This window comes from Ochotona princeps, chromosome 11 (assembly GCF_030435755.1).
Source record: "Ochotona princeps isolate mOchPri1 chromosome 11, mOchPri1.hap1, whole genome shotgun sequence".
Classification (NCBI taxonomy): domain Eukaryota; kingdom Metazoa; phylum Chordata; class Mammalia; order Lagomorpha; family Ochotonidae; genus Ochotona; species Ochotona princeps.
This window is the reverse complement of record NC_080842.1, coordinates 4,567,716-4,636,879: the sequence shown is the minus strand read 5'-3', so window position 1 is coordinate 4,636,879 and position 69,164 is coordinate 4,567,716. Positions and strand designations below refer to the sequence as shown.

The window sequence follows — 69,164 nt, the reverse complement described above, 5'->3', positions numbered from 1 at the left end:
TTAGTTTATGCCAGCCAGCCTTGAAGGCTGTGTACTTAAAAAAAGCCCAAAACTAGGCTTGTTGTTTATTTATTTGAAAGGTAGTGTTATAAGAAGAGGGGGGAAAAAAGTGAAAAAAAAAGAAGTCACAGAGACAAGAGAGATCTTCCATCTACTGGTTCACTTCCTAGATGGCCACAACCGCCAGGGCTGGGCCAGGCTGAGGCCACGAGTCAGGGGTGCAGAGACCCAAGCACTTGGACCACCGCCTGCTGCTTTCGCAGGTAAGTTAGCTGAGAGGTGGATGGGGAGCGGAGCAGCCGGGATGCTGGGATCCTACACAACACCAGCCCCCAGAGCAGGGTTTCCTTAGCTCATGGCTTTGCAGGCTGTGTGTCCAGGGTGGGGTGACCGTGTGCAAGCTGGGCTGTGTCCTGCCACAGCGGGAGAACATGTGAGAGGGAGGGGTCACCTAGCGGGGTGGGAGGGTGGAGAGGGATAGGGACAGCTGTGTCATCCCAACTTGTTCCCGTGGGAACTCACTCTAGAGACCGGCCTAATCCTGGCACCTAAGGGCCACATTCCCAGGGACGTAATTACCCCCACCAGTGTCACCTCTTAGGGGTCCCACCCACTCCACACCATTACAGTAGAGACCAGGATCCCTTCAGGGTAGACCATGTCTGATCCAAGCAAAGATTGGGGGAAGCTGTGGGAGAAGATGCCCCCCTGCAGTGCAAAGCAGTGAAATTAAAGTTAGGAGTGTGGGTGAACCCCAAGTCTCCTGTCTGTTTCTTTTCCTTTCCTGAAAACAGGTTTAAAAATGTTTTTAAAGTTAATCTTGTATTTTGTGAATGAGACATTGCCTATTCATTTGGTTTATTTCCCAAACACCTGCCACAGCCAGGACTGGGTCGAGCCAAAGCCAGGAGCCTGGCACTCCATCTGGGTCTCCCAGTGTGACTGGCAGAGAACCAAGCACTTGCTTGAGCCACCACCCGTTGCCTCCCAGGGTGTGCACTGGCAGGAAGCTGGAAGTGCTGAGATTCACACCCCCTCGGATGTGAGGAGGGCACTCCAGGCAGTGGCTTAGCTGCTACGTGCTTGCTGCCTTGGAGCCCTGTGCACTCCTGCTTGGACGTGGCACCTCATTGTCTTGGTTACCGGGGGCGTGCCCTGCCTTGTTTTTCTTTGGCTGGTACCTCCTTATCTCAGACTGGTTCCTTCGATGGTATGTGCCTGTTGCTTGGGCCCCTGCTATCCAGGCAAGAAACGGGTAAGAAACTCCTGGCTCCTGGCTACAGCCTGGCCCAACCCAGGCTGCTTTGGCTGTTTGGGGCGTGAAGCAGCAGATGGAAGATATCCCTCCTTTTCCCCGCTGTTGCTCTGCCACTCAACTTCTAGCTGTTTCCCACTGAGACCCTACTCTTGGCCCAGGTCCCATCCCCTGGGTAAGATGTGGATGACCCCATGATGTAGCATTTACAGGAGATAAATGTTTTTTTTTTAAAAAAGATTTATTTATTTATTACAAAGTCAGATATATAGAGCAGGAGAGACAGAGAGGAAGATCTTCCGTCTGATGATTCACTCCCCAAGTGAGCCGCAACGGCCGGTGCTGAGCCGATCCGAAGCCGGGAACCTGGAACCTCTTCCAGGTCTCCCACATGGGTGCAGGGTCCCAAAGCTTTGGGCCGTCCTCGACTGCTTTCCCAGGCCACAAGCAGGGAGCTGGATAGGAAGTGGAGCTGCCGGGATTAGAACCAGCGCCCATATGGGATCCCGGGTGCGTTCAAGGCAAGGACTTTAGCCGCTAGGCTACGGCGCCAGGGCCCAGGAGATAAATGTTAAGGCAGAGCAGAAGACTCCAAATAGGGGCAGTTTGGGGCCGGAGTTGTGGCATAGTGGGCAAAGCGGCTGTCTGTGGTGCCAGCGCTCCATATGGGCACAGTTTTAAGTCCCAGCTGTTCCACTCCTGATCCAGTTCCCTGCTGATGTGCCTGGGAAAGCAGCAGAAGCTGGCCCAAGCGCTTGAGTCCCTGCACCCACATTGGAGACCCAGAAGACGCTCCTGCTTCCTGGCTTCGGACCAGCCCAGCTGTGGTCCATGTGACCATCTGGGGGAGGGAACCAGCAGACGAAAGATCCTCTTTCTGTCTCTCTGCAACTCTGCTTTTCAAATACTGCTACGAAAGGAACAGAGGGCATCCCCACAGGGCAGGCGTTCGTGCACATGGAGTCCCAGAGTCAGAAAACATGGAGGATGGTTGCACACATTGCTTGAAAGCACCACAAACTGGGGAACTTCAAGTGGTAGGAACGGATTCTTCCCCAGCACCGGAGGCTGTGTTCAGGGTCAGAATCTAGGTATTAGCAAGGGTGTGCTCTCTGAGAATGCTCTGGCTTCTGGCGGTTGCCAAAATTCCTGGTGCTGGTTGAGTTGCAGTTGTGCCGCCAGCCCTTGCCTCTGTCTGCACGCGTGTACCTGGGTCCAAATTTCTGTCTTCTCAGAAGAACACCGGCCATTGGAGTAGTGCCTGAGCTAATCCAGCATGACCTCATCTTCACTTGATTGCTCCATCTCCAAATAAGGCCATGGCCACGCGTTCCGGGGGCGAGGACTTGAATGTGTCTTCCAAGGGGACAAGAGTCCGTGCCAAAGGGAAGGAGAAGCTCTGGGGCCCCAAGCCCTCTCTGGCTCCTCCTGTTCCCGCTGCTCAGAAAAAGCTGCCTTTGAAAAGGCAGGAGGGGTGGAGGGGTAGGGGATGGGGTGTTAGTCCCTGTCTTCCTTCCCCACTGGCTGGAATGCAGGTGTGATGTCGCGAACAGAAGCAGCAACTTTGGGTTATGAGGAGGCCACCGTGTATGGGTGATGGGAGGAGACTGGATCTCCAGTAATGTTGGATCACTTCAGTCCTATGCAGTTCATACAGGAGACCCTGAAGTGGAAGAGAGATAAACTTTGGTCATTTAAAGCTGATTTTACAATTGCTGATTCAAAAAGATATATTTATTTTTACTGGGAAGAGAGAGTCATACAGAGAGAAGTAGAGGCAGAGATCTTCCATTCACAGGTTCACTCCCCAAATGGTTGCAATGGCTGGAGTTGGGCTGGTCTGAAGCCAGGAGCTTCTTCCGGATCTTCCTTGAAGGTGCAGAGGCCCACGGACTTGAGCCATCTTCCATTGCTTTCTCAGGCATTTTGCCAGGGACCTGGAATGGAAGTGGAGTAGTTGAGACTTGAACTGTCGCTTACATGGGATACCAGTGACGCAAGGCAGAGGCTTAACGTGCTATGCCATAACACTGTCCCCGTCTCTCTCTCTCTTAAGATTTATTTCTTTTCTTTTCTTTTTTTTTTTTAAAGATTCATTCATTTTATTACAGCCAGATATACACAGAGGAGGAGAGACAGAGAGGAAGATCTTCCGTCCGATGATTCACTCCCCAAGTGAGCCACAACGGGCCGGTGTTGCGCTGATCCGAAGCCGGGAACCTGAAACCTCTTCCGGGTCTCCCATGCAGGTGCAGGGTCCCAGTGCTTTGGGCCGTCCTCGACTGCTTTCCCAGGCCACAAGCAGGGAGCTGGATGGGAAGTGGAGCTGCCGGTACTAGAACTGGTGTCCATATGGGATCCCGGTGTGTTCAAGGCGAGGACTTTAGCCGCTAGGCCACGCCGCCGGGCCCAATAAATATTTTTTAAAAAGAAATAAATCTTGGGCCCGGCGGCATGGCCTAGCGGCTAAAGTCCTCTCCTTGAAAGCCCCGGGATCCCATATGGGCGCCGGTTCTAGTACCGGCAGCTCCACTTCCCATCCAGCTCCCTGCTTGTGGCCTGGGAAAGCAGTCGAGGACGGCCCAGAGCATTGGGACCCTGCACCCGCGTGGGAGACCCGGAAGAAGTTCCTGGCTCCGGGCTTCAGATTGACTCAGCTTTGGTCACTTGGGGAGTGAACCAGTGGATGGAAGATCTTTCTCTTTGTCTCTCCTTCTCTCCGTAAAAAATCTGCCTTTCCAAAAAAAAAAAAAAAAAAAAAAAAAAAAATCAATCTTTAATAGAGAGAGAGGGAGGGCCCGGCGTAGTACCTCAGTGGCTAAAGTCCTTGTCTTGCATCCACCAGGCTCCCATATGGGCACTGCAATGACTGCAATGGCTGGAGCTGGGCTGGTCTGAAGCCAGGAGCCTGTAGCTTCCTCTGGGTCTCCACGTGGCTGTAGGGGCGCAAGCACTTAACCCATCCTCCTCTTCTTTCCTAGGTTCATGAGCAGGGAGCTGGATCAGAAGTGGGGCACCAGGCTATGAAGCGGTGCCTGCATGGGACGCTGGTGCTGCAGGCAGCAGCTGAACTCACTATGGCACAGCACCACTTCCTCTCCCCTCCTGCCCTGCTACACACCACTGCTGACCCCTTCTATGTATAACTTCATTAACCTAACCACATCCTACAGGTTTCCACCCGGTCCCACCTCTTTTTTTTTTTTTTTAATTTCTTTATCTTGGCCATCTTTACATAGTTAATTAGGGCACAAAGGGTCAAGGGCTACAGGAAAGTGGATAAGACTATTGTTTCCACATTATTGCTTTTTTTTTTTTTTCCTGTATCTGCGGTAAGGGGGGAGATAAACGGAGAAGCCTCACCCAGCTTTCTACCCATCGCAAGGTCCCCAACATGGGGCACGCTCCGAGGGTCCTGCTCAAGTGGTTTTGATAGTTCAACAGTTCTGAATTGGTGCCAATCTTGCGATTCCAAGCACGATGAAATTGCTGCAGAATCCACCGGCTGACATAGTCCACCTTAGAGTCTCCGTTAGCCCAGATTCTCAGTGCCAACACCTGGCTGGGGTAGTTGCTTGATTTGTTTTGTCCCCGTCCTCTGTTGTGGTACCAGACTCCCTCCTTTTCATACGCCTTGTTTTAGTTCTATAATGTGCACATGGCAGATTTAGGATACTTGCTGGCCTGCCCTCCCTCCTATCCACATTCCTCTCCACCCTCTGCCTCCTTCCTTCCTTTCTTAAAAAAGGCTTTTTTTGCAGTGACATACTCTCATTTCACTTAGCAGTTACAGACCCAGCACTCCATTAGGTAAAGATTCCAACAACTAACAGGTAGAAAAACAAAACAAAACAAAAGAAAAACCCACTTTTATTTTTCAAGAGTATGAACAAAAGCTATAAATAATAATTCAATTCTCTTACCACCTTCCCAAGGGAATTCAATTTGAATGTGAATGGCTGGTGCTGTGATGGCTCAATTAGCTAATCCTCTCCCTGCATGCACCAGTTATTGTCCTGGCTGCTCCACTTCCCATCCAGCTCCCTGCTACTGGCCTTGGAAAGCAGTCGAGGACGGCCCAAAGGCTTGGGACCCTGTACCCACATGGGAGACCCGGAAGAAGTTTCTGGCTCCTGGCTTCAGTTTAGCTTAGCTCTGGCTGTTGAGGCCACCCCGTGCAGTCTGCCTCACCCTTTCTCCTATGTGGCTGGTTTGCTATTTACTTAAATTAAATGTATTTATTTATTTATTTGGATTGGGTGACAGTGATTACGGAAAGGACCTGGGGATTGTGAGTCCCTCTCCCGCCAACCAATCTCTCAGGGGATGGAAGGGATGCTTTCCACCCGAGTGCCATGGAATGTTCCTGATTCCATGGCCTGCAGCGTTGCCACCTCAGAAACTGGAAGTTCTGAGGTTCCGTCGCCAGGTCGACCAGTTGTCCAGGGCAACCCCAGTCCCGGTCAGGTTGGTGCATGCTTGGAGGAGGGCTGGCTTTGGAGCAGAAGCAGCAGGTGCGAGTGCGGTTCCCCCACTACCCACGTCATGCCCACCCTATCGGTGTTCACGGATGTGCCCCCAGCGCAAAAGTTAGAGGGCAGCCTGTTTAAGACGTACAAGCAGGATGACCACCCCAACAAGATGTTCCTGGCCTACAGAGGTAGCTGGAGGTTGGGACTTCAGGGTCTGCTACCTAACACTCATCTTTTTCTATTGCCTTTCTAGGAGCATTAGCAGGGAGCTGGATTGGAAGTGGAGCAGCTGGGACTCGAATTAGTGCTTGTAGGACATGCTGGCACCACAGTGGCAGCTTAGCCAGCTGTGCCACGTTCCCAGCCCCTCCAGCAGAGCCGTGGAGGAGCTGGGAGGCCCTCGTCTCTGACAACAGGGGCGGGGGCGTCTTTCCTGTTCCCAGTCTTGCCAGGTGGAATGATCTAAAGCCCGCTTGCTCCCAGCCCTCTGTGCCTCTCCTGGGACTTGCTCGGGTTGGCTGTCTTGGTGTTCCGCTCGGGGCGCCACCCCTTCTTTAGCCTCTTCCTCCTTGGGTCTCTGTGCCTTTCCATGTTGTCTTTGTTTAGCACCCACAGCTTTTTAAACCCCTTCTTTCTGTGAAAATTGTAACCTTTCAAATGCAAAGAGTTTCAGTTGTCTTTTATTATTATCTAGATTTATTTACTTAGGGGGTGGGGTAGGGGAGACTTCCAGCCTCTGGTTCAGTTGCCAAATGGCTACAACAGCTAGGTCTGGGCCCAGGCCAAAGCCAGGAGCTCCTTCTGGGTCTCTCCCATGGATGGCAGGGTCCAAGCACTTGGGCCAGTCTCTGCTACCTTCCTGGTAGAATCCTCAGGGAGCTGGATTAAAAGCGCTGCAGCCAGCACTTGCCATACGCATTGCTGGTGTCACACGCAGTGGTCTGAGCCACGGCATCACAATGTCATTCCCTTTAGTTGTGATTTTGAGGACAAAAATTCATGCGTCTTCACTAACAGTGCGTTGTGTAAAGCAACATAGAGGATAAGAAAGCGGTCTTTTCTTCAACAGCTTGGAGCCCTTAGGAAACACAGGAATGCCTTGTTGTTTGGGGGGCGTGGGCGCTGATGTTGACTTCAGGCCCCGAGCCTGGCACCCGCAGCTTCCTCCATCATTCCTCTCCTTGCAGTCTGTATGACCGAAGACGGCCGCCCCTGGGTGTCCCAGGTGGTGCGCATGACGCGGCTCCAGATCGCACAGGATCCCTCGCTCGACTATGAGTACCTGCCTCCCATGGGCACCAGGTGCTTCATCCAGGCCTCCTTGGAGCTCCTCTTTGGAAAGTGCAACCCAGCCCTGGTGGAGAACAGGGTGAGGACAAACGCCCAGACATGGGAGAAGGGAGGGGTGCTCCAGGCAGAAGGGGGCTCCGAAGTCCACAGCGTGAGCCAGCGGAGCACAGGGCTAGGCTCTGTCCCCCTGCACCCGGTGCTGCTGTTCGTTCACACACCCTTACACTGCTGAAAGACAGGAGGGGCAAGTGTCATTTCTGCAATTCTTTTCTTGACAGATAGGAGGTGTGCACATTATTGGTGACAGTGGTGCCTTCCAGCTGGGGGCCCAGTTCCTCAGAAACTGGCTCAAGGAAACCCAGGTCGTGTGCATCGTCTCCTCTCAGAAAGGTGAGGCTCCCAAGAACCCCAACGGTCCCTGTCGCTCACTCCTCTCTCGTCCCCAGCCACGTCCTCGCTTTGCCGAGCACCACCCTGGAGGGGCCCTGTTCCCGCAGAGCTGCACGGACTGGTCTTCCAGGGTATGGACTTTGTGGTCTATGAGTACTCCATCTGGGACCCCCAGCAGCTGTGCCTGAACTCCAATATGTTCTTCGATGTGTTGGAGGTAGAGAGAACCCCATGTTGTACCTTCTCCCCAGCCTCCACTCCTGGGGACATCCTTGGGGGTTAGGGTTACCCAACCCTTGAGTTAGGACCCTGGTGCCACCATCACCACACGGGCGGGAAAGGCGCTGACCAGAGGCCCTGCACCTGCAGCAGATCCCACGCGGCTGCGTCCTGGTGATTGGCAACATCATCGACTGTAAGCTGACACCCAGCCAGTGGAGCAAGGTGGTGTCACTCCTGAAGGTGAGCTCCCGCGGCTCCCGCCTGAGCCCCCTCGGCTTCCGTCCATCTGTGCTGCTGCAATTCTCCTGCTCTCCACAGAGCAAGCGCATCTTCCTCTTTCTGGACATCCCCTGTCAAGGTTTCTACACAGGAGACCTGGAGCAAGACGTTCGGATCTTGCGGTACTTCGTGTCTCGAGGTTTTGAGTTTTTCTGCAGCCAGTCGCTGTCCAAGAATTTCGGCATTTACGGTACGGTATGGGCAGCGGGGAGAGGGCCTGGCATGGAAGGGCTCTGTGAGTGCTTGGCACATTTCTCATCTACCACCAGAGTCCGAAGGAGACCCAGGGGAGCAGTCCTGAGCTAACTACACTCTTGGCGAGGTTATCTTGGGTTTAGTCCACCTTTAAGATGACAGGGCGAGATCGGTGGCTTCCACCTGCCAGCAACTCTCATTTCCGGCAGTTTCCGGGGGTGGGGTGGTGGGGCTGAGGATCTGATGTCTCTCTGACTTTGAGGTTGGGAGGGAGGGTGCTGGGCAGGTGAGGAGGGCTGTGGGCACCGAGCAGGAGGCTGAGGTGGGCGTCTGTCTGCCTGCTCCTGCTGCAGATGAAGGCGTAGGGATCCTGGCCGTGGTGGCTCTCAGCAACCAGTCTATGCTCCGCATCCTCTCCCAGCTGACCAACTATGCCCAGGCCCTGTGGCTCAACCCCCCATCCACGGGAGCACGCGTCATCACCTCCATCCTCTGCAACCCTTCTCTTCGCGAAGGATGGTGAGGATGGGTAACTTGGGGCATGAGGGAACAGCCAGGGCCCTGGCCTGACTATAGATATGCTGGTCTCACAAGACCAGCCGGGTGCTCCCCGTCCTGTTCCCCTTCATTCATTCATCAACGTGTATGGAGGGTCTACTGCATGCTAGTGCCAAGGCTAGCCATGAGGCCAGAGCGGCCCTGCCTGGGCTGGGGTGGCAGGGGTGAGGGGTGGGGAGGAGGGGATGGAAGGGGCAGGGGGCAAGTGACACTTACTGCTTGGGAAGCCCACTTGGCTTGTTTAGAATCAATATTGGGGCCCTGGCACCGTGGCCTAGCAGTTAAAGTCCTTGCCTTGAACGCGACGGGATCCCATATGGTCACTGGTTCTAATCCCGGCAGCTCCACTTCCCATCCAGCCCCCTGCTTGTGGCCTGGGAAAGCGGTCGAGGACGGCCCAGAGCCTTGGGACCCTGCACCCGTGTGGGAGACCCGGAAGAGCTCCGGGATCTTGGCTTTGGATTGGCACAGCACTGGCCATTGCGGCTCACTTGGGGAGTGAATCATCAGGTGGAAGATCTTCCTCTCTGTCTCTCTTCCTCTCTGTAAATCTGACTTTGTAATGAAAATGAAATAAAAATCTTAAAAATAAATAAATAAAATAAAATCAATATGGGAATCAAACTCCCTCTGAGGCAGGCTGGTGCTAAACTACCACCTACCATGCGGCCCTGCCAGGAATGTTGGTTCAAGTCCTGGCTGTTCCACTTCTCATCCAGCTCCCTGCTAATGCACCTAGTAAAGCAGTGGACAATGGCCCCAAGTGCTTAAGTCCCTAACACTCATGTGGGAGATCCAGATGCAGTTCCTGGATCCTAACTTGGATCTGCTCCAGCTGTTATGGCCATTGGGCGAGAACTGGCGAAAGAAGATCTCTCTCTCTTTTAAAAAAAAAGAAAATTTTATTTATTTTATTACAAAGATATACAGAGAGGAGGAGAGAGAGAGGAAGATCTTCCATCCGATGATTCACTCCCCAAGTGAGCCGCAATGGCCCGTGCTGTGCCCCAATCCGATGCCGGGAACCAGGAACCTCTTCCGGGTCTCCCACGCGGGTGCAGGGTCCCAAGGCTTTGGGCCGTCCTCGACCGCTTTCCCAGGCCACAAGCAGGGAACTGGATGGGAAGTGGAGCTGCCGGGATTAGAACCAGCGCCCATGTGGGATCCCGGGGCGCATTCAAGGCAAGGACTTTAGCCGCTAGGCCACGCCAACAGGCCCAAGAAGGTCTCTTTCTTTCTCTCCTTCTCTCTTTGTAAAAATCTGCCTTACAAATAAGTCCTTTTTTTTTTCATCTTTGCAACTATATTTGGATTTAATTATTTTTATTTGAGAGGCAGGATTTTCCATCTGCTGATTCACTCTCTAAATGGCAGTAACTAGGCTGATCCAAATCCAGGAGACAGAACTTCTTCTGGGTCTCCCACATGGGTGCAGGGGTCCAAGGCCATGGGCCATCCTCTGCTGCATTTCCTGGCCATAAGCAGGGTGCTGGGTAGAAGTGGAGCAGCCAGGTTGCCAACGGGTGCACATACAGAGTGCCGGCACCACAGGGTGGAATATTAGCCTGATGTGTCACCATGCCACTCAAAAAGAAATCTTTAAAACAAAAAACTCACTGGGACCTTGACTCTCTGGCTGTGCCCTCGGGGGCCCCCTGCTGGAGGCTGGAAGGGCAGTGAGGAGGCGGGGAAGACCTGACTGCCTGCTTCCTCCTGGGCAGGAGGCAGAGTCTGGAACGGACCTTGGAGAGCATCATGCTGATCAAGCAAAAGGTGAAGGAGAAGCTGCGGCTGCTAGGAACCCCAGGCTCCTGGGACCACATCACCCAGCAGACCGGGACCCACGGCTACCTGGGACTGACCTGTGAGTGTCCAGGGCAACCTGGCTCCCTGCTGCTGACGGGCGGCCCCATTTTTGAGTCTTACCTATCCTCACCCACTGGGGGAACAGCAGCTCCAGGGTTTGAGTCCCACCCCCCATTGAACCTCTGGTGGAAAGTGGGAACTGCTTGAAAGGCTCTTGGGGAGCCCCCTTAAACGCTGATACCGCCCCTGAGCTCTCATCACTCTGCCTGGGCTGGAGGGGGCACCCCAGGACCTGAGCTGATGCTGTGATGATGGCCACAGCCCAGCAAGTGGAGTACCTGGTCAAGAAGAAGCACATCTACATCCCCAAGAACACCAGGATCAACTTCACCTGCATCAATGCGAAAAACATCGGCTACATCACGGAGAGCATCCACGAGGCTGTCCTCCTCACGGGCAGGACGGAGAACAGTCCCAAAGACAGAGGCCAGTGAGCTCAATAAAGGGCGTCAACCACTGCTGCTGCCATTCCTTGTGCTACCAAACACCCTCTGTGTCAATTCACAAAGCCGTCGTCCAGCCTCAGGGGACAGAGACGGGCAGAGGAAGAAAAGCGTGTCGGGCCATCTCCCTTGGGGGTACATCAGCAAGTTCATGGATAGGGCAGCACTGTGGTGTAGTAAGTTAGACCTCCACTTGCAGCACTGGCATCCGATATGGTTGCTGGTTCAAGTCCCAGGTGCTCCACTTCTGATCCAGCCTCCCTGCTAATGCTCCTGGGAAAGCAGTAGAAGATGACCCAACAGGGCTGCTGCACTCTTTGGCTGGCATGTGGACTGGGTCTGGGGGCAGGCCAGGCTGGGCTAGGCAGCCATACCTGCTGGCTCTTGCAAGAGTCAGAATGGGTGCAGGTTGGCTGGATTAGGCCACAGTACCAGAACTGGGTGTGAATTATGTCAGGCCAGACTACAGTACTCCCTGGCAGGTACAAGACCAAGGGCTGGGAGTGGGCCTGGTAGGGGAACTGTGGGAACTTCTCTCCTAGGCTGCAGCTTCTGCTGGTGAGCATGAGAGCCAGGGCTGGGTGTGGGCCAGGCTGGACACATGTCAACATCTGTTGACATCCATGTGGGCTGGGTCTGCGGGTGGGGTCAGGCTGAGCTAAGCCACAACAACCATGGGTGCTGGAGGGCCTGGTGGTGGTTGCTGGGGGTTGCCTTGACTAGGCTGCAGTTTCTGCTGGTGTGTAAAACGGGGCAGGGTGGGCTAAGCCTGAAGCACCCATTGGTTTACATGGGAGATGGGGTTGGGGCAAAACTGACCAGGCAGCTGCATTAATTGGTATGTGTGTGAGCTGTTTCCAGTGATGGACTGAACTGGACCCTGCGCTAACTAGTGCATGTAAGAGTCAAGTCTGGGATTACCCTAGGTTAGGTTATTTTGTGGGATTCCCCAACTAGATGTCTGGCCTCAAACCCTGGCCACAGGGAAAAATCATAATCTATGTCATCTGACCTTAGATTGCACGTGTCAGGGCTAGGCCTCCTCAGCTGCTGATGCCCAGGCAGTGGACAGCATGCCCGGATGCACACAGGGGACATGACAACCAGCTAATCTAGGCCAGCAGAGGATGATGAGTACTTCATCAGAGGACGGAAAGCAGAACAGGTTGGACAACTCTCCTGGTCCAGCTTTTCAGCAAGTTCCTGGGTCTGTGGCTACACTAAGGTGAACTTTATCAACTAACAAATCTTGGAAATAGTTTCTCAAGCCTGGAGCGACAAAGCTGACAATGTTTCAGAACTATCAAAACCACTCAAGTAACACCCGGAACATTCTTCCCCACATTGAGGTCTCTAAGATGACATCAAAGGACCATCCTCCATCCTCAGGTGCCGATGTAGTTTGGCAGCAATGAGTGACCCCCTCCCTTCCCCTCCAATGTGCAGATACAGGAGAACAAGTTAGAAATATTTATCCCAGCCACCTTCCTCTATGTCTCGACCCTCCCCACTCTAGTGAGAGGCTCACATGGGCTGCGCAGTCTTCTCAGCTATGTAAACAACATTAAAAAGAAAAAAAGATGGCCCCAGTGCTTGGGTCCCTGCACCCATGTGGGAGATATAGATGAAGCTGCTGGAGCTTGCCTGGCCCAGCCCCAGGTATTGTAGTCAGTAAGATCTCTCTCTGTAATTCTTTCAAATAAAAATAAATCTTGTATTTTAAAAAAAAAAAGAGTTTGTGGAAACATGGAATGAAGAGAGATGTTTACTCTCATGCCAAATGAAATCCAGGCAAAGTTGCTGCGTTACATATTTCCATGAATCTCTTGGAAATTCCTCGTAGCTATGGAGCACCTGCTACGGGAAGGCCTCAAGATTGCCATCCAGCCCTCTTGCTCCAGAAGCTGACAGCCAAGGGGAAGCAGTTAAGTGACACTTAAAGGGTAGATGTGACATGTCACTGCAGATTGCGTGACATGAACGTGCCTGTAACTTAGGGAAGAAGGTCCTCGATGCAGACCAGAACTGCCAGGGAGTTTAGGAGGAGGTGGGACCTGATTGGGATACTGATGGCTGACTAGACTTGGGCTAACAGCTGGAATATGAAAGGTCAGCCAACAACCTGAACACACGTTCTTGTGACTATAACACACAAGTAGTCAGGGTTGGCATGGTGGTGTAACAGGCTATTCCTCTCCCTGCCAATGCCAGCATTTCATATAAGCATCGGTTCATGTCCTGGCTGCTCCATTTCCCATTCAGTTCCCTGTTTATGGCCTGCAAAAGCAGTGGAGCATGACCCAAAGGCTTGGGATCCTGCACCAGCCTGGGAGACCCAGAAGAAACTCCTGGCTTCAGAATGGCCCGGTTCTGGCCATTGCAACCTTATGTGGAGTTAACCAGCTGATGGAAGATCTCTCTCTCTCTAATTCTGACTTTCTAAGTCAAATAGATAAATCTCTAAAAAAAGATAAACACATGTAGTCACTGGGTATCTACTCATTCATAGAACTCTCCATATCCCAGGAAAGCAAAAAGATATGAGGTGCTTCAAAATGTATGTGAGAAGTGGAATTAGAAAATAAATGTATTCTGGTATAAAATATTTAGAAATCCGGGCCCGGCGCCGTGGTCTAGCGGCTAAAGTCCTCGCCTTGAACGCCCTGGGATCCCATCTGGGCGCCGGTTCTAATCCCGGCAGCTCCACTTCCCATCCAGCTCTCTGCTTGTGGCCTGGGAAAGCAGTCGAGGATGGCCCAATGCATTGGGACCCTGCACCCGCGTGGGAGACCAGGAAGAGGTTCCAGGTTCCCGGCTTCAAATCGGCGCAGCACCAGCCATTGCGGCTCACTTGGGGAGTGAAATATCGGATGGAAGATCTTCCTCTCTGTCTCTCCTCTCTGTATATCCGGCTTTTCAATAATAATAATAATAAAAAATTAGAAATCCATGCATAGGAGGAGTCTTCAAAAGTTCATTAAAAATGTACATTCTGAAAAAACTGTGGGCTTGAAAAGCTTTGGGCTTGAAAAAGAAACATCCTTTAAAAGTTCTGAGAGCACTGAGGCACGAGACCCAAAGGATAGCCAGCTCCTGCCCCATCCCTGCAACAACCTGCGCTTCAGAACTCCCTGGAGCACCTGTCCCACCACGACCACACACCTGCACCGGCCCATCTGGACACCATCATAACATCAAGCTGCCACTGTGAACCCATCAGCCAGTGGCATTAATCCATCAACCAGTGATCAAAGACTTTGGGGACTCCGCCCCCAACACACGGGCTTTTGGGGGACACTCCCAACTCTTATCCTTACCCAAAATAGAACAGTAAGGCAAATTCCTATTTGTCAAAATAGTACAATCACCCAATTTTTTTTGAAGACTTATTTATTTGTATTAGATTTATTTTTGGGCCCGGCATGGTGGCCTAGTGGCAAAAATCCTCGTCTTGAGTACACTGGGATCCCATATGGTCGCTGGTTCTAATCCTGGCTGCTCCACTTACCATCCAGCTCCCTGCTTGTGGCCTGGGAAAGCAGTCGAGGACAGCCCAAAGCACTGGGACCCTGCACCTGCGTGGGAGACCTGGAGGAAGTTCCTGGCTCCTGGCTCCGGATTGGGGCAGCACTGGCTGTTGCACTCACTTGGGGAATAAATCATTGGCCGGAAGATCTTCTTCTCTGTCTCTCCTGCTCTATGTATATCTAACTTAGCAAACATAAATAAATAAATATTTTTAAAAGGGAAAGATTTACAGAGAGAAAGAGATACAGAGAAAGATCTTCCACCCACTTGTTCCCTCTCCAAGTAGCCTCAATGGCCAGAGCTGAGCCAATCTGAAGCCAGGAGCCAGGAGTTTCCTCCGGGTCTCCCACATGAGGTGCAGAGTTCTAAGGTTTTTGGGCCATCCTTTACTACTCTACCAGGCCATAAGCAGGGGGCTGGAAGGGAAGTAGAGAAGCTGGGACACAAATTGGCATCCATATGGGATTCTGGCTCTCTCACAGTGTCCCAAGGGTGTTCCAAGCAGACTGTGACCTATTGAGTCAATTTCATAAACAGTTAAACATAGACCTGAACAGATCTATGCAGCTACTCCACTGAACAATATTGCAACAATTTATTTTTTTTAAAGATTTATTTACTTATTTCAAAGGCACACTTAGAGAGAAATCTTCCATTGGTCGGTTTGCTTCCCAAATAGCTGCAACAGCCAGAGCTGAGCCAATCTGAAGACAGGAGCCTCCTCCAGGTCGCCGACTTGGGTGTAGGGTCCCAAGTGCTTGGGCCATCCTTCACTGCTTCCCCAGGCACATTAACAGGGAGGGATGGGCTCAAACAGGCGCCCATGTGGGATGCTGGTACTGCAGGCAGAGGCTTAAAGTGTTAGGCCAAGACTCCATTCCCATCAGTTCTTTCTTCAAAAAGAAAAAAAAAAATCTGAAATAGTTTTTTAAACTTTTAAAAACACCTGTGTATTTGAAACACAGAGATGACGGAGCGACATGTTGCAGCTGCTGGTTCACTTCCCAGGTGGCAGGGCTGAGGAGACAGTGGGCAGGTGGGATGTGGGAAACCAGGACTCCACTGGTAGTGCATTTACCAGCAATGCCACTGACATGACCTGAGTGAGGGGCTGGCTATGTGGTGTGGAGCAAGAAACTTACAGAGCAGAACGACTGCATTCCCCCCTTACTAGATCATTGACCTGCTTGGCAAGAGGACAGTTTTTAAAATTAAATTTATTTTTGAAATTTTATTTTAAATGTTGTTTACATAGTTGAGAAGGATGCACAATCATGTAGATTTCTGATTAGGCTGAGGAGGGTCAAGATATGGAGGAAGGTAATTTATTTGCCACCCTGTCTAAAGCCAATTCCTCTTTATACCTGCAATTTCTTTTCTTTTTTTTTTTTTAAGATTTATTTTATTTTTATTGGAAAGTCAGATATATATATATATACAGAGAGGAAGATCTTCCGTTCGATGATTCATTCCCCAAGTGACCACAATGGCCAGTGCTGTGCCGATCCGAAGCCAGGAGTCAGGAGCTTCCTCCGGGTCTTCCACATGGGTGCAGGGTCCCAAGGCTTTGGGCCATCCTCAACTGCTGTCCCAAGCCATAAGCAGAGAGCTGGATGGGAAGCAGGGCTGCTGGGATTAGAACTGGTGCCCAGGTGGGATCCTGGCACATGCAAGGTGAGGACTTTAGCTGCTAGGCTACCGTGCCGGGCCTGAAATTCCTTTTTTAAAATAGTTCATACTTGGCCTTGAAAATGGTTCGAGACGAAAGGGGGCACAACACCTGGAGGACTGCATGTTACCGAGCCATAGCTAGTTGGAGTAGAAATATACTGCTGGGTGGATTTCACGGCCATTCCTGGGCCAGTCCTGGGCAGTTTAGCTCCTCGACAGGTTGTGGTTCTGAGGTCTGTTTTATTGTGATAAGCCAAAGATGGAGGTATCGTAGACCATGCTGGTGGTGCATTTATCTCAAGTCATGGGACTTCTATGGGGTTTGGTTGGGGGAGGTGCAGGCAGGGGCCAGGGAGGGGAGCACCCGGGGTTGGTGGCCAGAAGCTGTGTCCGGTCTACCCTTACTGTTTTCTAAGCACCTCACAGGTGTACCCTGTTAGGCCTCTGCTGGTTGGGAACGGCAGGTGGTGCTGTTTCACAAACTTGGGGACCAAGAAGAAGCAACCTGACCAAGCGTGGGAAGTTGGTCCCTGCACCTGCTACATCTCTCTGGCGTTCTCTCTCTTCCTCCGCCACCCCCTCTCTCCAGAGCACAGGAGGGTCTGGGAGAGGGGCATCGTTGTCCTCTTAGAGTTTGGGCCGGAGGGAAAGGACTGGGATTCACTCTCTCCTGTGTGCTCCCACGTGTGTCCCAAATATCTGGAATGTGGCTCTGGTGACATCCTGGGTGGTGGCCAGCCGTTGCAGGAGGTGTGAAGTGACTGGGAAGTATCCTTGCACAATTTCCATTGCCAGGTTGTCTTCCTTTTGCCCAGCTCATGGTGGCTGCCAAGGCTTGACCAACCTGCCCTCATTTCTGAGGTTGCTTTTTTCCTTTGTAAACTCAAGCTGCTCTGAGGAGTCCAAGGAACACAGGTCAAACATGCGAAAAATATCTCCCTTAGTTACATATATATATATATATATATATATATATATATATATATATATATATATATATATTTTAAAGATTTATTCATTTTATTACAGCCAGATACACACAGAGGAGGAGAGACAGAGAGGAAGATCTTCCGTCCGATGATTCACTCCCCAAGTGAGCCACAACGGGCCGATGCACGCCGATCCGAAGCCAGGAACCTGGAACCTCTTCTGGGTCTCCCACAAGGGTGCGGGGTCCCAAAGCATTGGGCCATCCTCGACTGCTTTCCCAGGCCACAAGCAGGGAGCTGGATGGGAAGTGGAGCTGCCGGGATTAGAACCGGCGCCATATGAGATCCCAGGGCGTTCAAGGCGAGGACTTCAGCTGCTAGGCCATGCCGCCGGGCCCTAGTTATATATTTTTAAAATCTCAGCTTTTGTCCAGTGAATTTGAGTGTCAGAAAGCCAAAATGAGGCACTGGTTCGGCTCCCAGCTGCTCCAGTTCTGATTCAGTTCCCTGATGGTATGCCTGGGAAAGCAGTGGGAGATACCCCAAGTGCCTGGGACCCAGCATGCCGTGTCAGAGCACTGGTTCGAGTCCTGGCAGTTCCACATGTGATCCAGCTCCCTGCTAATGTGCCTGGGAAGGCGGCAGAAGATTCTCCAAGTGTTTGGACCCTGTGTTCAAGGAAGACCCAGAGGAGGGCCCTGGGCTGACCCAGCTGCAGCCATTGCAGTCATTTAGGGAGTAAACGTGTGGACTGAAGATCTCCATGTATGCGTGCATGTGTGTGTACATGTGTGTGCGCATGTGCGTGTATGGCCTACCTTTCAAAAAAATAAGTAAAATTATCATGAAAAATAGAAGAAAACCCAAACAAGAAGCGGTTGGTATAGCATTACGCTAGGAATGTGGTCTCTGGTCCACTCATGACAGGTACCTCTCTGTGGGGAGATCCACACTCATATGACAATGTCTATTCTCTCTCTCGAATCAGTGCTGTCCTCGCGTGGACACTGTATTTAAATGTCTGCTTTGCATTCCGATCTCCATGGGAGCAAGAATTGGGAGGAAACTTAGGATACTAGGCCATGACACAGATCATCCAACTTACACCTTACAATAATAATTAAAAAAAAACCCCACATTATTAGGACCCTACATGACGTTTGGGATGAGCCCCTCTGCTTCTAGGATGTCACTGTTAGGATAATGCCTCACACAAGGACCTCAGCTTTCACCCAGCCCATCAGGGCAGGGGTCATTGGCTGTGCAGTTACTGGCCTCAGTTCGTCTCCAACTGCAAGACTGATGTTCCTTCTGAAGCATCTTCCCAGTAGCACATTTCATTTCTTCCTTCCTTCTACCTCCCTCCCTCCCTTCCATCCTTCCGTCCTTCCGTCCTTCTGTCCTTCCCACCACCCCTCTTCTTCTCGCCATCCCTCCCTCCTTCCACACCAAGGTCAGACCACACACACTGTGATTTTCCCTGTGGTCAGAAATTGAATCCAGGGCCCGGTGGCGTGGCCTAGCGGCTGAAGTCCTCGCCTTGAATGCGCCCGACGGGATCCCATATGGGTGCTGGTTCTAATCCCGGCAGCTCCACTTCCCATCCAGCTCCCTGCTTGTGGCCTGGGAAAACAGTCGAGGATGGCCCAAAGCCTTGGGACCCTGCACCCATGTGGGAGACCTGGAAGAAGTTTCTGGTTCCCGGCTTCGGATCGGCACAGCACTGGCCGTTGCGCTCACTTGGGGAGTGAATCATCGGACGGAAGACCTTCCTCTCTGTCTCTCCTCCTCTTTGTATATCTGACTTTGTAATAAAAATAAATAAATCTTAAAAAAAAAAAAAGGAATCTGAATCCAGGGGTCCAGTCAGAGAATCCCCCAAGAAACCTCTGCTGGGGTGACCTCAGACTTGACCCTTATTTGTGCTAGGCAGTACAGGTTCAGTCTGTTGGCTGCACCAGCAGCACACATATCGGTCAGCACAGCTTGGTCAGTTCTGCCTCAGTGCCATATCTCACACGAGCTGATGGGTGCTGTGGCCCAGCGCAGCCAGCCCACCACAGACCCAATCCTTATGCATACCAGTGGGTACTGCAGCCTAGTTGGGACAGCTCCCAATAATCCTTATAAGGCTCACCCCCAGCTCTGTGCCAGTCTCTACTGCAGTCTAGCACAGCACAGGTCGTATCCAATCCGGTGCTTGTGCCAACCCACAGGTGCTGCAGCTTAACTCAGTCCAACCCACCCCTAGACCCAGTCCTCACAAGGTATATCAACAGGTGCTGCTGCCATGTACAACCTGGCCCTTCCCCATCCCTGGTTCTCATGCTCACCAGTGGTCAGTACAGCCTAGCAGGGGAGTACACACCATTCCCCTGCCAGGCATGTTCCAAGCCCCAGATCCTACACCTGCCAGGAGACAGTGCACCCCAGCCTGATGTGACTTGCACTCAGACCTGGAACTTTCCAGCTGATGCTGTGGCCTAGCTCAGCTGGCCTGCACCCATTCTGGTTCTTGTGCATGCCAGCAGGTGCAGGAGTCTAGCCCAACCTGGCCTGCGCTGAGACTGGCCCACACCCAGTCCCAGCTCTTATGCTCACCAGTGGAAGCAGAGCAAGGGAGTCCCCCGAGTTCCCTTACACGGCCCACTTCCAGCCTCGGATCTTGTGTGTGTCAGCTGCTGCTGTGGCCCGTGTGAGACGGCCCACCCCCAGTCGTAACGCTCACCAGCAGGTAATACAGCCCAGCTTAGCCTGGCTTGCCCCAGTCCCAGCTCTCATCATGCAGCAATCTCACTCAGTCTGACCCACCCGCACTCAGTCTGCACCCTGTCCTGGTTCTCACTCACACCAATGTGTACTGTGGACTAGCTCTGTCTGGCCTGTCCCCAGAACCAACTCACACATGTGCCAGTGGGTGCTGCGGCACAGTCTAGTACAGCCTGCTCTCAGTCCTGGCTCTCATGCTCACCAGCAGGAGCTGTCCCTAGCAGGGGAGTCTCCCAAGTTCCCCTACTAGACCTGCTCCAAGCTATGGATCTCTCATGTGCAATTGGGTGCTGCTGCCCAGACTGACATGGCCAGCCTCCAGTCCTGGCATTCACCGTTGGGTACTGCATTCTAGCCCTACTGGCCTATGCCAATTTTGGCTCTCACTGATGGGTGTTACAGCCTGGTACAGCTTGGTCCATCCCCAGATCTGGCTCTCTTGTGACATGACAGATGCCACAGCCTACCCAGAACTGTCCTATGCATATTTTGGCTCTTTTGAGCACCAGTGAATGCTGGAGAGGCCTGTCAAGTTTGGTTTGCCCTCAGACCCAGCCCACTTACATGCCAATGGATACAGCAACCTTGCCCAGCTGGTCCATGCCATAACCCCAGCTCTTGAAATCACCAGCGGGAGCTGTAATCCAGCATCAGCACAATCTCCAGATTTCCCCTGCCAGGCCCATTCTCAGTTCTGTGTCTTGTGCATGCTGGCAGGGGCCTCAATCCAGCCTGGCTTGGCCCACCCAAGCACTCAGCTCTCACTGGCAGGTATTGCAGCCTAGCCCAGCCCAAACAGACATGGTCTACACTCTGTCCTGGTTCTTGTGCATACCAATAGGTGCTAAGGTCTGGCCCAGCCTGGAGTTCCCTGCCTTCCCCACTATCATTTAAGAAATAAGGAAGAAAGAAAGAAAGAAAGAAAGAAAGAAAGAAAGAAAGAAAGAAAGAAAGAAAAAAAAAGAAAAAGAAAGAAAAGGGTCCAGTGTGGTAGTCTAGAGGCAAAAATCCTTGTCTTGCATGCACTGAGATTCCATATGGGTGCTGGTTCGTGTCCCAGCAGTTCCACGCTTCCCATCCAGCTCCCTGCTTGTGGCCTGGGAAAGCAGTATCGAATGGGCCAAAGCCTTGGTACCCTACACCCCTGTGGGAGACCCAGAAAGGCTCCTGGCTTCGGTTCAGCTCAGCACTGGCCAATGCGGCCACTTGGGAGCATGAATCAGCGGATGGAAGATCTTCCTTTCTGTCTCTCCTCCTCTCTGTATATCTGACTTTCCAGTAAAAATAAAATAAATCTTAGAATCAAACCATTAGAGAAGTACTGGAATGCCATCACACAGTCACAATTTGGTTTCATTCTTCATGCGTTATTTTAATGATTTCAGGCATAAGGCTTTTCCTGTGGGCTGGTGCTGTGATGTAGGCTAAGCTGTAGCTAAGCTGTAGCCTGTAGTGCTAGCATCCCATGTCAGAGTGCCGGGTGGAGTCCTGGCTGTTCCCTGCTGATGCAGGGAATGCAACTGTTGTGTGGAAAGGCAACAGAAAATATCCCAAGTGCTTGAGTGCTTGTCTTCGCACATGGATGGAGTCCCTGGCTCCTGGCGTTGGCCTGGCTCAATTCTGGCTGTTGTAGCCATTTGGAAAGTAAACCTGCAAACAGAAGTTCTCTTGTGATCTCTCTCTCTCTCTCTCTCTCTCTCTCTCTCTCTCTTCTCCTTCTCTGTCATTTTGCCCTTTAATTCAGTAAATACTCCTAAAAAAGGACTTTATACAAATTGCCTTTCAATATGAAGTCAAAGGTCATATCAAGGACTATTAAAATGTAACTCCCTATTTGTCTTTCTTCATGTACTTTTGACAAATACTGTCAAATATGTATTCTGATAATTTTATTATTTTTTTCTTGCTGGCTGTAAGTCCTTTGAAGACAGGTCCTCTCCAGCTGTAGGCAACTGCCTAGGTTGCCTTGTACTTAGGCAAGAGTTACACTGCTCAGAGGATAGCAGTCAATAGCTGGTAGGCATTCTGGCCAACGTTAATGCCACATTTGTGTTAACTATGTCAGTAATGCCAGCATAGTTAACTATTCTATTCTTTAAAGATATGTTAGGTGGAAGGGTTCCCAGTCCGGTAGCCTAGTGGCTAAAGTCCTCGCCTTGAATGCGCTGGGATCCCTTATGGGTGCCGGTTGTAATCCCAGCAGCTCCACTTACTATTCAGCTCCCTGCTTGTGGCCTGGGAAAGCAGTCGAAGACAGCCCAAAGCCATGGGACCCTGTGTCTGTGTGGGAGACTCAGAAGAAGCTCCTGGCTTTGGATCAGTTCAGCTCCAGCTGTTGCTGCCACTTGAGGAATAAATCAGCAGATGGGAGATCTTTCTATCTCTTCTCTCTTTGGTCTGTCTTTCAAACAAAATTAAACAAATTTTTAAGGAAGATATGTGGGGAATTCTGAGTGCCCATGTGGTGCAGCACAGTGGAAGATGGGGCACAGGGTTGGGACAGCCACCGCAGCCCCCCAAGCACACCGAGTTCCACCATGGGGGATGGCATGGCAAATTGCCTGGGGAAGGGACTCGGGGATGTGCTGGAGTTGGGGCCACCCAAGGGCATGTTTGAAAGGTGAAGAGCAACTTCCATGGTCTTTGATGGACTGGGCCACTGCACTCACAGGTAAGCAAGAGCGCTGAGATGGAGTGGTTTACAGGTAGGAAACTGGAGGACACATCTGGGTCAGACCAAGGCATCCGCCCACATGGGAGACCTGGGCTGGGTTATAAACGGCATTGCCTGCCATCCACTGGCACATGAAGAAGCTGGGGTTTGGGAGTTGTGCCTAGCTGAGCTGGGCTCAGTACAGACCTACGTGTGTAGGGGCAGGTGTTGGGCCATGTGGTCACAGCACCCACCAGAACATGAGAGAACTGGATCTGGGGGCAGATTCTGTAGAGAATTTGTGGGTTCACCTCTGTGGACTACAGCATCCATTGGCTTGCACGAGAACTGGGGATGGTGATAGGCAGTCAGGCTGGACCACAGAACTCATGTGGTACTCACAGGAGCCAGGGATGGGAGGAGGCTGGGCCTGGCCAGGCTGAATGCAGCACCTGCTTGCAGATGCAAAGGTTGGGACTGAGGCAGACCATGCCAAACAGAACCATGGCACCTGCTGGAACATGTGAGATCCAGGGCTGGGAGTGCAGCTGGTAGGGGAACTTGGGGAACTTGCCTACTAGGCCACAGCTCTTGCTGGGGTGCACAAGACCAGGCAAGGTTTCAGTACTCATCAGCAGGAGTGTAGGTTGGTTCTGGGGACAGCCCAGGCTGGGCTAGGCTGTAACAACTGTCTACAAGAGCTGAGACTGGGGCTGGCCATGCCAGGAGGGATGAAGCACACACCATGTGCAAGTTCTGAGGCTGGGAATGGGTCTGACAGAGGAACTCTGGGGATTCCCCTACCAGGCTGCAGTTCAACTGGTGAATTTGAGAGCTGAGTCTATAAGCAGACTGGGTTGGGAAAGGCTGCAGCTGTTGGTATGCATGTGGGTTGGGTCTGGGAATAGGCCAGATTGGGCTAGGCCCCAGCACCTATTGGTGCTTACAAAAGACAGAATGGGTGCAAGACAGGTTGGGCTAGGTCATTGTACCTACCAGTTCACATGAGAAGACATTTTCAGGGCTGGGAAGAATGTGGGCCAATCCAACTGGGCCACAATACCCAACAGGGAGTATTGGGGGGATGATCATATGTCAGTCTGGGTAGCAGTATGAACCACCACATGTGAGATCTGAGGCTGGAAGTGGGCCTAGCAGAGAGATTTGTAGAAACCCCCCTGCTAGGCTGCAGCTCTCAATGGTGAACATGAGAGCCGGGGCTGGGAGCAGGCCAGGCCAATCTGCAGCACCCATCAGTACACATGTGGGCCAGGTCTGGGATCAGGCTGGGCTGGTCCAGTCTACAGCTCACACTGGCACAAGTGAGAGCCAGGATGGGGTACAGATCTGGCTAGGTTGGGCCACAACATTTGTTAGTTCATGTGAGGACTTGGGCTGGGTGTGGGTCAGGTCGTGCTATGCTGCTGCACCCACTGACAAAAGCTGGGACTGGGGGCAGGCTAGGCTGAACCAGGCAGTAACACTTGCCTGCAAATGCTGAGACGTGGGCCAGGCCATGCCAGATTGGGTCACACTATTCACAGGAACATGTAATACCTGGGGCTTGAAGCAGGCCTAGTGTTGGAACTTCAGGGATTCCCCTGCTGGGCTGCTGCTTCCAGTGGTGAGTGTGAGAGCTGGGACTGGGAGCAGGTTGAGCTGGGCAGAGCTGTAGCACCCTGCAGCTGGCATGTGGGCTGGGTCTGAGAAAGGCCAGGTTGGGATAAGCTGCTGTACCCAATGGTAACTGCTTGGGACTGGGTACAAGTCATGCCAGCCTGGACCACAGAATCCCCTTGCACGCACCAGATCCAGGGCTGTGAGGGGAATTGTGGGCACTCTCCTGCTAGGTTGCAGCTCCTGTTAGAAATCATGAAAACCAGGGCTGGGGGTGGGCCAGACTCAACAAGGTGACAGTACCTGTATGGGTCAGGTCTGGGGGTGGGTTGGACTGAGATAAACTGCAGTACCCATGGGTGTGCACAAGAGCTGGATGGGATGTGAGATGTGAGACTAGGTTGTGGTACAGGCTAGCACATGCAAAAATGGGCTGGGGGGTGGGCCTGGTGGACTGGGCCGAGGCACCTACTGGTGTGAGTGACTTCCGGGCCTGTGGTGGGCTGGGCTGGGTTAGGCCACAGTACCCATAAGTTCATGCGAGAGATGGGGCTGGGGCATAGTGCTGTACACACCAGTATGTGTGTTGCTGGTGCAGATGACAGATCAAACCTGAGCCTGCACTGGCTAGCACAAATAAGAGTCAAGTCTGAAGTCACCCCAGGTGAAGTTTCTTAGCAGACTCCCCAACTAGATCACTGGACTCAAATACAGAGAAAAATCATAATACATGTTGTCCAACCTTGGAGTACATATATTAGGACTGGCCCTCCTCACCTACTGATTCCTGTGCAGTGGACAGCATGCCCAGATGCTCATCTAGGCCAGCAGAGGATGGAAAGCGAAACAGGTTAGACAACCTTCCTGGCCAAGCTTTGTTTCTGGGTCTGTGGATGCACTAAGGTGGACTTTTTCAGCCAATAGACCTTAGATAGGTTTTCTCAACCTGGGTGCAATAAAGTTGACGATGTCTCAGAATTGCTCTTTTCATTTGTCTTTATTATTTTAAAAAAATATTTATTTAAAACGCAGGGCTTGGCGTGATGGCTCGGTGGCTAAATCCTCACCTTGCACATGCTGGGATCCCATATGAGCACTGGTTCATGTCCCAGTTGCTCTACTTCCCATACAGGTCCCTGCTAGTGCACTTGGGAAAGCAGCTGAGGTTGGCCTAAGTGTTCAGGTCTCTGCACGCACATGGATCACCTGAATGGCACTCCAGGCTCTTAGCTGAAGCCTGGCCCAGCCTGACCACCGAGACCACTACGGAGTGAGCCATTGAATGGACGATCTTTCTGTCTGTATCTCCTTCTCTCTCTGTATACCTGCTCTTCAATAAAAATAAATACATTTTAAAAAATGTTCACCAAGAATACATTTTAAAAATCCAAGAAATAAAGGTACACTATTTTGCAGCTGCATATACATGAAAATGAACATTTATTCCATCAAATTAATGGAAGTAAAAAGTATATAATACTAAATATTGGGGAGGACAGGGTGAAAGGGTTTTTGAATGTTAATAATTATTGGGGAGAGTGATATTTATCATTATTTATAATGAATATTTAAAATGTTTACACTGTTTGACCTGCTCTGCAGAATCTAGTATAAGGAAAATTGCTAAGTAAGTAAATAAATAGAAACACAGACAGTGTTGTGGGCGCAAAGATTTTTCATGCCGGACTTTCCTGTAGCCCTTGACCCTTTATGCCCTAATCACCTAAGTAAAGATTATCAAAACAAAGAAAAAAAGATTTTCATGCCGACGTTATCAATGTATAATGTTGGGCTCCATAGTAAAGACCAGTGGGCTTTCACAGCTGGGACTTCACAGTTGCTGGAACCGAGTTATGCGATATTTTCTAAATTCCGTGAGAAAATGTGTGAACCACAGGATCCAAAACTGCGCACGCAGCGTAATCGCAATGATCTCTCAGGGAAAGTATGCAGAAGAAAAACACTGGAAAAGAACACACCACAACGGTCGCAGCTACCCTTCCTCCCACGGGCAAGATAACTGCTCTTTTTTTCCCCAAACACTTTCTACTTTGCTGTTTTCATCCTGACTCAGACGGAAACTAAGGTAGGACTCTGCCAAAGGAAGGAAGCACTGCTTGGGCCACAGCCTGGCTGAACATCGTGCCGGTTATGTGGAGGGATGGACAGCAGCCAGACACAGAGGAGCACGGGCTGTCCAGATCGGTGAGGTCCTGGACAGGAAAAAGCTCAGAGCCTGCCAGCACATGTGGGAGGAGTGACTGGGATGCCTTGCTATGAGGGGAGGGCTTTCCCATCCAGATGGCAGCTTGGTCCAAGGACAGACAGAGCGACAGGACACCGAGTGGAGATGCATGAGTGGGAGAAGCAGGTGTGGGAAAGCCTGGTTTTTCAGTCCATGGCACTGGTCCATGAGATACTTACATTGGAAAAAAAAAATGTGACTCTTAAGTTCGCTAGATATGACATGGTTGGGAAAGAATAGTGTGCTTGGAGGCAAACCTGCGTCACCATAAGAACCCTGAGACACCTGTCCTGGATTTTGTGGCAGCTGAGGCCAGCAGAGGGACACTTCTCCTCCAGGGAACAAGCCAGTTTTGCCTTTACATATTCATTTGAAGATTTCCTCATTCAGAAAAACGTCTGTTCTTTAAAAAAACTTAGTATTTAAATGAGAAGCAGAGAGAAAGAGGCAGAAACAGACAGAGCGCCCCTCTGCTCGTTGCTGGTTCACTCCACATCTACTTGTGATGGCTAAGGTAAGGTTGGGTTGAAAGCTGGGAGCAGGAACCAGCACGGAACTCAGTCCAGGGCTCCCAGTGAGTTGGGGGAGCCTGGTGACAAGCCCTCCCATGGTCTGTGTCAACAGGAGGCTGGAGTGAGCAGTGAGTCAAGCCTGGGGACTTCAGTGTGAGGACACGGGCACCTGCTAGGGGAATAAATGCTGGTCCCTGGGTTCACCTTTGAAGTTGCAACATCTTACTAGTTTTCTTTATGAATAAATAAAATAAAAATGTGGAAAGATGTTGTATCTGTGCATTTGAAAGGACTGACCGTGGAATGTATGTGTCAGAGCTGGGCCTCCTCAGTGGCTTAGATGGAGCAGTGGACAGCATATCCAGGTGCACGTGGAGAATATGGCAGTTCACTGGAGCCTGCAGGGGACACCTGGTACCATAACAAAGGACAAAGGACAAAACAAATTGATCAACTACTCCAGCCAAGTGTTGGCAGTGAATACCTGGGCAAAAGGAGACTCTAAGGTGGACTATGGAGATAAAATACCTGGAGAGATTTCATCATGATTGGAGTGGCAAGATCAGTAGCTATACCCGGTGGCGTGGCCTAGCGGCTAAAGTCCTCGCCTTGAACACACCGGGATCCCATATAGGCGCTGGTTCTAATCTCGGCAGCTCCACTTCCCATCCAGCTCCCTGCCTGTGGCCTGGGAAAGCAGTCGAGGACGGCCCAATGCATTGGGACCCTGCACCGCATGGGAGACCCGGAAGAGGTTCCAGGTTCCCGGATCGGGTTGGCGCAGTACCAGCCATTGCGGCTCACTTGGGGAGTGAATCATCGGACGGAAGATCTTCCTCTCTGTCTCTCCTCTCTGTATATCTGACTTTGTAATAAAATAAATAAATCTTTAAAAAAAAATCAGTAGCAATAAAGAACTGCTGAATTATCCAAACCACTTGAGCAGTGTCCTCAGAGCATGCCCCAAATTGGGGACCCTGGGATGATTGGGAGGCTGGGTGTGGCTTCTCCCATTATCTCTCCCCATCCACCCCCAGACACAGGAAAGAATAAAGAGAATGTGAAAACAATGATCTCACTCACTTTCCTCTAGCCCTTGACCCTTTGCACCCTAATCAAATATGTAAAAGTTATCAAAACTAAAGTCTATACAATTAAAAAAAGAGAGAAAGGGATGGGGGAAGATACACACTTATACCCCCTTCCATCTGCTGGATCATTTCTGAAAAGCCTGCAATGAGTGGGGTTGTGCCAGGCTGAAGTAGGAGTCAGGACCTGCATCTTGCTCTCCAGTATGGGCGCAGGCACCCAAGCACTGGGCCGTCCTCCACCGTCTCCCAGGCACATCGACAGGAAGTTGGACCAGAAGCGGAGCAGCCGAGGCTAGAAGTGGCCATCGGTAAGGGACGCAGGCATCTTCAGCTTACTTCACTGTGTCAGAATGCCAGCACGTGATCAAGTCTCACGTATTCACCTTTATGATCTGCACGAAAATCATTATTGTATGTTTTAAGATTTATTTATTTTTATAGAAAAGTCAGATTTACAGAGAGAAGAAAAGACAGAATGATTTTCCATCCGCTGCTTTACTCCCCAGGTGGCTGCAGTGGCCAGAGCTGAGCTGATCTGAAGCCAGGAGCCAGGAGCTTCTTCCAGGTCTCCCACGCTGGTGCAGGGTCCCAAGGCTTCGGGCCGTCCTCGACTGCTTCCTCAGGTCACAAGCAGGGAGCTGGAAGGGAAGTGGAGCAGCCAGGATGCGAACTGGCGCCTATGTGGGATCCCGGCACGTGCAAGGCGAGGACTCTAGCCACTAGGCTACTGCGCTGGAGCTGCTTTTTATCTCATTTTTTTGCTTTGTTTTGAAATATAACTTGGTTGCCAGCACCTTGGCTCAACAACCTAATTCTCCACCATCCCTCCAGCATTCCATATGGACTCCAGCCCATGTCCTGGCTGCTCCACTGCTAATGGCCTGGAAAAACAGCAGAGGATGGCCCAGGTACTTGGGCCCTGGCCACATGGGAGATCTGCAGGAGGCTCCTAGCTCCTGGCTTTGGACCAGCTCAGCTCTGGCCACTGAAACCATTTGGAGAGTGAATCAAGATAAGATCTTATCTCTCTCTCTCTTTTGCTCTGAAAATCTGCCTTTCAAATAAATGCAAACACATATTTTTTAAAGATTTATTTATTTTTATTGGAAAAGCGGATATACAGAGAGGAGGAGAGACAGAGAGGAAAATCTTCCGCCCGATGATTCACTCCCCAAGTGGCCACAACCGCCAGAACTGTGCCAATCTGAAGCCAGAAGCCAGGAACTTCCTCCCGGTCCCCCACGCGGGTGCAGGGTCCCAAGGCTTTGGGCCTTGACTGCTTTCCCAGGCCACAGGCAGGGAGCTGGACGGGAAGTTGGGCCACCAGGATTAGAATTAGTGCCTATATAGACACACAGACACACAAATATGCAAGTACATACATATACATAAATACACATATGTACACACGAATACACACACAACACACATGAACGTGCACATATACACATATAAACATACATGTATATATAAATACAATACATACATGTACATGCAAATTCACATATACCTTAATGCATGAACACACACGTATATACATACATGAATATATAGCCACACAACGCACATACCAGTATAAACATATGTAAATGCACATATACATGCATGTACATGTATGTGTGTGCATACATGCACACCCATAAATACTCACATGCACATGCATACTTAAATGCATACATGCACACATCCTTTAAAGAGAGAGAGAGAATGCAGGGGCGGGAGGATGGCTCAATTGGCTTATCTCCTATCTGCAAGTGCTGGCATCTTATATGGGCACTGCTCCACTTCCAGTCCAGCTCCCTGCAGTGAAGAATGACCCAGTGACTCCGGGCTCATGCGGAAGATCTGGAAGAAACTCCTGGTCCTGAGTTTGGATTGCCTTCAGCTCAGCTCTGGCTGTTGCGGCCATTCGGGGCATGAATCACCTGATGGAAGATCTTTCCTTCTCTGTCTCTCCTTCTCTCTGTGAGTCTCCCTTTCCAATAAAGAAAAAATCTTCAAAAAAAGAGAGAATGCAGAATTAATTATAGGACATTCATTCCACAGAATACTCTGAACTAATAAAGGTAAATTATCGCAATAAGAACAGTGTCGGTGAGTGTCATAAACACCACACTCAGTGAAGGGATCCAGATCCCAGGTAAATATTTCCTGTCCGATAACTTTCACATCACATTTGAAAACACAAAACCGGGCTGGTGTGGCAGCACAGGAGGTTAGGCCCCCACCTGTGGAGCCAGCATCCCATGTGGGCACTAGTTCCACTTCCCATCCTGCTCCCTGCAAATGCACCTGGGACAGCAGTGGAAGACGGCCTGAGTGTGTGGACCCCTGCCACCTACGTGGAAGACTGGTGTTAGAAGCTCCAGGCTCCTTGGTTCGGAGCTACTCATGAACAGGGTTTTCGGCTCCTCCCCTGGACTCCCTGGAGGGGCTCCTGCACAGTCGCAGGCACCTTGAAGATAAGGGGAAGTTAACAGAGCAGTGGCACTCCCGCCCCTGCCCATGGCGCAGCCCCGCGGGTGCGCACCGAAGGACCGCGTGTTGTTCGCGCCTGTGACCGGGTGTCTGTGTCCTCTCTGCTCGACTGTCCTGGGAGGAGGACAGGTGTCTCGCCCAACCCGTCTAACCTGCCCAGCACCCTGTCAACGTGCTCAAAGCCACTGAAACTCTCTTCCTTTTCCAGGTGGGAGGAGAAAAATCCTCGTGCCGCGCCCTGTGCGTGGGCGGGCCTGGCCAGCCTCCCGGAATCCCAGGCACCTGCTCGGGTTCCAGCCACCCACTCCTCACACACACCCTGGACCGCCTGGCCTCGGAGGGAGGGGGAGAGGGAGGAGGAAAGGGAGGGGTGAAGATGGAGTCCCACCCCTCACTCACTTACCCTGGGCCTGCCCACCTTGGCTTCCCAGCCTGGGATGAATCCCCAAGCGCGGTCATCAGAGAGCCCCATTTTCCTTGGTTAATCTCTCTCATCAGACGCCAGCACCAGAGAGAAGGAGCTCAATTTCTTCCAGCTCGGCGTGAAATAGTCTGTGTGAGCTGACAGAAGTCGCAAGTATCCTCACCTGCTTTGCTGTCCTCTGATCGCTTCCACCAGTACAGAGACGTTTCTGTTCCTATTTAGCCTGGGGGTGGGCCCGCCAGGGGTCACTCTTTGCTGAACAGGTTGGACAAGAGGAAAGAAAGTGAATACCTTGTTTATTTCAGCACCAACCCAGAGGGCTAAGGGGGTGGGCAGATGAGGGAAGGAGGCTGACCGGTCCAGGAGAATGCCGGTCCCTGGCTGCAGCCCCACAGTGGGTGTTTGCTGGGCTGTTTCTGTGCATGCCTGCCTCGCACCTGCGCACAAAATTCCGGGCAGGCTCGATCACCCTGTCAGGCCTTGTGGATTCAAATGCTTAGACTGATTTTAGCTTCCCTTGGCGGTCTTATTCCCAACAACTGCACCCAGGGTTCTCCTAAAATCGTCTACATTCCAGCCAGAAGGGCATCCCTTTATAGCTCCTAGCAGGACTCCTTGGCCCTATATATTGGCTTAGACCTATTGTGCTCTCCTGCCCCCGGGGGCGCTTCTCTGACCATCAGACCATTTAGGCCCCAGCTCAATGATTACTTCCTTCACAAAAATCCACCTGCCTAGACATATGGCCCTCTCCCTCCAAACACCCACAGAGGGAGAGGTTGGTTGGCCTTGTGGGTAAGATGCCCTAAGGATGCCCATGACCCACATTGCAGTACATGGGTTTGAGATGCACTCGGGAGGTACTGCCGATGGCTCAAGACATCAGGGTTCTCCTACTCATGTGGGAGGCCTGGAGTGAGTCTCTAGCTTAATCCTGGCCATTGCAGGTATTCTAGAATGAACCAGCAGATGCTTCTGTGTCTATCTTAAATTATTTTAAGATTTATTTTGTTTAATTTTTTTTTATTGGAAAGTCAGATTTACAGAGAGAAGGAGAGACAAAGAGAAAGATCTTCCATCCACTGGTTCACTCCCCAAGTGGCCACGATGGCCAGAGCTGAGCTGATGATGTGAAGCCAGGAGGCAGGAGCCTCTTCAGGGTCTCCCACATGGGTGCAGGATCCCAAGGCTTTGGGCCATCCTTGACTGCTTCCCCAGGCCACAAGCAGGGAGCTGGACGGGAAGTGGAGCAGCCGGGACATGAGCCTGGAACCCGTAATGGATCTCAGCACTTGCAAGGCAAGAATTTAGCCACTGAGCCATCTCGTCAGGCCCCAAATTTGAGTGTTGTATGCACCAGCTAGTGCAGGGTCAGGTTCAGTCTGTGTCCTGCACCAGCCAATGCACATGCCAGTGGGTACAGCTGCCTGGTCAGTTCTGTCCTCAGTCCCAACTCCCTCAAGAAATGACAAGTTCTACAACCCAGCCCAGCCTAGCCAGTCTAGGCCTGGCCTTCACATACACCAGTGGATGCTACTACCTAGTCAGGGTGACCCCCAATAACCTCCATCAGGCCCGTCCCCAGCCCTGGCTTTTTGCATGTGTCAGCATGTGCTGCATGCAACCCCGCCCGTCCATCCCATAGTGCATCTGGCTCTTGTGCACACCTATGGGTGCTGTGGCTTAGCTCAGCCTGGCACACCCTCAGACCTGGCCCAAGGTTGTGCTAATGGGTGCTGTCACCTTATCTAGCCTGGCACTGGCTCTCATGTTCACCATGAGAGCTGCAGCCCAGCAGGGGAATGCCCACAGCTCCCCTACCAGGCCCGTTTCCAGTCCCAGATCTTGTACCTGACATGGGGTACTGTGACCCAGACTAACATGGCTTGCACCCAGTCCTGGCATTTGCCAGATGGTGCTGTGGCCTACCTTGACTGGCCCACAAGCATTTTGGCTTTCATGCATGCCAGCTGATGTGGCAGCATAGCTCAGTCTGGCCTGCGCCAGACCTAGCCCATGTGCTAGCTATTGAGTGCTGCAGCCCTGCCGGGACAGGCCCATCCCCCATCCAAGCTCTCACACTCAGCAGTAGAAGGAGTGGTCCAACAGGGAAGTCCCTGAAGTTCCAATACCAGGCCCATCCCAGGCCCTCAGTCTGGGGTGTGCCAGTGGGTGTTGTGGCCCAGTCTGAGATGGCTCACCCTGTCTTGACATTCACCAGCAGGTGCAACAGCCTGGCTCAGCCCAGCTTGCCTTCCTCCCAGCTTTCTCCAGCAGGTGCAGCAGTCTAGTCCAGCCTGGCCCTCTCTCTCAACCCCAGCTCACATGTGAACTGGCAGGTGTTATGGTCTGGCCTGCACCCCACCCTGGCTCTCACTTGTGCCAGTGTGTGCTGTGGGTTGGCCCTGCCCAGTAAACACCCAGACCCAGCCCACATGTGTGCCAGTGGGTGCTGCAGCCCAGCCTGGCCTGACCTGGCCCCAGTCCTGGCTCTTAAGCTAACTACTGGAAGCTGCAGCCTGGTAGGAGAGTCCCCCAAGTTCCCCTACCAGGCCTATTCCCAGCCCTAGATCTCAAGGGTGTTGGCTGGTGCTGTGGCCAAGTATAAGATGGTACCCAAAGCATTTAAAAATATTGAAAAATATTTATTTATTTTAAAGGGAGAGAGAGAGAAATCTTACACTTTAGCTTGTCCATTCCCCAAATGGCTGCAATGGTGAAGGCTGATCCAGCCTAAAAAAGCCAGGAGCCAGGAATTCCATCCTGGTCTCCCACGGGGGCAGCAGGGTCCCAGGTCCTTGCACATCATCCTTGGACTGCCCTCCCAGGCACATCAGCAGCCCAGACTTGAACCAGTGCTGTTATGCAATGCCGGCTTTGCCAAGTGGCAGCTTAACCCTCTAAAGCGCTACACCATTCCTCCAAAGTATTCTATGAAGACAGCATTTCCTTAGTCTTGTCATGGTGTACCGCAGCACCGAGCTTCTCTCAGCTCGGGGCCACCAGAGCATCTAGCCCAGGCACAGCACAAAGTGGGTGGGTTCTCAACGGATTTTTATGGAAATGACCTGAGCCAGGAGGCTGAAGGTTAACAGAGCACAACAGGGAAATAGCACCGCGACAACAGAATCATGTCTGTCTTTGCCTGTAGGTCCAGTGCCTTCTTTCCTTCTCCCTCCTCTTACCTCTAAATATATATTTTTAAAAGATTTTTTTTGGGGGGCCTGGCGGTGTGGCCTAGCGGCTAAGGTCCTCGCCTTGGAAGCCCCGGGATCCCATATGGGTGCCGGTTCTAGTCCTGGCAGGTCCACTTCCCATCCAGCTCCCTGCTTGTGGCCTGGGAAAGCAGTTGAGGATGGCCCAATGCATTGGGACCCTGCACCCGCATGGGAGACCTGGAGGAGGTTCCTGGTTCCTGGCTTCGGATCGGCGCGCACTGGCCCGTTGTGGCTCACTTGGGGAGTGAATCATTGGACGGAAGATCTTCCTCTCTGTCCCTCCTCCTCTGTGTATATCCGGCTGTAATAAAATGAATAAATCTTTAAAAAACAAAAAGAGATTTTTTGGGGGGGCTCGGAGTGATAGCATGGTGGATAAAGTCTTCGCCTTGCACACACTGGGATCCCATATGGTCGCTGGTTCTAACCCCGGCAGCTCCACTTCCCATCCAGCTCCCTGCCTGTGGCCTGGGAATGCAGTCGAGGACGGCCCAAAGTCTTGGGACCCTGCACCCGTGTGGGAGATCTGGAGGAAGATCCTGGCTCCTGGCTTCGGATTGGCTCAGCTCCAGTTATTGTAGCCTCTTGGGGAGTGAACCATCGGATGGAAGATCTTTCTCTCTGTCTCTCTTCCTCTCTGTATGTCTGACTTCGCAATAAAAATAAATAAATCTTAAGAAAAAAGGATTTTTACAGATCAGAGCTACATGTGAAATCCAGTCACAAAATGGAGTCACTTTGGTTTAGGCCTGCATAAGTCTGTTAATCTGCCCTTTCTGCTTCTGTACAAAATGTTTGGCCACTTTCCTGCTTTTGGGACCAGATCACAAGGAGTTTACATGCCCTGCTAGCAACCCTCGGTTCCAGGAAACAATATCGTATATTTATTCACCCAGTGTTCCTATAACTACTTCCTGTGGCTGCTCAACTCACCTGGTTCCCATGGCTGTATGACTTACTGTATACTCACTCTCTCTCTAAAAACCTATCTAACTCTCACCTCAGGACAGTCCATGAAGGAAAGGAGAGCTGACCCCAGCCAGTGCGTCTGTTTACCTGCCTGCTCAGTAAACTCTGATGCTTTGCAGAGTTGTCTTCTTGGGAAGAGGCTTGGCTTGGATGTAACATACAGAGAGGAGGAGAGACAGAGAGAAAGATCTTCCATCCATTGCTTCACTCTCCAAATGGCTGCAATGGCTGAAGCTGAGCCAATCTGAAGCCAGGAGCTTTTTGGTCTCCCATGTGGGTGCAGGGTTCCAAGGCTTTGGCTTATCCTTGACTGCTTTCCCAGGCCACAAGCAGGGAGCTGGATGGGAATGGAGCAGTCAGGACACAAACCAGCATATGCAAGGCAAGGATTTAGCCACTGAGCCATTGTGCCAGGTCCAATCATCATTAACTACTTACAATATTCCCAACAGGCTATTCCCACACTCTAGCCATCTTCAGTTGCAAATCTGATATAGAAAGTCCGTCTTCTAATTTTCTACGTGGCACACACAATTGGGTACAAAACACTGCAAACTTCAATTCCATAGCACTTCCCCAGGGCCTACTATATACCCATGTCCTTGCTACTGGCAGTAAAAGAAAAAGTTGTCAAGTGCTGGAGAAATCTGAGGTTTGTTTTTTGCTTGTTTGTTTTTAAAGTTGAAATGCACACACACACATACAGAGAGAGAGAGAGAAAATGAGTCAAAAGACAGCTCCTGTCTGTTGGTTTATTTCCTAAATGCTTGCACCAGCTAGGGCTGGGCCAGGCTGAAGCCAGAAGCCTGGAACTTAATGGGGACATGTGTGATGGTAGGGGTAGGGAACCAGCTATCGGAGCCAATACCTGTTGTCACCCTGGCGTATATTCGCAGGAAACTGCAATAGGGGACAGAGCCAGGAGTGAAACCAGGTTCTGGGATCCCGATGCCCTCCTGTGAGTGAAGTCTGGAGGTGGGAAGGGCTGGGGCAGGCCCAGCCACTGGCCAGGACAGCCATGGGGAAGATGGAAAAGCCAAGGCTTGAGGGGAGGGAGCGTATCTGGGGTCCAGGTTTGTGGGTTCAGGAGATGGAGTTAGGGTGGGCTCCTACAAGAATGCCTTGGACTCTTCCTAGTGCCCCTGGTGGGGAAGGCAGCCCCAAGATGGGTTCTGGGGACTAGGAAGAAGGGCAGGTATTAGTCTGCCTTAACTGGTGTGCTAGTCCCAGTTCTGTCTTCCCGCCTCTCGTTCACTGTAAGGTGCTAGGACCCTCCCACCGAACAGCTCAGCCTGAGCTCCCAGGGACCTAACAGACTCTAAGGGAGCACCAGCCAAGGACCAGCAGAGCCCAGGCAGACAGGCAGGGCAGTGGGAGGCTTAAGTAGGGGAGGGCCAGGAAAAATGGGGAAGTAGGGGCGAGGGCCAGCACCCACCCCGTTACGTCTCCTTTAGCAATCCCACACTCAGTTCCTCCTTTTTTCTCTTCTTTCTAACCCAACCTCATTTTATCGGGGGAGGGCAGGGCAGGGCAAAGCCGGGCGCACCTCCATTAACCCCAGGCCCCTCCCCTACACCGTCCCTTCCTCTTTTCAGGCCTTCAACTCCCGTATCCTACCAATTGCCTTGCCTCCCTGCCTCCCTCTCTCACTAAGAGCAGCAAACTGGGCGGGGTCACCTTCAGAACACCCTCAACTACATGGTCCTGGGAACCCGATGCGTGTCGCGCTACCAGTGAGATTTTTTTTTTTTTTGGAGAGGGGTGAGTAACAGCAATTATAGGCGGGAGACTGACTGAGGCAGAAAGATGTTATGTAACCCGTGCACGTTCAGTCCCCGCGCCGCTCCAACAGCTGGGCTTGGAATCCAGGTCGGCCTCCCAGCGCACCACGTTCCTGGCCACCTCCTGGGGTGAGGGGGTCACGGGACGCTGGGCACTGGGCACCCCGGGGCCCCCTCTCTTCAGACGCTGGGCACTGGGCACTGGGCACCCCCTCACTTAACCACCTCTCCCTTCTGGATCCAATGGGCCCCGCCCCCGTCGGCGCGCGGCTCTCCTCGCCAGCCCCGCCCGCGGCGGCCAGCAGGTGCAGCGCGGGGCGTGGACAGGGCGGGCTGGGCAAGGTCGGCGGAGGCGGGACCTGGCGGGGGCGTGGCCGGAAGCCTTAAAATGCCGAGGTTGCGGGGCGGGTGGTAGAGGCGTCTGCGAGCGGCCAGCTTTGCTGGCGGACCGCGTCGAGTGTCCCCACCATCCCCAGTTACCCCACCCCCACCCCCAGCTCGGTGCCGCGTCGTCACCATGTCCCTGGCGGCCTCGGCGGGCCGGGGCCCGGGGGCCTTGTGGTCCCCCACTCACGTACAGGTGACGGTGCTGCAGGCGCGAGGCCTGCGGGCCAAGGGCCCCGGGGGCACGAGCGACGCGTACGCGGTGATCCAGGTGGGCAAGGAGAAGTACGCCACGTCGGTGTCGGAGCGCAGCCTGGGCGCGCCGGTGTGGCGGGAGGAGGCCACCTTCGAGCTGCCGCCGCTCCTGGCCTCCGGCGCAGCGCCCCCGGCCGCCGCCACCCTGCAGCTCACCGTACTGCACCGCGCGCTGCTCGGCCTCGACAAGTTCCTGGGCCGCGCCGAGGTGGACCTGCGGGAGCTGCACCAGAACCAGGGCCGCCGCAAGACGCAGTGAGTGCGGGCCTCTGTGTGTGTGTGTGTGTGTGTGTGTGTGTGTGCGCGCGCGCGAGCGCAGTGGGAGAGGGCTTTCCCTTCTCCACACGACCCTTCCCTTCCCCCAGCCTGGCCTTGTAGTTGTATATTCTCACCTCCTCCACCTCCCGTCCCAGTTCTCCCGGTCTGGGGACTTGGTTGGAAGAAGTGGGGGGAGGGAGTGACCCCCCCAGGAGCCCTAAGGCAGTTTTGGATGGGCTGGCAAACTCTGATATTGTGGAAAGGTCAATCGCTCCCTCAGGGTGGACAGTGTGTGTCTGGGGACCTGGGGCACATTGGCCCCAGGGTGGGGCGGGAATGTGGCCCAGTGGGGTGGCTTAGCCCCTTGGCTCCTCATACCTGCCTAGGGAGTGGAGACTGTGTGGGAAGGCCTAGAAACTGCCTTGGTGTTAGCTCCGGGGTTTCCAAGAGATGGCTGGCCCCCGGAGGCAGTTCTGTTCCTCTCTGGAGTTTGTTGGGTTCCTCTTTATGGTCCTGCTGGTCGTGGCTGCTGCACCTGTGGCTCTAGGGAAAGGCTGGAGAAAGCTCCAGTGTCCCCGTGGTGTCACCCATTTATCTGGGTGCTTTTGATGGATTATGCTTGATAAGGCTCCGGACTTAGAACTGCCAAGCCAGCTGTCAGGGAGCGCGTTGATTCACTTAGCGTGTAGGAGAGCTACACAGAAGTTAGTGCTTTGCTGGGGAAAAGCCCCAGGGGTTGTAGCTAGCTACTGAGTGCTGGCTTGGGTGGCTGGGTGTGTGCCTTTCCACACCTCCCCCTGCCCTGATCTGCTCATCTGGCAGGGGACAAACAGGTGCTTCTGAGCTCACATCAGACAGCTAGACTCTAGGTGAGGCTGTAGTGTCTTCCAGCATTAGCTTACCAGCCACCGGGCAGGCAGTGTCTTTGCTAAGGAGGGGCTGAGCCAGGCCAGGTTTCCATCTGAGCATGGCGGGGGTTGTTGGCTGTTGGCCAGCCCTGGCCTTGTCCCACCTAACACAAGGTGTACGGCTGTTCGCTCCCGCGCCGTCTCACACCTGCGTGCCGGCGAGGGGCCCTCCGCAACCCCAGGTTGGGTGTGCATTGTGGGGTTGACTCAGGGATGGGTTGCACCACTTCTGAGCATCTGTGTTTCCTTGTCTATAAATGGAGCAGGTGGCCACCTGTAATTGATGTTTGTGGACTGTTTCTGGGAGCTGGGGTCATGGGGGCAAACGTATGGGGCTGCCTAGGGAGAGGTGACCCTCTTGGACCCCTAAGTTCTGCACTGGAACAGGTTTGGTCTGCCTCTTCCTTTTTTTAATTTTCTCCAATATAATCCCAATCCTAGGCTTCTTTCTGGTTGTACTGGTGGACATTTGCAAGTTTTCTATCATTTGCTCCTGGGACTTTCCAAGTTTTGGGGGTTGAGGTGGGGGCGGCCCATTCAGTTATACACAGCTTGTCTGATGCTCTGGCGTATCACCCAGGTGCCCCGAGACAGCCAAGGATGAGAGAGCAAGATAGCCACTCAGGAAGCATGAAAAACACTGGCTGGGCTGGGAAAGTTGTTCAAATTTGTTGTTAATGGGTTAGCTCCTCAACCTTAGATCTTAAACAAACAAAAAGAAACAACTAAAACTGAAATCTTGGTATATAGATTGTGTGTCTGACTTTTTTTTTTTTAAACCTTTAAAGCTGTATTTATTTATTTGAAAAACAGATTGAGAATCTTGCTTCTTCTGCTTGGTTCACTCCCCCCAGATGGCAGCAGCAGTGGCCAAGGTTGGGCCAGGCTAAAGCCAGGAGCCTGCAGTTCCATCGAGGTTGGCCATATGGATAGCAGGGGTCCAGAGACTGGGCCCATCTTAAGATGTCCTTCCCAGGAGCATTAACAGGGAGCTGGATTGGAAGTAGAACAGCTGGATTGGAAGTGGAAATTCGAACTGGTGCCCCTATGGCATGCGGGTGCTGTAGTGGGTGGCCTAGCCCAGTGCATCACAATCCCAACCCAGTACCTGTCTTTAGAGGAGACGCTGTGACGGAGTGTGATTCCCTTGTGAACCCCAGCCGGGAACTCAGGGCGTTAGGGCTTACCGTGCTAAGATTGCACCTGTTTTCTGGGTGAGCTCCCAGTTGCCGTATTTACTTGGAGTTGTGCGAATGTCCTTGTTTTTTTGTTTTTTTGTTTTTTTTTGTTTTGTTTTGTTTTTTTTTTTTTTTTTTAATCATGACTCAGATTCGCTTGGAGTGTAGGGAATCTTTTAGACACCAAGCAGAAACTGAATAGGGGATGTGTAATAGGGAAGTGGGTGTGGCCTTTTCTATAGGGAAAAAGGAAATGAATTGATTTTGGACTTGCTCACCTGTTACAATCCTGGGGTGTTGAGGGACCTTGGTTAGGGGGGAATGAGTCGGCACCGTGAAACAGACGTGAACCTGTGAGATGCTCCACCGGGCTCTCTGGTCTCACCTGTGTGGGGAATCCCAGGTTGTTTAAAAAGCCTTTGATGGAGTGTGGGGGAGATGGTCTGTGAAGGACTGGTACGAAGTGTGCTTTCAGCGGGTGAGGGCAAGGCCGGTGCGTAACTGAGTATCATGTAAGTTAATACGGTGATACTCCGTGCCGCGGGAGGCTGGGTGGGAGGAAGGGTCAGTTCCTTGTGTTTAGGACCTTCAGTTGCATCTGAAAGGATTTTACACCATCACGGATAGACATTTTGAAGAACCAGAAGTGTAGTAAGGTGCCGAAATAAAGCTGTTGATGGAAATTATGCAAATAGACGGGCCGAGTTACATGCGAGAAATGACTGTGCTTCACAAAGGATCAGCAATGGACTTTTTTTTTTTTTTTTTTTTACCTCCACATTGCCTAAGCACATTGAAGTGTTTTTGTAGCCAGCTGGAAAAATTGAGCAATGTTGTGACGACTGGTTAGTTTTTTTTTTCTTTTTTTTTTCTTCCTGGGAGTTTCCCTTGAAGATGATAATCATGCCCTTACTGGAAACTCACCCACGTCTCATGGAGACACAGAAGTCCCTTCCCCTCCCTCCCCGCCCTCCCTGTCCCCTCCTCTGCCTCCCACATGTGGCTCAGGCCTTGAGACTGGATTCTGTGTAGTTTCTGGCTTCAGTAGTCCTGACCACTTATAGTAACAAGATGGAAAAAACCAAAACAGGGAGAGAAAAGGGGCAGTCATGTGGGTGACAGGGAAGATGCCCCGTGCGTTTTCCAGGTGACATTATTATTAATTTCATTTGATGGTTAGCATGAAGAAAGTTCTAGCTGCTTTTCCACTTCTGGCCTCTTGAGTTTGTCCACCCTTTCAGTAAATATTTCTTACTAATGCCTACCGTGTGGCTGGCTGGCTGTTGAGTGCACACAGCGGTGTGAGCAAGAGGGAGCTCACAGTCTTGTGGGGGAGCCGGCATTAAATGAGCACAGTAATCCGTAAGCGCTTACTGTGCTACAAGTACTGTGGCAGCAGAGAGCAAGAGATCACAGAAGTAAAACCCAGGGGCCAGCACTGTGCTGTCGCAGGTCAAGCCCCTGCCTGCAGGGTCGGTGTTCTGTATGGGCACTGGTTTGAGTCCCGGCTGCTCCACTTCTGGTCCAGCTCCCTGCTAATGTGCCTGGGAAAGCAACGGAAGGTGGTGCGGGAGCTTGGCCCCTGTACCCACGTGAGGCACCTGCGCCTGGATGAGCTCCAGCAGGTGAGGCCCTTTGGAGGGAGAACCAGCAGGTGGAAGATCTAGCTCTGCCTTTCAAAGAAATAAATGGAAAATTTTAAAGATTTATTTATTTTTATTGGAAAGTCAGATATACAGAGAGGAGAAGAGACAGAGAGGAAGATCTTCCGTCCAATGATTCAATCCCTGAGTGACCACAACTGTCGGTGCTGCGCCAATCTGAAGCCAGGATCCAGGAGCTTCCTCCAGGTCTCCCACGTGGGTGCAGGATCCCAAAGCTTTGGGCCATCCTCAACTGCTTTCCCAGGCCACAGGAAGGAAGCTGGATGGGAAGTGGGACTGCCGGGATTAGAACCGGCACCCATATGGGATCCTGGTGTGTGCAAGGCAAGGACTTTAGCTGCTAGGCTTCTGCACCGGGCCCTCTTTTTATTTTTTTAAGTGAAGAATAGGGAAGGCATGATTTTTTTTTTTTTTGAAAGCATGATTTAAAGGGAGACTTGACAGATGGCCTCTCTGAGGCAGAGAATGGAAGGATTTTTTTCTAGCGAAGAGGAAAGGTGAAGGGAAGGGGTAGCCGGCGCAAAGGCCCCCCAGGCAGTGGCCCTCGGTGGCTGGAGTAGGACTGAGTCAGGTGAGGCCTAGGAGGAACTCAATTTTTTACTTCACAGCAATAGGAAGTCACCGAGCGTGCTGAAAGCATGGGACAAATGTGAGCTCATTTTTTTGCCAAAGATTAGCATGGCCGTTGGGATGGGGAGTGGATTTGAACCTGGCCCAGGCTGGGATCAGATGGTCTGTGCAGTGGTTTGTAGTCCTCTAGGCCTGGCCAGGGGCAGTGGCTAGGAGGGGGAAGGAGGTACTTTGGGGGTTGAGTCAGCCTGATCTACATGGATGGGCTGGGACAGGGAGAGACGGAGAGGCAGTGATGGAAACCCGCATGCGAAATAGGAAGGCTCAGTGTTACCAGGAACAAGGAAGCGGCGTCTGCCACGTGGGGGTGAGGTCATGGACCCAGGGCAGCCTTGGGCAGTGGCAGAGTCGCCTGTTGGTACGGAGGACCAGGACACACCCTTGCAGCCTAGGTGTGCCTAGAGGTGTGTCTTGAGGTGTGCACATTTCTCTGCGGGTCAGGTCTTTGTTTTGGAGCACCACAGCTGATGTCACTGCACGGTCGTGCTTTCCACAGCTGGTGGAGTGCACAGGACGAAGGCAAGGAACAGGAGCAGTAGGCAAGACATTTCAAAGGCCCGTGGAACACGAATTGAGTAAGAAGTTGGATTTTGAGTTGGGTGTCGTGTTGCCACAGGTTAAGTTGACTGGTTCCAGTCTCGCCCACTCCCTCCTTCCAGTCCAGCTTCTTGCTAATGTGCCTGGAGGCAGCAGACCTGACCCAGACACTTGGGTTCCTGCCACTCTCGTGGGAGACTCGGATGGAGTTACCCCTCCTTCCTTCAGCCTGACCCAGTTGGGGCGTTTGGAGAGTTAACCAGCAGAGTGGATGATCTCTCTCCCTCTCTTTCTGTGTCTCTCTCCCTCTCTACCTCTCTCTTCCTCTCATTTTTCCCTCTCCCTCTCACTCGAGTTACTCTTCCGGGGCCAGCACCATGGTATAGCAAGCTAAGCTTCCACCTGTAGTGCCAGCATACCTGTGGGCACTGGTTGTGTCCCAACTGCTCCACTTCTCATTCAGCTCCCTGCTGCTGGCCTGGGAAAGCAGCAGAGAATGGCCTAAGTCCTTGGGCCCCTGGGAAACCCAGAAGAAGCTCCTGGCTCCAGGCTTCAGATTGGCTCAGCTCCAGCTGTCACAGTTATTTGGGGAGTGAGCCAGTGGATGGAAGATCTCTCTACATTTCTCCTTCTTTGTGACTGCCTTTCAAACAAAATAAATAAAAAACTCTTTAAAAAATAATTCTCTAAAAGAAAATTCCCGTTTTGATGTAAAAAATGTTGAAATCCTTGCAATGAGTGATCTTCAAAGAGTTCATGGCAAATATATTGTGTGTAGGGGGCACTATGCATAATAGATTTATCTGTATTCAAATAAGCTAATTTTCTAACTGCACCTTTCCATGAACCTTTTTTTAAAAACATTTATTTATTTTTATTGGAAAGTCAGATATACAGAGAGGAGGAGAGACAGAGAGGAAGATCTTCCATCTGATGATTCACTCCCCAAGTGACCACAACGGCCGGTACTGCGCCGATCCGAAGCCAGGATCCAGGAACTTCCTCCGGGTCTCCCACATGGGCGCTGGATCCCAAAGCTTTGGGCCGTCCTCGACTGCTTTCCCAGGCCACAGGCAGGGAGCTGGATGGGAAGTGGAGCTGCCGGGACTAGAACCGGCGCCCATATGGGATCCCGGTGAGTTCAAGGCGAGGACTTTAGCTGCTAGCCTACGGTGCTGGGCCCTCCATGAACTTCTTAAAGTGACCTTGGATGACCTTAGGAACGCTGAACCCACAGGTGCAAAACCACAGCTCCAGGGGTGAGCCTGCTGAGATGTTGTTCCCATTAGGGAACGCAGGTGTGGAAAATCGTCCCGTCTTTCGCACTTGGCCACAGCTGTTCCTGTGGTCGCAGACGCCTTGGGCGTTTTTATAAATGCTAGCTGACATGTCATCCTCATTGTGGTTGGTAGCTGAAAGTGTTATCACACTAAGAGCCACGCTCATGCTAATGAAGATTACATCAACTCCAGCTCATGTTGGCTGGCATCTCACTTCCTGCCCCCTCAGCGATTCTCTCAGGTATTCATTAAAATGCTGTGATTTGGGGGATTGGACATTTGGTGTGGCCATTAGCGTCCCTTGTGAGAGTGATTGAGTCCAGGCTTGGGGCTCCTGACCCCAGCTTCCTGCTGACGTCAGCCCTGGGAGTCGGTGGGGATGAGGCCTGGCTCCTGGGCTGGTGGGCATCTGAGGGCTGAACCAGCAGTTGGGAGTGCACACTCTTCCTCTCTCATTGACTTGCTTCTTTTTCTGCCTCTCCAATGAGCTAGCCTAAAGCAAAATAATAAATAGAGCTCGGCGCAATAGCGTAGCGGTTAAAGTCCTCGCCTTCAACACGCTGGTGCCTGCCCTGCACATGTGAGACTCCCCCCCAGGGAATTCTGGCTCCCTGGCTTTAGCCTGGGCCAGTCCCAGCTATGGTGGGCGTTAGGGAGTTGAAACAGCAAAGAAATGATCGCCCTCTCTCTGTCTTTCTCTGTCACTCCACCTTAAGGATAAATAAATAGGTAAGCAGTGTAGTTGCCGTGATCTTACAGAGCCGTGCTGTGGAGGGACAGCTGGCTGCAGAGGATTAAGGGGCCTTAGCCCTAGACTGGCAGTGATCAGAGGTCCTTGAAAGCCCTTATCTCCCTTCCAAAGTGCTTCCCTAGGTGGCCTTTAGCTCTGGCTCCAGGGCAGGCTTCTGAGTCCAAACAGCATTAACACTCAGACTCTGGTACGGGTTCTGTTCCCCTTGAAAAGAGACCCCAGCCTGGATGCTGCCCACTTTGAACCCCTCCCTGAGGTCTCTGTGAGCAGGTGAGTGAGCCGGATGATGCTTGGCCTGCCCCGCTGTTTTCCACAATCCTTCCACTACTGGAGGGTTTGTTAGTCCTTTGCGTTACAGAGGTTAAAGAGTGATCAGGAACCCGCGTGTCCCAGCTGTGGGCAGTGCACCGCGTCTCGTGCCTGCGGGCAGAGACCTGTGTGTCCCAGCTTTGGGCAGTACACTGTGTCTCACAGCTGTGATCAGAGGCCCGCATATCGCAGCTGCAGGCAGAGTCCTGCATCTCATGGCTGCAGGCAGTGCCCTATGCTAACGCGAAGAAGCATTTCAGGTCCTTGGTGCTGGTGGCTGCCAGGACCCTCCTTGACCACTGATTTTTCTGCTGGGGAGAAGTCTGTTGCTAACGTGTAGGAGGAAAGCCCCGGGGCTGGGGTCTCCTGTCTGTCCCTCTGTGTGTGTGGAGGGGATAGAGGCCGCCTGAAGGAATTGCAGAAAAGGAAGGCCAGTGGCCATGCAGCACCTTTCTCTGAATGTGGAGCAGGGGCCCAGGTCAAGAAAACCCAGAAAACCCGCATGGAAGTGTGACGGACACACATCACTTTCAGCGCGATGAACAGGAGGGCGTGGCCGAGGTGTCCAGAAAGGCTGCTGTGTGAAGGGCGACAGTGCCCGACAAGGTGGTGTTCCAGGGGCTGCCCTCTGCTGCTCCCAGAGTGTTCATTCTTTCCCCCTAATCCTGCCCTACTTGGCCCACCTGGATGCTTGCGACCACAAGTCCCTCACTCAGATACCCAAGTCAACAGTATGGATGAAGAGGAGGAGGAAGAGTCAAATGAAGAGGATGAAGAGGAAGATTTAGAAGGAGAAGATGAGTTTGGATTCCATGAAGATAGATAAGAAGGAAAGGGGGCCGTTGCTGTGGCACAGTGGATTAAGCCACTGCCTGTATGCCAACATTCCATATGGGCACTGGATTGAGTCCCGGCTGCCCCGCCTTCCATCCAGCTCCCTGCTGATACACCTGGGAAAGCAGAGAAGGATGGCTCAAGTGCTTAGGCCCCTGCACCCAGGTGGGAGACCCAGATGGAGTTCCTGGCTCCTGGCTCCTGGCTCCTGCTGTTGTGGCAGAACCAGTGTATGGAAGCTGTCTGTGTCTCTCCCTCTCTACTCTGCCTTTCAAGTCAAGAAATCTTTAAAAACAAAACAAAACAAAAGGATAAGAAGGAAACAGGAATGGTAAAGAGAGGCAGAGAGAAACCTGGGGGAGAAGGTGACTGGGGTGTCAGATGGCCTGCAGAGCCAGGGCTGTTCAGGAGAGAGAGAGAGAGAGAGTGTGTGTGTGTGTGTGTGTGTGTGTGTGTGTGTGTGTGTGTGTAGAGCCAGGGCTGTTCAGGAGAGAGAGAGAGTGTGTGTGTGTATAGAGCCAGGGCTGTTCAGGAGAGAGAGAGAGAGAGAGTGTGTGTGTGTGTGTGTGTGTGTGTAGAGCCAGGGCTGTTCAGGAGGGGGAGAGAGAGAGAGAGAGAGAGAGAGAGAGAGAGAGAGAGAGTGTGTGTGTGTGTGTGTGTGTGTGTGTGTATAGAGCCAGGGCTGTTCAGGAGAGAGAGAGAGAGAGAGGGAGAGAGAGAGAGAGAGAGTGTGTGTGTGTGTGTGTGTGTGTGTGTGTGTGTAGAGCCAGGGCTGTTCAGGAGAGAGAGAGAGTGTGTGTGTGTATAGAGCCAGGGCTGTTCAGGAGAGAGAGAGAGAGAGAGTGTGTGTGTGTGTGTGTGTGTGTGTGTATAGAGCCAGGGCTGTTCAGGAGGGGGAGAGAGAGAGAGAGAGAGAGAGAGAGAGAGAGAGAGAGAGTGTGTGTGTGTGTGTGTGTGTGTATAGAGCCAGGGCTGTTCAGGAGAGAGAGAGAGAGAGAGGGAGAGAGAGAGAGAGAGAGAGTGTGTGTGTGTGTGTGTGTGTGTGTGTGTGTATAGAGCCAGGGCTGTTCAGGAGAGAGAGAGAGAGAGAGAGGGAGAGAGAGAGAGAGAGTGTGTGTGTGTGTGTGTGTGTGTGTGTGTGTGTGTGTGTATATAGAGCCAAGGCTGTTCAGGAGTGTGTGTGTGTGTGTGTGTGTGTTTCTAAGCTGCACTATAGACTCCAGGACACCCACTGAGCAGGTCCTGCGGCCTTCGGCCTCCTTCCCCGTTGAGTCAGTGTTGTCCTTGGAGGCCTGGCCCAGCAGGGCTGTAAGCATGGCAGGTTTTCCTGTGGCAAGGACCGTGTACCACCCACAAGCTTTGTCTATCAAAATCTTCACTTTCTGTGTTGAAGCACATTGCACCCTCTTGTATGTCCTCTCTCAGAGTTGGGGAGTCCTCGGTTTCTTGTCTCTCCTAATGGGGAGCAAAGCCTGAAAGGGTTCTCACATGCCATGGGGAGCACACACCCACCAGGCTCGCCCTCAAATTCCTACCTAGGTCTTCTAATTGGGGAAATTGTATGATGCAGACCAGTGCTGTACTTTCCTTTCTTTTTCCAATGAAAATCATTTTTATTTCTATTTGATAAGTAAGCTCGGGTAATGCAGTCAGAACTGTTGTTGAGTCAGTGGGTCACCTTAAGGGCTGGTGTTGTGGCATAGCACGTTAAGCCACCTGTTGCAATGCCAGCATGCCGCATGGATGCCAAGTTCTAGCCCTGGCTGCTGGGCATCTGATCCAGCTCCCTGCTGGTGTGCCTGAGAGGCAACTGAAGATGGCCCAACTGCTTGGGTAACCTGAACGGAGTTCCTGACTCCTGGCTTCAGCGCGGCCCAGCCCTGGCTGCTGCAGCCATTTAGTGAGTGAACCAGCAAATGGAAGATCTCTCTCTGTCTCCCTCTCTGTGTATTCCCCATCACATGTTTGAACCAGTTTCTAAGCATTCTTCTGCGCCTCCTCTCCTCTGCCATGTCGCCTGTCTGTTCCCATGGCTGATGCGGGGGACTGCAAGCAGTGCGCTTGCGGTGTTGCCATCATGGTGTTTGCCCCGAAGCTCGCCACGCTTGTGTGACTGGCAGGTCTTCCAGGCAAGCTGATGGTGGGCAGGGCTGGGCAGGAGAGGCAGCCGGCTGGTACTTTAGTGTTCCAACTTAGGTGACACTGTTGAGTAACAAGACTTGTTATACCGCATAGTTCCCGGTGCAACGCATGCACACAGTCACAGGGTAGGCACCCTCAGGTTGTAAATAAACACGGCTGGCCCTGTTTGCTGTGGGCAGCTTCTTGGCCACCAAGAGAGGGCCCTGGCCCTTCTCTCAGCAGGTGAAGAGTCACTTCCTTCTGCCATCTTTTCACTCCCCTGGTGGTAGTGGTGAGGGGGGAGCCAATCTCCAAGGAACGGGAGAATCTTGATACCTCTGCTGGTTCACGCCCCAACTGGCTGCAACAGCCAGGAGCTTCTTCCAAGTCCCCAGAGGGATACAGGGGTCCAAGCACTTGGGCCATCCTCTGCTACTTTCCCAGGCGCATTAGCAGGGAGCTGGATTGGAAGTGGGGCAGCCGGGTCTGAGCCAATGCCCCTATGGGGTGCTGGCCTCAGAGGGTAGCTTTATCCACTGTGCCACAGTGAGTCTGAAAGTCTCTCAAGAAGGATTGAGTGGCTCTTGGGGCCACATGTTGCTCGGAGTTCCTGGCTTAGTGGTTCCCCTGAGGCCACCCCAGTCCCCTGTGTCTTGTGTCACCTAGTCGCTATGGAGATGGATGACTCAGGCTGTTTGTCACACTGGAGATTGGACCTGGGAATGGAGTGGGGTGGGTCACCCCAGGCCAGCCCAGTCCTTGAAGCTGACACACGTGGAAGGAACACGGAACGCTGGTGGCCCCTGGGCACACAGCTCCGCGCTGGCCTTGCGACCCTGGGACTCCCCGTGTTCCCCACGCCCAGACGTTGTGCTGAATGAGCACCTTGTCTATGATCTGAGTCTTCATCCGCATTCCCCGGGGACCTTGCATGGTAATTATCTCCCCTCACGGCAGGCAAGGGATCCCACAGTGGGAGGCAACCAGTCCCCACGTGCAGGTGACCACCAGCTGCCCTGGCTGTCTCCTGGGGGGCTTGGGAACGTGGCGCCGGCCTGTCTGGCCTTTGGGAGCCAGCCCTCAGGAATGCTGTTAGGGAGCGCAGAGGCAGCTTCTGAGACACACCAGGCCGGCATTTGGGTCAGCCGGCTGACCTGCACTGGGGACCAGGGGCAAGCAGCAGATGGGAGGAGCCGACCCTGTGCTCCAGGCACGCCCCCTGGCCCATCCCGAGCTCTGAGCATTGCGTGGAGCTGGAGGTGCAGCATGTTTTTTTTTTTGTTTGTTTGTTTTTTAGCTGCTAAAAAACCCAGGGCGACTCCTCAGTGGGAGACCTAGGGGCCGGTGACTCCTGGTATTAGCCATAGTGCTGCGCTTTTTTGGGGGGGTGGGCGGGTATTAGCCATAGTGCTGCTTTTTTTTGGGGGGGGGTGGGTATTAGCCATAGTGCTACTTTTTTTTTTTTTTTTTTAGCATTCCCATGTTCCTGTCTCAAAATCCTCTTTATCTTTAGCAATTACCATATCTTGGAGTTGGACCCAAAAAAGTCCTGGAAGCCGTAACAGCAAAGGCTGGTGGCCTATTTAGATAACGTTTGTTTATGCCTGTGCTGAACAGCGCCCTCTCTGGAAGGACCCGGGAAGGCCGACTTTGCATTTTCTACCACTTTCTGGACTTTGAGTCTTACCCTCCACGCAGTAATACTTAAATATAGAGTTTTACATAAACTTAATTTCCCTGACACTTGCTACATATCCAGAGGTCCTTAAAAAAAACTTTTTAAGAAGTAACTTGTAATGAGCGATGGTTCTGACTGTGTTGAAGGGCCGATGGGTTTTATTTATGTTGTGTGTGATAGATTGCAGGCTGTTTGCTGAATATAAATTTACATATAATCCCGCACCATCGGGATTATGGCTTTCTTGTTGTACTCTGCCCTTTAGACCTGAGAAAGGACCCAGCCCTGATTTGGAACATAACCCAAGCTTTAGAGGGAAGGAGGCTGCAGCGGCGGGAACGCCCATGACACCATGGCTTGTCCCGTGTGGGACACCTCAACCTCATTATTTCCAGGCTGCCGCCAAGAGGTGCGGGACTGCAGTGAACAGACACTGAAAAGCTGAACTGACCTTAAGCCTGGAGCCCCATAACCATGTTCCAGCCAGGGCTTCGCTTCTTTTTAAAGATTTCTTGGGCCCGGTGCCTAGTGGCTAAAGTCCTCGCCTTGAACGCACTGGGATCCCGTATGGGCGCCGGTTCTAGTCCCGGCAGCTCCACTTCCCATCCAACTCCCTGCTTGTGGCCTGGGAAAGCAGTCGAGGATGACCCAAAGCTTTGGGACCCTGCACCCGTGTGGGAGACCCGGGAGAGGTTCCTGGATCCTGGCTTCGGATCGGCGCAGTACCGGCCATTGTGGTCACTTGGGGAGTGAATCATCGGACGGAAGGTCTTTCTCTCTGTCTCTCCTCCTCTCTGTATATCTGACTTTGTAATAAATAAATCTTTAAAATAAATAAATAAAGATTTTAAAATTCTCATTCCAAAGGTAGATTTTACACAGAGGGAAGGAAAGACAGAGAGAGGAGTTTTCTCCCTAAATGTCACAAACGCTGTGCCAGAACTTGGCTGGGCTGAAGGAACTACGAGCTTCCCGCGTGGGTGTAGAGGCCCATGGACTTGAACCATCCTCCGTTGCCTTCCCAGGCCATTAGCCGCGAGCTGACTTGGAAGTGGAGCAGCCAGGACTTGAACTGGTGCCCATACGGGATGCCAGCCCAGCAGACGCAGGCTCAGTGTGCCACACCATGGCCTGGCTTCCAGCTGAAGGTTTCTTATGAGAGATTACGTGGATTTCGCCCATCTCAGCAGTTCCCACTGCTGTCACATTCCCCTCATCGAAGCTGGTTTTGGGTTCAAGATAACACCAAAGTCACAAGATGTTTGCTGCCCTCTCTGGCTTTCAGAAGTTCAACTCCTGGGTGTGTGTGTTTCGAATTCCACGGGGTGCTCTCCTGCCTGAAATTCCATCTGCCTTTCTCACCCTCCCACAGCCCCACCTCACTGCTCTAGGCTACCTGGAGTTTACTTGGGAAAGCAAGCACCAAGATGTGAGGCCTCCATCAGCACCTCCCAGAGGTCGGAAATTTCCAGAACAAGCCCCCTGGGCCAGGCTGGCTGCTGAGATGGAGTCCCCACTGCCTGCTCCTGGTCTGCCTGGCCATCCGAGCCCCTGCCCTTGCATTCACTTCCAGGTGCTTCCATCACCAAGGCAACCCCATGCCACGTGACTGTCAAAAGAGAGGGGGGTTGGAGTACAAATAATCCTCTCAACATCTAAATGAGAAATATGCCAAGTGTTCCAGGCCAGGTCCTGTAGAATGTGGTACTGGTTGGTGGGCGGAAGAGGAGAGTTCTGGAAAGGCCTTTTATCTTTCCAGCAAGAACCCCCAAAAAGCCTCCCCGGATCTCCGTCATCTCATCAGATCAGGCTGTATTTTGTTTCACCCCGGTGACCTTTGTAGGCCAGCCTGATGTAGTCTGATGTAAATTTCGCGATGTGACAGCTGCTGGCAAGCAGTAGTGGGGTCTCCCGCTCCGTTTCTGCTTTTATCTTCATGTAGAGACTTAAACTCTTTCCCCAGAAAGAACTGAATGTTGAGCCTGCCTCTCTCGGGCCCGTGGAAGATGAATCTGGGCGAGACAGTGACACGTGGGAATGTTGGTGGCTGAGAAGGGACCGGAGCCGCTGCAGGGTCCTAGCGGCTGTCAGACCTCGGCTCCTGACGCCTGACTTGTGGGCCTCAGTGTCTGCGTCTGTTCAGTGGGTGTCCTTCCAATTACAGGAGGATGCTTCTGAGCATGCAGCAGGCCCTGTGCACCGTGGCTGTCCCTGGGGAACCTGTGCACCGTGGCTGTCCCTGGGGTCAGCCCGCTGCCTGCCACTGCTGACAGCAATGGAGGAAGTGCACTCGTTGGGCAAAACCACTGTTTCCTCAAAGTCTGTGGCCCTCAGCTCTTATGTAGGTCACTAGGATGTGGGTTCTGCGTTGGAGAGGTCCGCTGTGGGCACCTGTCTGGAGGCTGGGCCTGTGAGTGGGCCGAGGGCAGTACTTGAGTGTGTTTGAACTGTTCCTGTTTTCTGGTGAAGGCTAAGGAAGATGCCTCCCTGGCCCCTGCCGGCTCTGTTATCCCTTAGACACTGGCTCCTGTTTGCCATGCCTCCCACTGCCCTGGCCCTGATGGCTACCAAGGTGCTTTCTGCCCTCCATGAAAGTGACTGACTACCCGAGGTAGCTCCTGTAGGAGAATTATGTAGGTGTTTCTCACTTTATGATGCATTTATTATTATGGTTTTAAATGGATTTTACTGGAGAGAGAGAGAGAGAAAGAGAGAGAGAACACTCCCATCCACTGTTAGCTCCTCCAAGTGCCCCAGAGTGGCCAGGTTGAGGTGGGGCCCAAGTACTCCATCCAACCCTCCCATAGGGTGGCAGAGACCTCCCAGGCAGGAAGCTGGAGTTAGAAACCCCAGGTGGGTGTGGAGCCTAGGTCCTCCAACCTGGGGTGCTGGCAACTTTGTGGCTAGGCTAACTGCTACCCCTTTTTAGAAATGTTTTAAGTGATTTTTTTTTGTTTGTTTGTTTTTATGGTAATTCCTTCTGGAACATTCTATACCCCCTGGCAGGGGGCATTCCTTCCTACAAACTCCTGATTTTTTTCTGAGATGTCTGGGGTTTTTTCTTTTTTTTTTTTTTTTTTCATTTTTTAGCTGCATCTTTTTTAGGGTCTTTTTATTAAAAATGATTTATTTCGCTTCATTTCTTTTTCTTTTTTAAAAAGATTTATTTATTTTTATTGGAAAGGCAGATGTATAGAGAGGAGGAGAGACAGAGAGGAAGATCTTCCATCCAATAATTCACTCCCTAAGTGACCACAATAGCCGGTACTGCGCCGATCCGAAGCCAGGAGCCAGGAATCTCCTCCAGGTCTCCCACGCAGGTGCAGGGTCCCAAGGCTTTGAGCCATCCTCGACTGCTTTCCCAGGCCACAGGCAGGGAGCTGGTTGGGAAGCAGAGCTGACAGGACCAGAACCGGCGCCCATACGGGATCCTGGCACGTTCAAGGCGAGGGCTTTAGCCACTAGGCGACGCCACTGGGCCCTAGAGTCGCTCTTTAAACAATTGTTTGAGGGGAAAGGAGGCTGAAAAAGAGCTTTCTTCGATCTGCCGATTCACTTCCCAGATGCCTACACTGACGTGCATGGGTGATATCATCACAGCTCCCACCCCCGGGCCAAGGTCTGCATTATGGGAAAGCTTTAGGCAGGAGCCGGAGTATGAGACCCGGGCCTTCTGCCTGGGAGGCAGGTGTCCTAACCGAAGTCCAGATACCCACTACACCAAGATTCACCTGCTGCTCTGAATGCTGCCTTTAGCTGTTTGTGTATGATCTTAGCATGGTTTAAAGGTCTGTTTGTTTATTTGAATGGCAGAGATACAGAGAGGGAGTTTCCATCCGCTGGTTCACTTCCCTAATGGCCACCATGGCTGGAGAGGGGGCCGTCCAAGGTTTAGAGCCAGAAGCTTTTTCTGAGTCTCCCACACAGGAGATCAAGCCCTTGGCCCATCCTCTGCTGCTTTCCCAGGCCATTAACAGGAAGCTGGATAGCAAGTAGAGCAGCTGGGACTCGAACCAGCACCTCTATGGGATGCCGGCACTGTAGGCAGAGGGTGTTGGCTTCTACCTCTATCTAGATGTGAAGGTTTGTTTATGATCTTTGCATTTGTACCCTGTTGAAGGAAATTACCGGTTATCAGATGTGGTTTGATGGAGTGCCTATCTTTTCATTTTTTGCAAACAGTTCTCTGTTGAATCAAGGTCTTAGGTGACCATGCACCAAGTACAACAATCAGCTCTACTTCTGCCTCCTTGGGAATAAAAGTTAGTTCCAAGGGCAGGCATTGTGGGGTGACGGGTGAAGTCACCGCTGCCACCATCTGCAAGGCCGGCATCCCACGTGCGTGTCCGTTGGTGTTCCCATCGCTCCACTTCCAGTCATGCCTGGGAAAGCAATAGAGGATGACCCGAGTGCTGGGGCCGCTGCACCCGTGTGGGAGACCTGGAAGAAGGCCCTGGCTCAGGCCTGGCTGGTACAGCCATGTGGGGAGTGAAGCAGTTGTTGGGAGATCTCACTCCAATTCTTTCAAATAAATAAATAAATCTTGAATGAATAAGTAAAAGTGCAATAAATCTTGAATGAATAAGTAAAAGTACAAGTTCCACCCTCAACCCTACCCCACCTGCTTCCCCCATAGAAGGAAAGGCTAAGGGTGTGTGTGTGTGTGTGTGTGTGTACACGCACACACATGTCATTGGTAGCAGAGAGCTGAGACCATTTGCTGGGGATTGGGGGCAGTGCCTCAGGGTCTCCCTTCCCAAGGTCACCTTCCCTGCCCCACCATCTCCCCTGCAGGTGGTACCCCTTGAAGTCCAAGCCAGGCAAGAAGGACAAGGAGCGAGGCGAGATCGAGGTGGACATCCAGTTCATGAGGAACAACATGACGGCCAGCATGTTCGACCTCTCCGCCAAGGACAAGTCCCGGAACCCGTTCGGGAAGCTCAAGGACAAACTCAAGAGCAAGAATAAGGACAGCGCCTCAGACACCAGCTCGGCCATTGTGCCCAGCGCCACAGCCTCCGTGGACAGCGACGACGACGGCGAGTCTCCCGCGAAAGACAAGAAGAAGCGGTCGAAGATCAAGACCTTGTTTTCCAAGTCCAACCTGCAGAGAACGCCGCTCTCACAGTCTATGTTGGTCCTGCCCACCACGAAGACTGACAAGACGCTGCTGCGGCCCGGAGACTTGCAGTCCCGCTGGGGGGACGATGAGGATGAAGATGAGGCCTCCTCCTCGTCGGACGGTGAGTGCCCGCCACCGCCTCCTCTGGGGCCTCCCTGTGCTTTGGTTGGGTTGGGGTGAAGGGGAAGATCGGAATTCAGCTCCCCAACGGCTAAGGTGACGATGGTGATGGTTAATCTCGGTGAAAACACCAATTCTGTGTCTTAGCATTTGGGCTTAATCTATTTTCAAAGATAAAAAGAGTGTGCACGCCCATCCACTGGTCCTCCTCTCTCTCCCTACCAAATGCTCGCAGCGACCCACGGGCGGTGGGGGAAGGATGGACTGGACCAGGCTAAAGCCGGGAGACTGGAAACTCAGTGCACAGCTCCTTCGTGGATGGCAGGGACCCGTGTTCATGAGCCATCACCTTTTGTCTCCCAGGGTCTGCATTAGCAGGGGGCTGGAGTCAGGGGCCAGAGCAGCCAGGATCTGGACACAGGCCCTCTCAGAAGGGGTGCGGTACCCCAGGGAGATCTCACTCAGCCTGTCCGCAGACACCTGCCGCTAACTCTCTTAAGCCCACTGGACATGGACACATTCACTTGCCCAAATGCCCTGCTCTGTCCTGGATGTGTATTCGTACAAGCTGTTGCAGCAGATAGAGCGAGTACATCCAAGTTCTCATTCTTGTTGTTTTTCAGGGTAAAAACCACAGAAGCTTGTGGTGGAGCGGATACGTTATTCATCCGTTGGGTAGCTAGTAAGCGCCTGTTAGATACTCAAGTCCCCTGTGAGATATCCCTAAGGAATTGAATGCCCTTAACCCTGGATTCCTTGTGGCTTTTGACCTCTTTGCAAGATGTCAGTAGCACTACCTCCTGCATCTATTAGCCAAGTTAAAAAAATGCGTCCAGAGGCAGGCGTTGGTCTGGTGGTTAGGCTGCTGGTTGCTCTGGCTCCTGACTCCGGCTTCCTGCCAGTGCAGACCCTGGGAAGCAGTGGGCCCTTCCTTCCATGTGAGAAACCCAAATTGAGTTCCCAGTGATTTATTCATCTATTTGAAAGCCAGAAAGAGAGGGAGGGAGAAGGAAGGCATTCTTCCACTTGCTGGTTCACTGCCCAAATGGCCACTACAGCTAGGACTGGGCCAGACCCAAGCCAGGAGCCTGGAAGTGCATCCTGGTCTGCCCCGTACGTGGGAGGAGGCAGGGCTCCCAGGTGCATGAGCAGGGAGCTGGATCAGAAGCAGGGCAGCCGGGACTTGAAGTGGTGCCCAACTCACCTCACTGTCTTTCTGCCCACAGTCACATATCACAAGAGAACAGCCAGCGGGGATCAGAAGCAGCTGAGCCAGATCAACTTCACCCTCCCCAAGAAGGAAGGCCTGTCCTTCCTGGGTGGCCTTCGGTCCAAACACGACTCCCTGTCCCGCTCCAACGTCTGTATCAACGGGAGCCATGTGTACCTGGAGCAGCCGGAAGCCAGGAGCGAGACCAAGGATAGCAGCGCGTCATCTTCACCGTCCCCCCAGGGCTTCCGGAAGAAGCACCTGTTCTCATCCACCGAGAACCTGGCCTCACGGCCCTCGAAGGAGCCCATGGACGGGGGCGACAGGTGGCTTGCTGAGCCCCCCACCAAGGACCCCAGCAAGTCCATGTCCCTGCCGTCTTACCGACCCCAGGCCAGCGGGGACTCCTGGGAAGAGAGGGCTCCGGCCACCACGGAGGCTGCCAGGGAAAACCAGGAGACCAAAAAGCAGGAAAACAAGAAGTCCTCCTTGCTGTCTCTGGTGACGGGGAAGAAGGAAGTGGCCAAAAGCAGTGAGGGCGAGAGCACCACGGCCGGGCCGGCCCGGGACAAGGAAAGCAAGGTGGGGCCGGGGGAAGACCTTGGACGGAGAGCTGAGAAGGACGCGCCTGGCGTCTCCTCCAGCCCCTTTGAAGATGTGCCCATCACAGAACCAGAAGCTGACCCCGAGGTCAAGCCTGGCCCAAAGGCACCTGTGCCCACACCACGGGCTCCCCAGACCAAAGCCGTCAAGCCTCGGTGAGTGTGCCCTCCTCTCCCACTTGGTAGGCCCTGGGCACCGGTCTTGCTTTGTGCCATGTTGGCACCCGTGTAGGCCAAAGGCTTCGACCAGCCCCTGCCGCCTGCCCAGCAGGTGTGGCATGGCCATCTGTTGTTTAAGATAATCTCATCACAGCGGAATGAGTGGTTGGCAGCACATGCTGGGGATAGTATCAGTGAGATGGGGCACGCACCGGACTCGAGTTGAGTTAAGTTCTCAACAGATGTGTCCCAGGGAGGCACATGTTATCTTCCCTCCTCGTACTTTGTGTTTATCTGGGAAGCAGACATGAGAGGGACAGAGGCCGAGGTCTGCCTGTCCGCCGCCGCTTCACTGCCCGAGTGCCTGCAGTAGTGGCAGCCAGCTAAGCTGAAACTGGGTCTCCCACATCAGAGCCCCCTCTCAGGGTGTGTGTGTTTCTGCAGGGAGAAGTGGAGCTGGGACTGGCACCCAGACACTGCAGGGGAGGATGCTGCTGTCCCAAGGGGCGAATGCCCTCTCCCCTCATTGCCGCCTCCTTGGCATGGGTCTTCTGGGAGGCTGGGGGCCTGCCACAGTTCTCCGGGTATTCACTCCACCCTGGCTTGGCTCGAGCTGCGGGACCTTAAAGCCTTCTGCTCTTTCTGCTAGGATCTGAGAGACAGTTTATTTTTTTGGAGATTCTGCTCACTTGCACATAGCGCACGCACACACACACACACACACACACACACACACACTGATCCTCTCCTGTGGGCTTGTTGTTTTATGCCATGCCTCTCCCTGCTCCCAAGGCCAGCGCTTCGAGTTCTCAGCATGGGCGCTTGCTGCACCTGGCCCTCCCGGCGGCACATCCTCTTGGTCACAGAAGTGCATCCTTCTGTGTGTGTTCAGGTGTCTGCTTTCCACTCCTCATGCCCTTGAGATACCGCCCCTTAAATGTTAAAGAAACAAACAAACAAACAAAAAAATGGCTCCCCCCTTCACCCACCCTTTGAGCACCTTTATTTTTGTGGCAGGTTTTTTGTATTTCTTTTTCTTTTTGGTCTCTCGTTATGCATCTGCAACTGACCGGCAGATTTTTTTTTTTTTTTTATCTTGTCCTTTCCGCAGACTGGACGTGTCTCCGGAGGCTCAACCCAAAAGCAGGCTCCCCTCTTGCCCCGCCCCCTTGCCTGTTGCCCCTCCCCGTCACGCTCAGACCCCCGTCGTGGCCACCTCCCCCCATGTCCCTCCCGAATCGGGGCCTGATCCAGAGCCACAGCCCTCCCAGTCTCCCCGCTGTCTGTCATCTCCCCTAGCCGCTCCCCTGTCCACATCCACTCCCATCCAGAGCTGGCCTTCCCCCAGCAGCAGCGAGGACCAACCTCCCAGGCTCCTTCAAGCAGCCCTCTCGGAGGAGAGCTTAACATCGACCCTAGATGGGACAGGCAGCCACAGTGGTGGTGGTGGTGGTGGCAGCGGCCGTGCCTCAGAGGGGGTCCCCTCAGCCCAAGAGGCCCCCGAAAACCAGGTTGCATCTGCCATCAGCCCTGTCCAGGAGCTTCACGTTGAGGCCGACACTGGCCCAATCGGTCAGCATGGATCGCTGACGGGCAACAAGCTCAGAGATGACCAAGACACCAACCCTAATGTCACCGTCAGAGATGGCCAGAAGAAAGCCAAGAAGCGTGTGTCCTTCTCAGAGCAGCTCTTGGTGGAGGAGGAGGAGCAGGAAGAGGAGGAAGATGGGGATGCAGAGCCACCCCGGGAACCAGCTGCTGACAGGGCCCCTGACATGGAGCACAATGGCACCGCCCCAGCTCCCGTCACTCCCTCTCACCAGCTGAGTGGCCCAGAAGTGCTGAGCCCGGACACCAGTGCGGCCAGTGACATCCTGAGTGACCGTCCACCCAGCCCGGATGCCCACACCCCTGTGCTGGCTGAGCTGAACCTAACCCTTCCTTCCATCCCTGAAGTTGCGTCGGACGATGAGAGGGTGGATCAGGTGGATGACTGGGTGGCCCTGGATGTGGGGGCCTCTTCCCGGGGCATCTGCTCCGAGGAGGAGAAAGGGCCTGCTGACCAGGCTGATGCACCCGGGCCGCCCGCCAAGAGGCCGCATGACTGCAGGAAGGCCACGCTCCAAGCTCCAGTCCCGGCAGCGGCTACACAGCCAGCAACTTTCAAACCCAGCTCCAGTGTGGACCCCAGGCTGCCGGGCCCTGGCCCAGACACGGCATCTCCAGCACCCAGTCCCACGCCTCCCGAGGCCTTTCCCATCACTCGCCACGCCGTCCCCAACTCCCCACCCCTAGACACCCACCATGGCAGCCCAGCAGAATCTCCAAAAAAAGCAGCGGCCGAGGGCTCCGTTGGTAAAGTTGACAATTTTGGCAAGAGGAAGCCGCTGCTTCAGGCCTGGGTGTCACCCTCGGAGACACATCCACTCCCGGCTCAGCCAGGCGTGGCAAATGGGGCAGCCAAGCACAGGTGAGGCGCCCCCTGAAGGGAGGTTTGCAGGTGCATGTGGGAGATGCAGCCTCTCCCCTGAGCTTCCCTGTAGCAGCCTGCTCGGTTTCCTATTAGCACTGCTGGTTCTCTTACCAGGAGTGCCCTTTAGGGGACCTAGCCATCCAATTGCAAAAAGGCAATAGTTGCTGTGCCCATAACCTCAGAAACCTACTAAGAGGTGATGGGAGATTGAAAGAGTCCGCCCAGCATGAGGCACCTGCTTTGCTGGCCAGCCACAACCTCTTGGGCCTGCCTGCCTGCTTCCACTTCTACAGGGACCAGGACCAAGCAGCAGGGCTGGAGCAGAGACAAGGCCAGAGCCCTTGGCACCCTGGCCCTTGCCCGGCCTGCCCCTGCCCGCTGGCTGCCACCTGTGAGCTGGGGGGCCTCTTACCTCTGTGGCAACCCATAGTGGTAAAGCATCCTGTTTGCTTTCCTGTCTTGCAGACTTCATCCTGTAAAACCAATGAACACGATGGTCCCCAAGGGCACCACCTCCAACTTGGGGACTGCCACCATCATCAGTGAGAACCTGATCAACGAAGCCATGATGAAGGTATGTCTCTTTGGCAGCGGGTAGTTGGGTGAGGAGTGTGCAGAGTACCCGGAGCCGCCGTTACATAGGGCGCCTTGGCTCACCTCGCAGAATTTCAGAACTTTTTTTTTTTGTCACCCGAATAAGCTGATTTCTTAGTTCCCTCTTCCACCAATGTAAAAACAGTTCTTAAAAAATATATCTTGTGTTTATTTGGAAGGCAGAGATCTTCCATCCACCGGTGCCCACAGCATTCAGTGTTGGACCAAGCCAACGCAGGGAGCCAGGAACTCTAGGCAGGTCTCCCACATGGGTGGCAGGGACCCAAGCAGTTAGACCTGCCACCCGCTGCCTCCCAGCAGGTGTGTCGGCAGGAACCGGGGTTGAACGTAGAACCAAAACTCGAGCCCAGGCTGTGGTTGTCCCATGCAGTGTGCTAACTGCCTTGCCAAACGCTGGCTTCCCACCCCCTTTCCTCAGGCTTTTTGAAGTACTGTCATCTGAATCCCCTGGGGTAGCAGGTGCATCGCCACCTGCCTGGTGCCTCTGGGTGACCTTTGGAAGCCCTGAAACTCTCCAGTGGATAGAGTCACCTTTGCTCCCCTGGTGGCTTCATTCTCGTCAAAGCCTTTGTGCCTCTCAGGTAACGTGATGGCCATGAGCGCTTGTGGGTATTTTTTTTTTAACATCTATTTTTTGAAGACTTACTTTATTGTTTTTATTGGAAAGTCAGATATACAGAGAGGAGGAGAGACAGAGAGGAAGATCTTTTGTCTGCTGATTTCCCTCCCCAAGTGACCACAATAGCCAGAGCTGAACCAATCTGAAGCCAGGATCCAGGAGCTTCTTCCAGGTCTCCTACGTGGGTGCAGGGGTCCCAAGGCCTTGGGCTGTCCTCCACTGCTTTCCCAGGCCATAGGCAGGGAGCTGGATGCAAAATGGAGCAGCAGGAATTGGTGCCCGTTTGGGATCCTAGCGTGTGCAAGGCGAGGATTTAGTCACTGAGCCATCGCACCAGGCCTGGGGACTTATTGTCAATGAGCAATCCCACCCATTCCTGGTCAGATGTTTTCCCAGATTTCTTATCACGCAGCAGGATTGTAAGATTCTGCCCATTGTTAATGATTGCAGAGGTGTTTCCGTTTCTGTGTTTTATTCTGAGATTATCTCCAGCCATAAAAGTTTCAAGAACAGTACAAAGTACTCCTCCACATTCTTGTTCCGGACTCCCCAGTGGTTAACATTTGACCCACTTTGCACAGGGTCCTGCTCTCTCCCTTCGCTGGCTTTGCCTCTCGGAGCCGGCTGCCGGTCCTAGCTGTTCTGCCTCGGAAGGCTCCTTGCTAGTGTGCCTGGGAAGCAACCACCTGGGAGACCCGGATGGAGCTGGTCTAGCACCTGCCTGCCCACGTGGCCATCCAGGGAGTGAACTGACAGGGGCATTCTCTTTCTGTCTCTCCATGTCTTTTTCTGTCACTCTGTCATGCAAATAGAAATTGTAAAAAGTATTTTGGTGCAAATACTTTTTGAAATCCATGCATTGCTTCCTCCTCCAGGTTAGAATGAAAGAGGTCTTCCATCTGCTAGTTCACTACTACCAAATGGCCATAACAGGTGGGACTGGGCCAAGCTGAAGCCTAGAGGCAGCTTCATGTTGGTCTCCCGTGGGGGTACAGGGGCCCAGGCACTTGAATCTTCTACTGCTTTCTCAGGCACATTAGTAGGGAGCTGGATTCAAAGTGGAGCACCTGCACCTCGAACCAGCGCCCTGATCTGAGATGCTGGCCTCACACGTGTGGCGTTATCCACTGTGTCCCACATAGAGCGCCTGAAAGCGTTTTGAAAGCAGGAGGTTCTTACTCCTTGTGGCTTCCCTGTGTCTCCGTCGCCATGAGCTGGGCTGAAGGGTCATGGGGGAATCCCTGTTTCTGGTCATGGTCAGAAATAGGCTCTGCCTTTTACAGAGAGCCGCTCGGCGTCCCTCAGCCCCGTGGCCCTCCCTTCGCTTATAGGCCCCACGGGCAGGGCAGGTGCTGGGCATCCTGCTCAGACACACCAGCCACAGCCTGGGCGGTGTACCTGGTGCCAGCTTAGCCCTGGCCTTGAAGTGTACATCCGCCCAGCCTGGCATCTTTGAGGCAATTGCAGCACCTGTGTTCCTGGAGTTAGGGATGTTTACCAGGAACCTGGGCAGCATGGAGCCACATCCCGCAGCACCCCTTCCCCCCCGCACGGGAATGTGGCACGGCTGCCAGGGGAAGCGGGCGGCCGGGTTTCAGGAAGTTTTCACGGGCTCCTTAACTCCCGTTCCGTGTGCTCTTCAAAGCTGGTCTAATCAGGAACTTCTCTCTTGGCCTTGCCTAAGAGAATAACTAGCAAAACTCAAAACAAAAGCAACCACTGCTTGTTTAGCTAGCCACTTGTGAGCCCCGCCAGACCCGCCTTGTGAGCAGGGGACGTTTCCTGGAGCCTGCCGTATAATAGGTGCTTTGTACTGAGGCATCAAACTGTTCACCACAGCTTCCACTCTGTGGAATGCTGCAAAGTCAGAGGGCGGCCAGGGGAGGGACTCACCCAGCTACAGTCACGGCCAGCCAGCCGGCTCCCTGCTCTCGGACTGTTCTCTGTGGTTGCAGTTCTGGGGCCTCCATCCTTTGTAGATGGTTTACAGCTAGGCAGTGGGTTGCTTACCCAGGCAGCTCTGACACTTGCAGTTAAGAAGAGTGAAGCCAGCCAGACTGCCTAAATCTGTTGTGTCATGGAAAAGCTGGACACACTGGCATGTATTAGTAAAGCTATGGAAAAAGGATATGAAGTCCAGCATTAAAAAATCACTGGTAGGAACTTTCTGTTAGCACCCGTCCTGGGAGGCAGAGGGTGATGGGCTAAGAGGACATCCCAGAGGGACTTCCAGGCCCCTGGCTTCATCCCAGCTGTTGGAACCTTGTGTGGAGTGAATCTGCAGAAAGTTGAGGTCCCTAGGTGACACCCTGGGAATGTTTGCCTCTAGCCAGTTAAGGGAGAAGCAGTCCTTGGAAAAGTTGTCGAGGGGCCTGTGCTATAGCCCATCAAGTTAAGCATGCCATAAGGCTGCTGGTTCAAATCCCCTGGCTGGTCCACCATCTAATCCATCTCCCTGCTAGTGCACCTGGGAAAACAGCAGAAGAAACTCTGACTTTCAAATAAAGAACTAAATACTTTAAAAGGGGGGAGAAAAACAGCAGCAGTAGTTGGACATGCTCACCTGTTTATGGCCAGGGTCAGGTAAAATGCCTTGGGGCAGTAGATGAAGCCGCGACCCAAAACACTGGTATCCCATTTGAGGGCCGGTTCAAGTCCCAGCTGCTCTGCTTCTGACCAGCTTCCTGCTAATGTGCCTGGGGAGGCGGAATGTGGCAGGTGACGGCCCCAGTACCCGCACCCTGCGTTCACATGGGAGACCCAGATGGAGTTCCAGGCTCCTGGCCTTGGCTTGTGCCAGCTCTGGCTGTTGCAGCCATTTGGGGAGAAAACCAGCAAATGGAAAATCAATATCCTTCTCTCTCTCTCTCTCTCTCTCTCAACTGTTCCTTTAAATAAATAAGTACAAATGGGGAGCTGCCCTGGATGCACATTCAGCGTGTGTTTGTAAGCCAGGGTAAGGAGGGGAGGGCTTTCTTCCTGGGAACTCCAGCCTGCCAGTCCCCAGATGCGTCTGGGAAGTTGCCATGGACTGAGTGTTGATCTTGCCCTTGGCTTGGCAAGCAGTGAGACCCTCAGGGCGGCTGCTAAGCCTGGCTGCAGCATGCTAGTTCCATTGCTGTGAACGTGCAGGGTAGTAGAGAAGCCGCTAGTTGCTCTGTATTGCAGCCAAATCTGCTATTTCCTGTGGCTCAGGCCCCTTCTGCTCACCCAGGTGCCCTGGGTTGGAAATGAAGATTAAGGAAAAAAAAAAAAAGATGCTCTGATTTGGACGTGGCTGCTCAGCTGTGCAGAGGCTGGGCTGCTGCCTGGCGACTGCAGGAAGGCTCAGCCAGGAGCCACTTGGCCTGGACCCTGGAGATCCTGTGAGTCCAAGGGGACTTAGGAAAGTTCATGGAATGTGGAGTTAAAGGATATATTGCTTCTGGTGCTAAAAACAAATCCTTGGAACCCACCATCAGTAGGAACTGACCTGAGTGGGCTCTTAAGTGGCCACTGTCTCCGTCGCCCGAGGCCTGGAGCGCAGCCTGTGGGCAGGCCTTGGGAGCTCGTGGACCTGGGCCTGGCCTCGCTGGCAGCTCTTCCTCGTTGACTGTTTAAGCTCCTGGGGCTCCCAGCTGAGTGGGCCTTCTCTGGGAGGGCCTAGTCCTTCAGGCTGCACACCCAGTGTGCTTGTTACATTACACACTTTGTATGCGTGTGTTTATTTAAGAGACGAAGAGAGAAACAGGCAGGCTTCCCATTCCTAAGTGCTGGAGCTGGGCCTGGCCAAAGTCAGGAACCAGACACTCCATCCAGGCGTCTCATGGGGACGCAGCTGCTGGAACCATCATCTGCTGCCGCCTCCCTCCCAGGGTATGCATTTGCAGGGAGCTGGAATCGGAAGCAGGACCAAGACTTGAACCCAGGCACTTCAGGGCAGGTGCACATCTCCTCCCGCTAGCAGCTTAGTCACCAGGTTGGACACCCGTTCCAATTTTTAGCTTTTTACAGCATTCTAAAATGACAGGACAAGGTCCCGGCGTGGTGACCCAGCAGCTAAGAGTCCTCTCCTTGAATGCACCGGGATCCCGTATGGGTGCTGGTTCGTATCCTGGCAGCTCCATTTCCCATCCAGCTCCCTGCTTGTGGCCTGGGAAAGCAGTCGAGGACAGCCCAACGCCTTGGGACCCTGCACCTGCGTGGGAGACCTGGAAGAAATTCCTGGCTCCTGGCTTCGGATCGGTGCAGCACCGGCCATTGTGGTCACTTGGGGAGTGAATCATTGAACGGAAGATCTTCCTCTCTGTCTCTCCTCTCTGTATATCTGACTTTCCAATAAAAATAAATACATCTTTTTTTAAAAAAATTAAAAGAACAGGACAGGACAAAGCAAAGAGCTTGAGTGAAGGCCCGTGATGGCAATAGCCCCTCTCCCGGCATTTCCCTGCCTTGTGTTAGAGGTCTAAGTTCTGTTCTGCTTCTATAACATCCTCTCCTTTCTCCTCCATCTCTTCCTACCCCCCAGAAGTACAACCCCTCAGACCCTGCGTCTGCCTACGCACAGCTCACCCATGACGAGCTGGTCCAGCTGGTTCTCAAGCAGAAGGAAGCCATAAGCAAGAAGGAGCTGCAGGTGCGCGAGCTGGAGGACTACATCGATAACCTGCTGGTCAGGGTCATGGAGGAGACCCCCAACATCCTCCGCATCCCGACGCCAGCTGGTCGGAAGGCCGGCAAGATGTGACCCAGCGCTGGCAAGGCCGTGTGACTGGGTCCCCAGCTGCGCGCTCTGCATCTCCACCTCCACAGCGAGTGGTTGGTTCTACCACTGGAAGCCAGGTTCATTATTTCCACAAAGTCTTCTACTGTAACGTTCCTGGGGGTTCACCCTCCCATGCCACTGTGCCTTTTAAAGCTCGGCTGTAAATGTTTTATGTCCATCAGACACCGGGTCAGAAGATCCGATCTGAGCCAGAGACTGGGCGCGAGAGCCCCCTGCTGCCTGGGCTGTGTTCCCCAGCTCTTCTCTGTAATCCAGGGATTTTTCTAATCAGGGTGGACTGGGAAGGGCCATGCCGATGGTGCTGTGACACACACACACACACACACACACACACGCATACACTCTCTCGATGTTGGGGGTTTTTGCTACCACAGAGGCCTTTGCCTGGGGTCAGGAGGGTTGCCCACCTCGTTCAGTGCCTTGGCTGGGGGAGGCAGTGCCAGCCACCTCCTGGAGCAGCAGCATTCGCAGGTGTAGAGTTCTGCCACTGCTATCCGTGCCTTCGCCCGGCTTGCGGTTTCCTAGGTGACCATGGGAAGAGCAGTTTTGGGGGTGGCAGGAAGCAGGACAGGACCACCCGTGCCTTATGGCGAAGCGGCCTGTTAGCTGTGCAGGGCCCAGGGGCAACCTTGGCCTTGAGCCCCCACACAGGGCTTGCAATGCTGCCGTGGGGTTCATCCCCTGCCCCCTCCTGCAACACAGACACAGCCCCTCCGTGCCCACGAGGAGGCCCACACCACTGCCCTCCTGGGAAGCCTGAGGGAGCAGCAGGTGAGCCCTCCCCTTGACACTTGCTGCTTTGCCTGCTGGCTGCCCACCCCCTCCCCCCACAGTGTTGAGAAGGGCAGGCAGCCTGTGTGTGGTTTGGGGTTGAACTTGGAGCCAACTGCTGCCTTAACTCAGCCCAGGTTCAGGTTGTAGAGGTGACCGCATGAGAACCATTGTGCCGTCCTGGAAGGTCACCCCAACCTTTGACCTCCATCCTGGGGGACCTTCACAGGACCAAGGGCACGGGCAGGTGGGACTCTCCTAAGCCTTCTCGTGTGGGGTTGTGGTCCAGGGGCAGGCTGGTGGGCAGCGGGAATCCCACTCCAGGATGACACTGGCTGCCAGCATTGGGTGTGTCAGAGCACTTTAATCTGAAGGATGATACTGTAAATTGTCTAATTAGCTTTTAATTATCAATGGCTGTTTTATTTAATTGACTCCTTTCCTCCAGTACCAGGGACCACTATCAGCTTGTCAGAAGTCTTGTATTTTTATAGCGCTGCGAAGTTTTATTACATGCCTATAAAGAAAAACTACCTTCACTCTGACTCTGGAAGCGTATGTGTTATCCGTTTGTTCCACGTGTTTTGACTAGTAAAATGTATTTGTACTGTGATAACCCAAGCACACGGGCTGGGCCGGGGGTGGGGGCAGGTGCACTTGAACTGGTGGCCCTGCTCCTGAAGGATAGCTGTGGGGATTTGCGTCACCCACACGAGGCGGTCAGCGCAGAGCCTGCTGCAGCCAGGCACTGGCCTTGTTCGCAGAAGGACGTTGGCTGGCTGGGCGTGGGGGAGAGTGAATTCCTGTACTCAAAACGCCACTTGGGAACTCTGTGGAATGAAGGACACCTGACCTCAAGGGTTGTCTGGCGTCTGCCTGCCACTTGGCAAGACCTCAAAGAACAGCGTTCCTGCACCTGACCCTAGTAGGTCACACGGAGGTCATTTGGCTGGCTCCTATCCTGGGGAGCCCCGGGAGGGGTGGGACCAGCCAGGCTCCCGCCCTGTGCCCAGTGCGTGTTCTTGGTCTTGCCCAGCACTCGCGGACCCTGAGCGGGGCATGTGAGTGACCCTTTGTGAATGGAGTGTGGCCTGGTCTTTGGGGCCCCAGGGCAGGGTTGAAGGTTTAAGACCCTTCAGGGCCGGGGTGGAGGGAGGGCTCAGCCTGCTGGCATCTGGCAGCTGCCAGACCCGGTGTTTTAGGATGACGTCGAATTACCACTTTGTGCTTGGTGACTTTGGGAACTTTTCGGTCCCTGATTTCCTGTGTATGAAGTCACCTGACCTTCCTACGAAACTAAATAAAGCTACCTGTTAAAGATGGTGTGTGTGTGTGGTTCAGGGTGGCTGCTGGGAACCTGTGTTGGCCTGGGAAAGCTCTCCGGGTGGGAGCAGGCCAGCCAAGGAAGGGGCAGCCTTCAGTGAGGGTCCCAACCTAGGCTCCTGCTGCCGCCACCATGCCTGGTTCTAGAGTGCCAACGTCCTCCCTCCCACAGAAGATGGGGCATTTCAGATGCAAGCCCCCATCATGGCATGAGGGGGCGCCATATCCACCTGCTCCCCGCCATCTCCCCAGGCTTCCCCAAGAGCGGAATCTTCCCTCAGGGCAGGCGTTGGATTCCAGGGTTGCTCAAAGGTCCTGTGTGAGCACAGGGTGCATGCATTTCTGAATACAGGTTGTTGGGGCTGTCCCAGTGTCTTCTGAGTTCAGCTCCAAGGTGCTCCGTTGTGGAGGCGAGTATCCTGCCTGCCTCCCAGGCACTGTGCCTGGTCCCTACTGCAAGGTGAAGAAGGAGGAGATGCTGACAGGCCAACGGTCCCTGGGATGCTGTGGCCTGAGGCAGGACACCCCCCTTGTGTTGGTGGGGGACCCTGGCTGAAGGTCAGAAACCCTGAGAACAGTGACAGGGAATTCTCTTAAACTCATAGCCTTCCAAGTTTGATTGTTTCGCTTTTTAAATTTACTTTATCTTTTTGAAAGGCAGAGAGTAGAGACAGGTCCTCCATCTGCTGATTCATTCCCCAAATGGCCACAATGGCCATGGTTTGTCCAGGCCAAAGCCAGGAACCAGGGGCTTCATCTGGGTCTCCTGCGTGGGCCATCCCCTGCTGCTTTCCCGGCGCATTAGCAGGGAGCTGGATCGGAAGTGGAGCAGCCAGAACACAAATTGGTGCACATACGGGATGCCAGTGTGGCTGGCAGTGGCATAAGCTGCTGTACTATTATACACGGCCCCAGGTTTGATTTTTAAGTAAAACCACGCCCTTCAAGGCCAACATTGTGGCATATCAGGCTAAACTTACGCCTTTGTAACTGGCATCTCATATCTCAGCAACAATTCCAGTACTGGCTGCTCCACTAACAATCCAGCTCCCTGTTAATGTGCCTGGGAAAGCAGCGGGGGATGGAGCTAGCCCAAGCCCTGGGGCCTCTGCCACCCACCTGGGAGACACAGATGGATTCAAGCTCCTGGCTTGACCAAGTTGGACATAGCCCTAGTCATTGCAGCCGTTTGGAGAGTGAGCCTGTGCATGGAACATCTCTAACTCTTACTGATTCCGCCCTTCAAGTAAATCAAATCTGAAATGCCCTTTCAAATCTGAAAAAAAAAAAAAGTTCAAAAAGTTCACCCCTCCGGAAGAAGGGTTTCCAAGGGCTTAGCACGATAGTCTAGTGGCTAGAGTCCTTCCCTTGCATGTGCCAGGATCCCATATGAGCATCAGTGTGTGTCCTGACGGTCCTACTTCCCATCCATCTCCCTGCTTGTGGCCTGGGAAAGCAGGCGAGGATGGCCCAGGGCCTTGGGACCCTGCACCTGCGTGGGAGACCTGGAAGAAGCCCCTGGCTCCTGGCTTCAGATTGGCGCAACTCTGGCTGTTGTGGCATTTGGGGAGTGAGCCAAGCAGACAGAAATCAGAAAGCTGTTGGGAAAACCACTCAGCAAGTAAGGGAAAGGCACGCCGAGGCCCAGGCTCAGGAGGCCATGCCCATCCTGACCACGCGACCAGGAGCGCTCAGCCTAACCTCGCCCTGGCAATCTGTTCTGTAGCAGCAGTGGACACTGCT

General features: G+C 53.0%; 2 protein-coding genes across 2 annotated transcripts; both read left to right on the top strand.

Moving 5' to 3' along the window:
• The first annotated feature begins 5,689 nt into the window (after window positions 1–5,689).
• GOT1L1 (glutamic-oxaloacetic transaminase 1 like 1) lies at window positions 5,690–11,000 on the top strand. Its single transcript, XM_004598524.3, has 9 exons — window positions 5,690–5,915; window positions 6,915–7,096; window positions 7,296–7,407; window positions 7,515–7,624; window positions 7,777–7,869; window positions 7,948–8,098; window positions 8,457–8,622; window positions 10,383–10,525; window positions 10,789–11,000. Exons 1-9 carry the CDS (start codon window positions 5,801–5,803, stop codon window positions 10,959–10,961), a joined length of 1,245 nt encoding a protein of 414 aa, XP_004598581.1. The 5' UTR covers window positions 5,690–5,800; the 3' UTR covers window positions 10,962–11,000.
• A 26,265-nt stretch (window positions 11,001–37,265) lies between these two features.
• Window positions 37,266–66,033, top strand: RAB11FIP1 (RAB11 family interacting protein 1). Its single transcript, XM_004598504.2, has 5 exons — window positions 37,266–37,749; window positions 54,437–54,885; window positions 56,111–56,852; window positions 59,794–59,902; window positions 65,070–66,033. Exons 1-5 carry the CDS (start codon window positions 37,373–37,375, stop codon window positions 65,286–65,288), a joined length of 1,896 nt encoding a protein of 631 aa, XP_004598561.2. The 5' UTR covers window positions 37,266–37,372; the 3' UTR covers window positions 65,289–66,033.
• Window positions 66,034–69,164: the final 3,131 nt, after the last annotated feature.

What these genes read in the sequence shown, in the direction of transcription:
- GOT1L1 (XM_004598524.3), top strand. Translation starts at nt 5,801, where the DNA reads ATGCCCACCCTATCGGTGTTCACGGATGTGCCCCCAGCGCAAAAGTTA. An exon ending in CATCGTCTCCTCTCAGAAAG is followed by an intron (nt 7,408 to 7,514) that starts GTGAGGCTCCCA and finishes CTGTTCCCGCAG; the next exon opens with AGCTGCACGGACTGGTCTTC. An exon ending in AGGTGGTGTCACTCCTGAAG is followed by an intron (nt 7,870 to 7,947) that starts GTGAGCTCCCGC and finishes TGCTCTCCACAG; the next exon opens with AGCAAGCGCATCTTCCTCTT.
- RAB11FIP1 (XM_004598504.2), top strand. Translation starts at nt 37,373, where the DNA reads ATGTCCCTGGCGGCCTCGGCGGGCCGGGGCCCGGGGGCCTTGTGGTCC. An exon ending in ACCAAAGCCGTCAAGCCTCG is followed by an intron (nt 56,853 to 59,793) that starts GTGAGTGTGCCC and finishes CCTGTCTTGCAG; the next exon opens with ACTTCATCCTGTAAAACCAA. An exon ending in TCAACGAAGCCATGATGAAG is followed by an intron (nt 59,903 to 65,069) that starts GTATGTCTCTTT and finishes CCTACCCCCCAG; the next exon opens with AAGTACAACCCCTCAGACCC.